The sequence below is a fragment of the Cyprinus carpio genome, chromosome A4 (assembly GCF_018340385.1).
Source record: "Cyprinus carpio isolate SPL01 chromosome A4, ASM1834038v1, whole genome shotgun sequence".
NCBI lineage: Eukaryota > Metazoa > Chordata > Actinopteri > Cypriniformes > Cyprinidae > Cyprinus > Cyprinus carpio.
In genome coordinates, this window is record NC_056575.1 from 2,806,124 (window position 1) to 2,878,212 (window position 72,089).

Here is a 72,089-nt window from a genome sequence, read left to right on the forward strand (position 1 = left end):
TGAACAGCGTTGGACTCAGGCTACAGCCCTGCTGCACTCCTCTTTTCTGGGTAAGGAATTCTGTATGTTTGTTGCCAATTCGGATTGCACATTTGTTGTTTGAATACATTGATTTTATAATGTCAAAAACTTTACCCCCTACACCACTTTGTAAAAGCTTATAATATAATCCGTCGTGCCAAATAGAATCAAATGCTTTTTTGAAATCGACAAAGCATGCAAATATTTTCCATTTTTGGTCTGTTTTACGTGTTTATTGATTAGGGTGTGTAGGGGTGTAAATGTGGTCAGTAGTTCTATGATTTGGAAGGAAGCCAATCTGACTCGGGCAAAGGACATTGTGCTCCTTAAGGAAGTTTACAATTCTATGGTTTAAAATACTGCTAAATAACTTCCCCAGATTACTGTTCACACAAATGCCTCTGAAATTATTAGGGTCCAGTTTGTCTCCACTCTTGTGAATAGGGGTAATGAGTCCTCGGCTCCAGATGTCAGGAAAGCAGCCTGAACTAAGTACAGTGTTGAATAATTTGAGCACAGCTGTCTGAAGCTCAGGTGTGCTGTGTTTCAGCATTTCACCCAGAATGCTGTCAGGACCACAAGATTTCTTACATTTTTTGGCTTTTGAGTTTGTTTGTCAATTCTTTATATGTAATTGGGAAGTCAAGTGGATTTTGATTATTTTTTAATTGTGTCTTCATAAGTTTGTAGATTTTGTTTGATCAGATCATAATTGTCATTGAGCTGTTTTGGTGGGATTTCTTTTATATAAGTTTTTTCAAAATATTTGTCCAAATGTCTCCATCTTGTATTGGTAGGTCTTGTGGTTTTGTTGTGCTCAGATTATTCCACATATCCCAGAACTGATTTTGATTTATTGAATGTTCTATTTCTTGTAAACTTTTGGTCAGATGGTGTTGCTTTTTTGCTCTAATTGTGTCTTTGTATTGTTTTAGTTTTGAACAGTATTCAGTTCTTATGTCGGTGTCGTATGGTTCTTTATGTTTCAGATTTGATAATTTTCTAAGTTGTTTTCTTAATGTTTTGCAGTCTGAGTCAAACCATTTTTCATCTTTTGGTGTTTTTTTAATGAATTTTTTGCCTTTCTTTTTCAATTTGCTTATATATGCTGCTTTTTGAAATATGTTATTGATTTCATTTGTAGCCAAATTAACACCATCTTTAGTTGTTTCAAATTTTTTATTCATAAATATAGTGATTAGATTGTTCAGTTCTTCTGAATTCAGGGCTTGGATGAATTTTTCTGCGCTGTCTGGAGTCCATTTGTATCTCTGCTGGACCTGATACATTTCACAGGTTTCCAGCTTGTTTTGTTCTAGTGTGTGATTTTGTTTTAATATAAATGTTAGTTTGGTTATGGTCAGAAAGTGGAGTTTGCTGTTTGACAGTGAATGCACTGAAGGAGGAGGGGTCCATGTCAGTGATGGCGTAGTCAACTTTACTAGCTCCAAGACCTGAACAACACGTGAACCTCCCTAAAGAGTCCCCTCTGATCCTGCCATTAAGGATGTACAGGCCTAAAGCTCGGCAGAGGTGCACTAACTCTGAACCATTTTTATTTACAGTTTGGTCAAGATTATTTCTCGGTGGAAGATTTCCTGTGAGATCCAGGGAGCTCTGGCCAAAGATATATTCATTGCCCTTTGGATCTATGTTATCGGGTTCAGATCCAGTTCTTGCATTAAAGTCTCCACACAGCAGCACATTTCCCTGGGCCTGGAAACGGCTGATCTCTGTGTGGATGTTGTTCAGGTATTCCTCATCATGGTAAGGGGATTCTGCTGGGGGAATATAGATGGCACAGAGATATGTGTCAGTGGTTGAAATGCCAATTTAGTTGTTTATTTTTAACCAGCAGTGAAATTTTCCAAATGTAATAATAGAAATGTGTTTAGCTAGAGCTTCCTTGTACCACACCAGAATTCCTCCTGAGTCTCGTCCACAATGCACTGTACTTAATTTAACTGAGGGTACAATTATTTCATAGTAGCCTGAGGGACAGTAGGTAAGCGCATCATTTCTACACCAGGTCTCGGTGAGAATGATAATATCAGCATCTTTGATATTTTTAAGAAATTCAGGGTCTGTGCTTTTAGAACCAAAAGTGAAGAAAAAAAGACCCTGAATATTCCAACAACTTATATAAAAAGAACGCATTACTATTATTAAAGATAAACCTATTTTGTAAGACAGAGAGAAAAGAACCTGTGACAATGTACAGTATATGGTAAACAATTTACATTACTACATTTTTTTTTTTTTTTTTTTTTTTTTTTTTTTTTTTTTCTTCAATGTGTTTGTGCATATTGTCCTTATCTGTTGAGGAGCTGGCTGCACAGTGTCTGCAGCATCTCTCTGATCTGGCTCAGTTCGCTGGCAGGTGTGGAGCTGCTCGGGGCAGCGGGGGGGCGAGCTGCAGCTTCAGCATAGCTCTGTGCTCTTGGCTGTGGGGGCTTCTCTTGGTGTGGGGTGGCTTTTGGTTTCTTCTTTCTTACTGGGGTTTGTTGGGCAGCAGGTGGATGTGAAGTTGGGGACTGCTGGTTTGCAGATGTGTAGGAAGCCATAGGTGGGTGTGGTGGACAACGTGTGTTATTTGTCCAGGTGATGTCTTTCCTCACCGGAGCTGGAGGGGGATGTCTGGGCATGTATGGGTGAATGGGCCGGTGATATTCTGGAGTTGGTAGCAAGTGTCGTGGTAATGCTGGATTGCGGCCCAGGGCTGCATCTTTTAGGGTCTTTGCAAAAATACGCACTCCGTGTTTGTGTAGGTGGAGTCCATCATACAGATGTTGGAGGCCGATGTGGTGGTGGTGTGCCAGGTGTACATTAGGGAGCGCAGAACAGCCACGGGAAATTTCATTATTAATACTGTAGATGATGTGTGGTGGTGTGTCGTGTCTTGGGAGAAGCGTGGAGATTATGATTCGGGATTCTGGGAACTTTTTGCTGGTGATTTCTGCCATTTTCCTCACAGCATCAGCAGTATTGTTGCATAGCGAGTGAAGGTTTGTCCCAGTGTGAATGATAATACATGAGAGGTGTCCTGTGAAGTCTCTGATGATCTGGTGGGCACGGCCTGTTGTGCTACACCGCTTTGCAGTGACTTTTTGGTGTGGGAATAGTTTCCGAGGGTCCACAAACTTTCCATAAGAGTCCATGAGGAGGAGAACATCTGGATCAGATTCTGGAGGCTGGGCGGGTGAGGCCTGTGTTGCTGCAGGTGTCTGTAAGCTTTCTGTGTTTGTATAGTTTGGTTTGTCTGTAGTAGGAGCTGTATTGTAGTGAAGTGTTTTAACTTTTTTGTTTTTCTGTAACTGTTCTCTCATTTCTTGCAGCTGTCTGGAGTTCTCTTCTTTTTTTCTCTGTGTCCTCCTCTAGTTTGCATAGCTGTACGTGGGGGGTTTATTGTAGCTTCCTGTAGTTCTCTGACAGCTCTTGTGAGTTCGGTGATGGAGGAGCTGTGTTGTTGTTCTTCAGCTGCTTGAGTTCGTCTTTGAGCTCCTGGATTTAAAGATTTTGTGTTGTGTTTGTCTGAGAGTTTTGCTTGAGTGTGTTCTCTGAATTCAGTAAAGTCCAGTTCTAGTAGGGCTAAACTGTCTCTCAGTCGACGTTCGGATGGTGAAGGAGGATGATTCACTGGACCTTCCTCCTCAGAGTCTGTGCAGTTCACATGAGTCTCGTCTTTCTTCTTCTCTACTCTGGCTTTCAGCAGGGGGAAAATCTCCTCAAATGAATTTAGGCTTGCTTCATTGCCTTGCAGTAGGAAGTTACCTTTAGTATAGTAGGTAATAGTGAGAATGGGGTTGTCTGTGTCTAGCATTTCATCTTCACAAATAGTTAATCTTCCACCTCGGCCTATTCCTTCTTTAAACACATGCTTGTATTCCTCACAGATGGTAAGTTTCCAAGCACTAATCCTAGTGGTGTAGAAAATGAAGTTGTTCTTGATTCTTTTGGCATTGAGTTGAATGTAGTCAGCATACAGAACATCAGGATTGTCTCTGAGAGTTTTCTCTTTGTGTTTTTTCCGGTGCCTGCACACTTCTGCACTTCTCTGGGTAACACACCTCCCTGCACTCTGTTTGCGCCAGGGTTGCCATGGTGATCACACTGGGGCGCACTGAGTTGGGGTTGCTGTTTGCTTTTGTTTTTATGTTTTTGTGATGAGATTTTACTTAAATAAAATTAAATTACAGTTTTGGTAATGTTTTATTCAAGATAGAGCTCTCCTCTCTGTTTAGCAACCGAGGATGATAATTGTGTAATGTCTTTCAGTTGTAGTTCTTTAAAAGGTTCCTTAAAAGTTTTGGTGGAAAACTGCAGATAGCTGATGAGTGGTGATCCAGTAGCCAGATGCTAATACAGAAGTTCCAGTCTTCTTTTTTGCATTAAAATGTATTTTCTTGAAGAAAAATCAGTCTTTACCTGAATCCAAGTTGTTCCTCTGTTTGTTTTTTTGTTTGTTGTCATTATCTCACTCTCTGTCTTACTTTTTGGCTTAATCTTTTTTTAAATTTTCAGGAGCTCATTTTTTTCCTCTCTCATTCTTCTCTCTGTCTGTCTGTCTCTCTCTCTTTCTCTCTCTATATATATCTATATAAATAGAGGTATCATTCCTTTTAAAGTCGGGATTCAGCATCCTGTACGCTATTCAGTCAATGAATTGGAGCTCTGAAAATAAATTGAATTGAATTCAGTTCTAAATGCAGTACAATCCTAGTTTTAAAACCCATCTGTCACGCTGCTATAGGATCCGCTCTTCAGCATCTCAAGCGATGCTCCTCTCCACACTCTCATCTGGAGTGATGTGAAGCTAAATCAAACAGTGATTCTAGAGGAAGTACACACAGCCAGCAGTGTTTTGATACGTGTCAGCGTGTCGACCTGAAGCACAGCTGGTGGTGAAGCACACGGCGAGAATGCGGCTCTTGGCTAAAAATAGGAGTGTTTCATTTCTACATGCTCTACATGTGTGAGGTTTCCCATGGTGAGATGGAGAATGAGGTCAGCAGTGAAATAATACAGACACCAACTTTAAAAGGAATCAAGACTTAACATCTCAAACACACCGACAATCAAGTCCCAGTAGAGACTGACACAGTATTCACATGCAACCGACAACGTTTGGAGTTTAATATGAATCCTGTAGCTTAAACACTGCTTTAAAGGTACAGTTCACCCAAAAATAAAAATTTGCTTAATTTACTCAGGCCATCCAAGATGACTTTTCAATATATCATCAGAAGCCGCCTGTATGTGCTTTTTTTTTTATTATTGGTGAGAGGATGTTTTTTTATTTTTTTTTTATGAATAAGGAAGGAAATTTATTTAAGAAAAAATATTATCTTTTTTATTCTACTAAAGAAAAAAGTCATCTATATCTTGGATGACTTGACGGTGAGTAAATTAACAGCAAAATTTCATTTCTGGGTGAACTATCACTCTAAGATTCTGAGCACTTCAGCCAATTCAGAACTTTAGATGTCAGTATTTTCTCCTCATCAGGCATCCTGATCCTGGATTGCCAAAGCTCAGATGGCCAATATAAGCAGCTTAAATGGCTTTCACACTTGAGCTCCACAAACAAAATGCTAGATCCTGATTGGTTCTTCTCTGTCTCAGTGGGCGGGGTTTGTATCTATCAGAGAGACGAGTGTCAGGGTAAATTCTTCTTATGCTCATCACCTTAAACACAAGCAATATACTCTCATTTAGGGAATAAAATGAAGTCATCACTGTGTCCCTCCTTGACTTTGTGTGTGTGTGTGTGTGCGTGTGTTTTCTCATAGGCAGGATTGCACTTCCACAGACTTCACAGATGCAATGCAGTTGCCAAGGCAACATCGCCAGGCAGCTGAGTGTGAGAGAAAGTGAAGGAGACTGACTTTACTCTCACGCAGAAACACAGATACTCTTACGAGTGTTATTTGAAGACATCGCTTCGCTTCATCTACTCAACATATTCAATTAACCCTCTGTGTGGAGAGACTAGATTTCACTTTTTTTTCTGTTGGTGGTTGCTAAGGTGTTCAAAATGGTTGTTAACTTTTAACACATTTCTGTGGAGTTGCTAAACTGTTCTTTTTTTAGTGGGTTGCTATGTACTGTAGTTGCTAGGGTGTTCTGGATGGTTATGGGTTTTAGTGTGTTGCTATGTGGTTGCTAGGGTGTTCTGGGTGGTTTGGTTTTACTGTGTTGCTATGTTTTTTCCTAAGCTGTTCTTGGTTTTTAGTACGGTTGCTATGTGGTTGCTAGGGTGTTCTGGGTGGTTTTGGTTTTACTGTGTTGCTATGTTTTTCCTAAGCTGTTCTTGGTTTTTAGTACGTTGCTATGTGGTTGCTAGGGTGTTCTGGGTGGTTTGGGTTTTAGTGTGTTGCTATGTTTTTTCCTAAGCTGTTCTTTGTTTTTTTAGTACGTTGCTATGTGGTTGCTAGGGTGTTCTGGGTGGTTTTGGTTTTAGTGTGTTGCTATGTGGTTGCTAGGGGTTCTGGGTGGTTTTGGTTTTAGTGTGTTGCTATGTGGTTTCTAGGGGTGTTCTGGGTGGTTTTGGTTTTAGTGTGTTGCTATGTGGTTGCTAAGGTGTTTCTGGGGTGTTTTGGGGTTTAGTGTGTTGGTATGTTGTTCCTAAGCTGTTCTTTGTTTTTAGTACATTGCTATGTGGTTGCTAGGGTGTTTTGAGAGGTTTTTGGTTTTAGTGTGTTGCTATGTGGTTTCTAGGGTGTTCTGGGTGGTTTTGGTTTTAGTGTGTTGCTATGTGGTTGCTAGGGTGTTCTGGGTGGTTTTGGTTTTAGTGTGTTGGTATGTTGTTCCTAAGCTGTTCTTTGTTTTTAGTACGTTTCTATGTGGTTGCTAGGGTGTTCTGGGTGGTTTTGGTTTTAGTGTGTTGGTATGTTGTTCCTAAGCTGTTCTTTGTTTTTAGTACGTTGTGGTTGCTATGTGGTTGCTAGGGTTGTTCTGGGTGGTTTTGGTTTTAGTGTGTTGCTATGTTGTTCCTAAGCTGTTCTTTGTTTTTAGTACGTTGCTATATGGTTGCTAGGGTGTTCTGGGTGGTTTGGTTTTTAGTGTGTTGCTATGTTGTTCCTAAGCTGTTCTTTGTGTTTTTAGTACGTTGCTATGTGGTTGCTAGGGTGTTCTGGGTGGTTTTGGTTTTAGTGTGTTGCTATGTGGTTGCTAGGGTGTTCTGGGTGGTTTTGGTTTTAGTGTGTTGCTATGTGGTTTCTAGGGTGTTCTGGGTGGTTTTGGTTTTAGTGTGTTGCTATGTAGATGTTAGTGTTTTCTGGGTGGTTTTGTTTTTGTGTGTTGCTATGTTGTTCCTAAGCTGTTCTTTGTTTTTAGTACGTTGCTATGTGGTTGCTAGGGGTGTTCTGGGTGGTTTTGGTTTTAGTGTGTTGGTATGTTGTTCCTAAGCTGTTCTTTGTTTTTAGTACGTTGCTATGTGGTTGCTAGGGTGTTCTGGGTGGTTTTTGGTTTTAGTGTGTTGCTATGTGGTTGCTAGGGTGTTCTGGGGGGTTTTGGTTTTAATGTGTTGCTATGTGGTTTCTAGGGTGTTCTGGGTGGTTTTGGTTTTAGTGTGTTGCTATGTGGTTGCTAGGGTGTTCTGGGTGGTTTTGGTTTTAGTGTGTTGCTATGTTGTTCCTAAGCTGTTCTTTGTTTTTAAGTACGTTGCTATGTGGTTGCTAGGGTGTTCTGGGGGGGGTTTGGTTTTAGTGTGTTGCTATGTTGTTCCTAAGTTGTTCTTTGTTTTTAGTACGTTGCTATGTGGTTGCTAGGGTGTTCTGGGTGGTTTTGGTTTTAGTGTGTTGCTATGTTGTTCCCAAGCTGTTCTTTGTTTTTAGTACGTTGCTATGTGGTTGCTAGGGTGTTCTGGATGGTTATGGGTTTTAGTGTGCTGCTATGTTGTTCCTAAGCTGTTCTTTGTTTTTAGTACATTGCTATGTGGTTGCTAGGGTGTTCTGGGTGGTTTTGGTTTTAGTGTGTTGCTATGTTGTTCCTAAGCTGTTCTTTGTTTTTAGTACGTTGCTAGGGTGTTCTGGGTGGTTTGGTTTTAGTGTGTTGCTATGTTTTTCCTAAGCTGTTCTTTGTTTTTTAGTACGTTGCTATGTGGTTGCTAGGGTGTTCTGGGTGGTTTGGTTTTAGTGTGTTGCTATGTTTTTCCTAAGCTGTTCTTGGTTTTTAGTGCATTGCTATGTGGTTGCTAGGGTGTTCTGGGTGGTTTTGGTTTTAGTTTGTTGCTATGTTGTTCCTAAGCTGTTCTTGGTTTTTAGTACGTTTCTATGTGGTTGCTAGGGTGTTCTGGGTGGTTTGTAGGGTGTTGCTTAGCAGTTGTTATAAGTGTTTTTGGTTTAAGTGTGCTGCTTTGTGATTGCTAAGTTGCTTGCTTGGATTTTAGTATGTTATTATGCAATTGTTAAATTATTCTAGTTGGTTTTTAGTGTGTTGCTAAGTTGATCGGGTGGTTTATAGTGCATTACTCTGCCGTTGCCGTTTTTTATATGGTTGCTAGGGTGTTTTGAGAGGTTTCAGAGTGTCTGTGCTATTCTTGTCACTAGATGTAAGTTTTCCGGGATTAATCCACCTGTTTTAATGTACACAAGTCTGATGCATAGAAAAGTTATACAAGCTACCAGGTTACAAACCTAAGTACATACCCTAAGTATAAGCACTAGTAATAGTGTTGCTTGCCTTAGCAAACACAGCTAACCACAACCTGTGTTTTGTTCTAAGGATGGTGCCATGTGAATTACACACTAGCAGCAGTTAATTACAGTGTAGCGTCTGTTGCCATCAATAGCTTTTGGAAACATTGGTATTAATGTTCAGTCCACGTTTGACATCCTGCGCTTGGCACTCAAAATGACAGGCCACGAGTGAGTCGACTCCCAACGTGTAATCAGCTGCGCATCTCTGCAGAGCTTTATAGCGTCTCTTCACATTATCTCGCAATGGCAAGCGTCTCGAGAGCCAATTGGAAAAGTGTCAAGAGTTAACACTCATACTGCTCTCAGAGGGAAAATACACTGAATGGGGAACGTCACAAGGCTTCACTATGGCTGAGTTGGCGCTAGCACCAGTTCTGCCGTGAGCTTTACCACTGTACTTATGGCTAAACAGTTTCTGGCTGTGATTTTCTCCTGTAAGCATGTGAAGTTGCACACTGGCTGAGAACGAGGCACTATGTGAGTTTTTCACACCACTTTGTTCACAACAAGTTGGATTCACCAATTGTCTGTCAATAAATTAACAAGTATGTGCTAAATTTAACACACTTATATGTCTTCGAATTCCCAGAATACACTTCACTAAGCTCCGCCTCCATTGGTTACAGTTGCTAACTCAGAACATCCCATAGAAATGGTGCAATGTTGAGTAAAATTTCATTCTTACATGAGTTGGACCTATATAAAGCATTTCATTTACGTTTTTTTCAACACACTCTCATGGCAATTTGTAACTATTTTACATTTGGCAAACTGGCCGCTAATTCGATACAATCTCATTTGTGCAGTCTCGTATGATCTGCTTACGCCCCCATTACTGTTAGGTTTAGGGATGGACTTTCTTGAATACATTTATTTAATCATTCATTCAACTGATTCATTCAAAAGCAATGGTTCATTCAGCAACAAAACAAGTGACTTTATTAATGGGTCATTGAATCATTCTCTCAACTGATTTGTTTAAAATGCTGACTTATTATGATTCAAGTGATTGTCTGGGTGTGTCAATTATTCACTCAGCTGATTTGTTTAAAAACACTGAATCATTTAGCAAACATGTGGCAATGATTTTTAATAATTGATTGTTTCCGTAGAAATTACATTGTGTGGATACAAAATCACCACCTTGTGAAATAGTTACATTTTCTCATGAGATTAGGTTCGTTTTTCTTACAAGAAATGGCTAAATGAAGCAGTTTTTAATTGACTGAATCAGAATTTTTCCATTCATTTTTCCCAAAGAGATTAAAAAAAAGAAAAAAAAGTCGTTGTTAAAACCAAACCAACCAGCTTTGAGGTGAATCACAACATTACAAACATTGAACTGAAGCTAAAAACTACAAGAAAAAAGGTACAAGGCTTAGTAATTAATGGTTTTAATTAGGGAAAGAACTAACATCTTATAAAGCATTGCAAATGATGGATAAATAAAAAACTATTGATTTAAATGGGTTGATTATGTATATAAAATCATAATTTTACATTTATTGCAAATATGCATATATACACACAACTATATAAGAAGTTTGAGAGCATAAAGTTAATTCATTCGCAGTGCTTAATGGGAGTTGGCGTTTTGGTGCAATTTCTTTGTTTCGGCTCTCTGATTGGTGGAGATTCTTTTGCAGAATCATGGGTAATGTAGATTTTCACTAAGAATTCCAATGTTGAATACAACTATTTAAAAAAAGAAATTGAAATAATGAGGGTTGATGGCTTCCAGAGAAGCATATACCATTGATTAACAGCCTTGTTGCTCCAAGTAGGTCCGATTTTAACAGTTAAAAATCAGTTCCCCTATGGAGAAAATGAATGGGATTTTTTCTTACGGAACCAGACTGTTGGACTCTTAAAAAGAGAAAACAGTTGCTAAGGTTTGAATGGTCAGCAATGATTTTAGGGCGGGGCTTAGTAGCTTAGCAACTCCAGGTCAACTGCAAACATCTAAGCACAAGGCTGGATGTTTTTGGCTTCAATAAGAAGCGGCGCTGCCAAGCATATGTTCAACACCAGTGGCTTCACCCTTGAAACACAGGCACACGCTGGCATGCATCAGACTGGAAGAGTTGGCAACATCAACAAACAGCTAGCAGCAATTGTTATTCAAGGAGTTTCCAAGGAAACACACTGGCAACGTCTTTTCTTTGTCGGCATCTGGAGAAGCGAACCTGCCCATGGCTGTCATTAGCAGCTTCTGAAGAGATTTCACTGCAGGTTTTCATGTATACACCTTGTGTGAAAATGATTTTTCTACTCTCTGTACTTGTTTATACTGTGTGGCAGTGGAAATGTTGAGATTTTGCTATAGCGCGTTAGATATATTTGGTCACACCTCAGATAAAACACTAATCATACCTTTCTGCTCAGCTACGCTTATGTCTCAGCATCTCGTTTCTACGTTACAGCAAAGATATGAGGCGGCATGTTTGTTTTCCATCCCTGTCTCCTGCTGTTAGTGTGCTGACTCTGAACACTATACTTTTTTTTAGTCCAGGATGTTCTGCTCCAGTTCCCAGAACAAATCAAAAGCTCTTTGTGAATGTAGGAGGTTGTAGCTGCATATACTCTTGTCATGAGACCCTTGTATATGGCATTTGAGTGTCTGTTATTTTAATACTGTTTTTGTGGTGCTGAAAAGTCAAATAATTAAAACAAAAGTGGACTAAAGAATGCCTGGTTTCTTGTTATTCTTATTTTCGCCAGACTTTAAGGCAAATATTTTTGGACTAGACCAGAGCTTAACTATATATTCATGACTTGACTCCCTCTGAAATATTAACAAAATGCATTGCACAGACACTTCAGGCAAGGGTGAAATATTGAAGCAAAAATCAAATGATGTTGGAAAGTTGCTTTCATGCACCAAGTAAATAAACAAAGAAATATTCTGATTTTCTTTATGAAATGAGTGAATCATTCTTTCAGTCGATTTGTTCAAAAGCACCGATTTATTTAGCAAAGAAACAAGTGACTTTCTTTATGAGCGGCTCATTGAATCATTATTCATTCAATTTGTTCAAAAAAGCTGATTCCTTCAGCAATGAAACAAGTGACTTTATGAGTGGGTCACTGATTCATTTGTTCAACTGATTTGTTCAAAAGTGCTAATTCATTCAGCAACAAAACAATCTTTATTAATGGGTCATTTAATTATTCACTCAACTGATTTGTTCAAAAATGAGTCATAACAAAAAAAGTGATTGTTTTTCTGATCAAGTCAATTGATCACTCAACTAATTTTTTTCAAAAACACTGAATCATTCAGAATAGAAACACTGTTTGTAACCCAGTGTGGCTTCGTTTGAAATTATTTTTGAAGGCAGCAATAATGCAGAATGCAAAAATACAAATCACAAAATCAACTTACCATGCAACTACCTATGAGCAAAGACTGAATCTTGCTGTAAGCCTATATAAGACTGGTGTCATCTCTGTGATTGATTTGATTTGAAGTGTGTTAAAAAAAAAAGATAAAAACAACAGAAAATGGTCCAGCCATTTAGCCATACTTGCTCAACATGAAGACATGGATATGGATTTTGTGCTAGAGGTCAAAGTTGAACAGTGCTGGTATCTTGGGACACTGAAGACCTTTCCAGGTCTAATCGAAATGTCAGTAACTTCATCCTTTGCCAACTCAACTCTTTCTTTTTCCTATTGCTGTACACTTGCCATCTGCATCGATTTTCATTTTCATTTTATTTTTGTCTCTCACACCCATCCATAACCCTACCCACGGCTCATCTCGCAAAGAAGTCATATGGAACAATAAGAAATTATATTTTGCATTCAAAAGAAGACAATTTTATTGCCATCAAGAATTTATTGAATTTTATTAAACAAAAATATTTTTTATGATAATTAAGGCCATTTTTTTTTACTTTAATGTGATAAATGATGCATAAATAATTTACAATTTAAATGATATTAAACCATTTTTTAGATAATTTAAATGTGTTTATTTATGCAGTGAAATGAAGCTGAATAGTCTGCATTTGCAAAGTTTAATTTCATCTTTTGACTTTGGGTTCAAATGTGACTTGTAATTGACAGGTTTTGTAAGATTTCTAGTGCATTCATTTAATGATTTTTTTTTTTTGTCTTTTTCTGCAGAACAGGCTCTCTTAGCCAAACTATTCCCTATTTTTTTCCTTTTAATGCTGCTTTCTCTCTATATTCATCCTTCAGTCCTCAGACAGAGGTGAGCAGTCCATTAATTTTCATCACTGCAAATGGCACCTAAAGTATTTATCTGCTCTCACTCTAGGAGCTGCATTTGAGCACCTTTTACATGGATACGGAGCCTGACCTGGCAGTGGTGTGCTGGAAAACCCATCTATTTATATATGTCCTGCAATGCTAGTGTCATGTAATGCTGTGCTGGTCATTTCATTTTTAGTAGAATAAATGCATCTATTTCGGATGCATTTGCATGTTGCATTGTTATGAGTGCAAGCAATGTTGACACAGATTGTGAATAAAACAAACTACAAAAGGACATTCCTGACTTCAGTGTAATTAAATCCAAAATTATAAATACAGCTGCAAAAGAACAGTCACATGAGGTTGATTGCCAATTAGCAAAACCTGTCAGCTAGAAACAATATCTTGACAATTAGCACAGTGATATGTGCATTTACAAAGCAAACATTAGACAAAGAACAGTCACAACGAGGGCAGACTGTGACACCGCAGGTGCATTGTCTCACAACTGCAAAATTATTTGTTAATTATGTGTACAAGTCTATGTGAAATCATGCAAGTTAGGTGTAAAGGACAATGGAAGTGTAACAAAATGTAACTGCATTGCTAAGAGTAAGCTAAGGGTCAAGGGACATCATCTGGCTGCAAAAAGCATTTTTCTCAATTTATGACCATGGAAAAATTATATATATATATATATATATATATATATATAAATATATATATGTGTGTGTGTGTGTGTGTGTGTGTAAGCCTCAAAAAGTACAATAATGGGATTGAATCAGCAGCACTGAGGCTGAACTCAACAGAGACAGAAACTGTACGCCGTAAGCTTAATTAAATTGGGATTTATGGTAGAGTGTGGTCCACGGACAACACACACAAAAAAAGTATAATATGGTCAACTGAGATGTATTGCTTCATTTTTCCTACATCTGGAGTGGTTTATATTTCAGGGCATGCAAAGAGTACAAGAGTTTGATTTGATGGCAGCATAATACTCTTTATATTATTTTTAATGTTTTTGAATGAAGTCTTTAATGTTCACCAAACCTGCATTTATTTGATCAAAAATACAGTAAAATTGTAATATTGTTAAATATTTTTACAATTTAAAATAACTGTTTTCTTTATGGAAGCCTGTTTCTGCCATGGAATAAAAAATACAATAATTATAACTGCTACTTTATCTTACAATTTCAAGACTTTTTATAGTTTATATCACATAATTCAAATGCTTTTTTCTTCTTCTCAGAATTACAAAATATAAATTAAAAATTGCTAGACATAAATTTGCAGTTCTGAGAAAGTCAGAAATCTGAGATATAAACTCACAACTTTGAGAAAAAAGTAAGAACTGTGATATAAAAAAACTTTACTTTTTTATTTTTCATTCTTTGGTGGGTGGGGGGGGGGGGGGATTGTGAGTTCTAATCTCAGAACTGTGACAAAACAACAACAACAATAACAACTCATAACAACTCAGATATTTGAGATTTAAACTCAGATTAGAGGGAAAACAGTCAGAATTGTGAGATAAAAAGTTACAATTATTTTATTTATTTATTTATTTTATTCCATGACGGTAACAGGCTTCCATATTTTTCTATTTAAATATATATTGTAAAATGTAATTTATTCCTGTGATTCAAAGCTGAAATTTCAGCACCATTACTTGAGTTTTCAGTGTCATGATCCTTCAGAAATCATTCTAATACACTGATTTGTTGCTCAAGAAACACACACACACACACATAAATATCATAAATGCCTTTAGTGTCACTTTAGATCAATTTAATGCATCCTTACTGAATACAAGTTTTTTTTTTTAAACAAATCTTACTGAACCTGAAGTCTATTGCATTATATGTTATTACAAAATCCAACTATGTTGTCTGACAACTGGAAGCACAGGTTTGCCAAAAGTATAGATTTAAGCCTCCATCTGAAGGCTATTCTACTTGAAGAAAGGTGCAATATCCCACCACAGGTATATTTCACAACCGCTCTGACAAGATTTCATGAAAGACCGAAGCTGTTACGAAGGCAAAACATGCTTTATGTACAGCATGATAAGGACACGAACGCTGAACGGTGTTCTTTATCATAAGGTGCTCTATCATAACCTCCTGCAAGGTTATTGTCAAGTGCTGTTGAGGGATAGAGGAGCACAATAAAAAAGCCATACGAGGCTTTGAGCTGCTAAAGCCGCGGAGTTTGAATCCCCAGCCGAATGTACTGCAATGTCGCTTTACTTATTACTGGTTATTTACCCTCTTGAAAAGAAATGAAAACAGTCCAGAGAGGATGAAACGGCTGCATATTAGCTGTCAGTCAGTCTGTGAGCAGCTCTGGACGGGCCTCGTCACGTCACGTTGAGGTGAATGCTAATGGACCACACTTATGTTCATGTTTCCTCAGCGGGGCTGTTCTTAAAGACAAACTCGAGGCGAGAACATCAGTCGGCTGACAGAAACAGAGAGCTTTTCCTGCAATAACACTTTAACTATTGCTTTGCGTACTTCATGTTTCTATTCTCTCACATTTATTTCTCTGGTTGGTTCGTAACAGCATAGTGTTGTACTACTATTGCAGCTTCTGCAGTGTGTAGTATGTACTGTACACTGTGCATAGTATGTGAGATTTTAATATTTTATATACTGTATGTCAAAATGTGCAGTATTCTGCACAATTAGATTTTTGAAGCCATAAATGAAACATATTATTGGAATATGTTTTACAAGGAAATACTATTCCAGTTTTTTTTTTTCTTTTTTAAATTTTGATGTGTTACTTGCTATTTATTTGTAATAGTTTGTGAAATTTATTAGCAATTTCTGATTGAAAATTGTTTCTACACATTGTGTGCATTACTGTATCCTATTGCTATTTTAGTATCATATATATATATATATATATATATATATATATACTTTAAAAGCTTTTATTATTATTCTGAATTAGTTTTTATTTTTTTTATTTTTATTTTTTAGTTTCAGTAATTTTATTGTTTGTTTTTTTTTCAACATTTGTTCCAATACAGGATGTCTGTATCATTTTTGTTATTTTATTTCAGTTTTAGTTTTAGTTTAGTAAAACTAAATGAAAATGAGAAATGTTCTCATAGCAACTAGCTGAAATAAAACCAGTTTAAGTTTTTTTTAATTATTTGATATCATTTTTTGTTAATATTTTATTTTATTTGAAGTAACAATTTTTAAATGGTTTTAGATTTAGTTAACTTTAACATCCATACTGTTCACATAATGTTCACATAATGTAAACATTTTATATGTATAATATAACTTAATAACTATATAGTTTTTATTGTTCTTTTTAATTTTTTATATATATTTTCTGTTTTTATCTTAATTTTAGTTAGTAATTTTGTTCTATTTTTGTCATTTTTATACTGTCAGTACAGCTTTTAAATAAATTTTTAGTTTAGATACAGTTTATTATTTTTAAACTAAATGCAAATAAAAAATGTTGAAATAAAAACATTTTTATATTTAATTTTATTTCAAGTAATGGATTTTTGGTTGCACTTTATTTTACAGTACGTGTACTTACATGTACTTATAGTGTACTTACAGTGTATTTATCTAAAAAGTTCTGGTAATACAAGGTAACTACATGAGTTAGGGTTAGGTTTAGGGTAGGTCCAGGGTTAGTACCTATTACATAATTATTGTAATTACTATAATAAGTACATAGTATGTGCATGAGGAACAGGACTGTAAAATAAAGTGCTACCAGATTTTTAAATGGTTTTAGTTTTAGTAATTATAATAATACTGCTGTTCACAGAATGTGAATATTCTATATTTATATAATTATATATGTGCATGGAAATGTACAGGAAATGAAACTCAAAATGTACAGTATATAATGTGTACAATACTGAATCCCAGAATGCAACCCACACTGAACATGTTTTTGACACCTCATTTGATAGGGCTATTAAAAATGAAGACACTGGATTTAAAAATGCATATAACCATAATAATTTCCAATTTGATAACTGCATATCATTTGTTAAAGTAAATATGCAATGAGCATTGTGTGCATTCTGCCATTTGAAACATCTAAAAATGGTAGTTTATATAGTTCTACACAGTGGATATGGAAGGTCAGGTTGAGCTCATTGCATTGTGGGAGACAGCAGAAGTAGTACAGTACATCCATCTGTGAATCTGACAGTCCATCCATCCTCATGTCTCTTTCGTGTTTGATCATAAAACACACGCACATTTCTTTCGGATGGATGTAGGACATTCTCTGACAGCGCTGGCCTTTTCTGTGCCGTTTTCTGTGGTTCAGGTAATGATGTCTTACAGGTCAGGACTACAGGAACTGTGACACACACCACCGCCGGCTAACGAGGAACAACCACCGTCAAGATGACCATCATCTGATGTTTGTCAGAGACGACAAGCCTCATGTTCCCAAATCAGCCCTCAGGACAGAAGAGCAGGAGATTTGATCTTATTACAGCAAATGAAAGCAGAGTAAATAGTGTATGTATATATATATATATATATGTATATGGTAGTCGTAGTGAATATGTATATACATATTCAGAGTATATCTCTGAATGTTGTGTTAGATTGTATAGAGTACAAAATATTGATTTTACTGACTGAGAGTCTGTTCATGTGCTACTAGTCATTGGGTTTAGAGTTCATAATTTCTACTTCCTCTGGCTGGAGAGCTCAACCTTCATTCTCGATACTGAAAGACAGAAGGTAGAGGAGGAGTGGCGATTGACCTGACACTGATTTCATTTCAGGGTTAATGGGCCCAAAAACATGTCTGTCTCAGATCAGAGAGTGTAAAGCAGCCAGACTTAATCTGACCAGACAGTGTTCTCCTCTGTACTGTCATTCACGTCAGAGCAGCTTAACCACGTCTGCTTCTGCTTTAAGACAAAAGAGTCCTTTGGGTGAAGCAGCCGGGCTCACCTACATCCATGAAATTACATTATCAAACTTCACCCGGACAGCTCACATGATTATTATGTGCTGTAGATTAACTGATGCTCTATAAACCTTGAACACCAAATGCAAATGTAAATCTCACACACAGATAAGGCATCAACTCAACAGCATATTCTGCACTTTTGTAGCATTTTTTTATCCTGAAGTATGCCTATAATGCTAATCAAGTTTAATTGTAGAAAACTTATGTATAATTTGTTTTCACATTAATATTTTCCATCGTCTATTTCTCATCTTTAAAATAAAACAGGCTCTTTTTGCTATTGGCTACTGAATAAGATTCAAAAATACAATGAGAATTACTAAAAAAAATAAACCATTATTGCATTTAAAGTAGTATTTAACTATATATATATATATATAATATATATATTATATATATGGAAAATATAGATATATATATATATATATATATATATATACACACACACATACACAATAAATTAAATACATATATTTTAAATTAATAAATAAACATCTATTTTTGCACGTTTTTATTAAAAATAAGAACTAAATTCTTTAATATGTAACTTATCAATATTCCTTTTTGTATACATTATAGTAATGTTATTTATAATATTTATAATTATATAATAAATTATATATAAATAAACAATTCAAATTGTAGGATATGCTAAATATACATTAGAATAAATTAAATATATATTTTTTATTGAGTAAATAATTTTTTTTACTTTAAAAAAATAAAGAACTAATTTCACTTATATAAAATGTATACAATTAATTCATCATATACATTATTTATCAAAATTTTATTTTTTATAATTATATAATAAATAAACAAATAAATAGTAGGATGTACTGAACTGGCTCTTTCATAAAAAACTGATTAGCTGAATAAGTGCTCATATGTAAACGTATGAAATATTACAATACACATGGTTATGAATGAGCCATTTTTGTAATGTAGTTTTTATAAATTGTAGCATCTGACAAGTGAGTGTATGTCAACATGTTTTTACAAAAAGACCAGAAAAAAAAACGTGATCCTATGATATGACGTAGAGCTTGAATGATAATTTTACAACACACATAAATCAAGTTTACAGTGAAATTCACTAAAGTCGTGACAAGTGACGCACAAATGGCAGAGCAGTAAGTCGACAAACCAATGAGAGACTCCTCATTAACAGGAAAACATCTCATTGGAGCTCTGCTGTTCACCCATGATGCACTGCAGCCGCTGTCTACATGCACACAGATGGGTAATGATGCTTGGAAAAACACAATCAGAAGCAGCTGATTTTAATGATCATGGCTGGAGGCTCCTTCTCATGCCTGTCAGGAAATGTGAGCACCGCACTGACAGAACGACGTCTCCATTCGCAATCACAGTGTGTATATGACATGCACGTCCAGTTCTGCATTATAATAAGACCAGAACAGATTGGTATGCAATCATACATTTGTTCAAAGAAGAAATTATATATAAACCAAATGCTGACATTCTTTGAAGAACAACTGAGTGATCCTGCTCTGGGAAAACTCACCCGCATAATGCTCCAGTGTTATGACTGGTTGTCAGGGCGTTACTAGAGTACTGCATGATTGAAAAGCTGTTTTATGTGGTTGCTAGGGCACTGGTATTGTTTTGGATGGTTGCCAGGGCTCTGTTCAGTAGTTGCTTAGTGGTTGTGAGTGGTTGCCAGGGTACTGGTATGCGTTTGCTAGTGTTTTGTGGGTGGTTTTCGGGGGGGTTGCTATATAGTTGCTAAGGTGAGTTTGGTGGTTGCTATTAAGTTGTGGGTGGTTGGTCCAGGTTGTTGCCTTTGACATTTCTTGCAATTGGTAATGTATTGTAGGTGGTTGTCAGGGTGTTGTTATATAGTTGTAAGTTGAGAATCTCGTATCGCATCGTAAAGGCATTTATTTTTAATTTATTTTAAATTAAGGAAATAATCAAAAAGTTGAAAATAAAGTATCGGGTAGGGTTAGGGGTAGGTGTACTGTGACGTCACCGCTCTAGCTGGAGGCAAAACATAAGGAAGAACTCATAGCAGGCGCGCTAAAAGTTTGAGGTTTTGACTTTAAAATGTCGTCTTGTTGTGTTTTTGGCTGCCAGAATAGAAGGAACAGCACTTTTGGTTCAAAACTAAAGTTTCACCGGATCCCGGCCGTCATTCCTTCACAGAAATTAAGAAGACAATTGTGGTTGAATGCAATACGGCGTACAGACTAGACAGAGACGATCATAAATAATGCTGGTGTTTGCAGTGCACACTTCATATTAGGTAAAATAATCTATGCATATGTACTGGTGTGTTGGTTTTATCTAGTACAAATCAGCAAGTTTATGTTTTATAGGTGAAAAGTCGCCAACCTTCAGCGCCACTAGCTAGCTTAAATGTTAAATAAACATACAGCGATAGATGTGTGTGCCATCCTTTGAATGGTCTTTTAAAATAATCCACATTGCTAATCATAGTTAGCCCAGCGATAGGTTACATTAGACAATAAGCCTTGACAAAATTCCCCAAACCACCAGAAAGTAATTCATATGTTGTCTAGGAAATATCCAAAACCTGGTTAAAATGTTTCCAATGAGAACAAGATACAAGAACTACACCAGGCTTAGCTAAAAATAAATAAATAAATAATTTAGGCTACTGTAATGTTATCCACTCGTCATTATATTTCGGTCAGATAACCAGTTTGGTCAGTGAACTGAGTGATCAACTGAATTAATTGATAAATGTATGTTAACTCCCACTTTTTTTATTATTATTTTTTTTGTCACGGTCCCGCAGAGTCAGTGACTGTACATATTCGGACAGTTCCGAACCTTCTTCTGCGTCCATGTTTAATAAATCCCTCCTAAAACGTGCTAGTTTACGCTTGTCAACATTGTGTCCGCGCCTCTTTTTGCCTCCAGCTAAGCCCCGCCCACCCGGAGACGTTGCAATGTTTACAAACTTTTAAGGGGTCTATAAGGTGGCATCCATTAAATATTTTGAATTAAAATGATAATTTACACTTAATACGTTATTATTGAATATTTTTTTATAATGTACTACAATACCGAAGTGCAGATAATTGCCACTATTTGCAAGTAGTATACATAGTAGAAAATCCTGCTATTTTAACATAGTGTAAATAAGTATTTGCACTTAGTGTAAATAGCATACTGCTAAAAATACTGCTATTTTCACGTAGTGTAAATAGAATCCATTACTAATACGAAATTTGAAAAGGGAGAAAAACAAAGTTTGGCAAAAGGCGGGATCAAACCCGGGTCGATCATGATCATGCTGATTATTCACAACCGCTTTTAAAGTCTTGTCTAGCCCATGTGTACACTAAGACACTCTGTATTTTTTATTCCATGGTAAGCGCAAGTCACACAATACAGTTAAATTGAGCTACTTTAATACCATCTCCGAACTTTCTACCACGACTCTGCTGTTCTTCGGCTGGTTCTTCCTGTATACCTTGATTGACAGATGTCTCGTCCAGTCAGCAGTGAGTAATCCCAGACCAATGGCGCTGTCTCAAACTATACCTACCTCTTCCGGTTTTTCTGACTTGTTATTTTGTTTTTGAATTTGTCATTGTGTTTTCTGACTTGTTATTTTGTTTTTGAATTTGTCATTGTGTTTTCTGACATGTTATAATGTTTTCTGAATTGTTGTTGTGTTTTCTGAATTGTTATTTTGTTTTTTAGATTTGCATTTGCATTTGTAATTTGTTATATTGTTTTCAGAATTGTGGTTTTGCACTTCCTGGCCACCGTAGTTTGGTGAGCTTAGTGGTTTTAACGTGTTACTGCAGTGCTCTAGGTGGTGCTGTGTGGTTGTGGGTAGCTGCCAGGGTTTTATGTGGTTGTTAGAATATTCTTTGCAGTTGCTAGTGTGTTGTGGGTGTTTGTCGGTATGTTGTTACATGGTTGCTTAGGTAAACTGGGTTGTTGCTAATGTATTGCTATGAGGTTGCAAAAATGGTCTTAGTGATTTTAGTGTGTTGCTGTGCGGTTGTAGGTGGTTGCCAGGGTTTTTATGTGATTGTTATAATGTTCGAGGTGGTTGCCACTGTAGCTGCTAGTGTGTTGTGGATGGTTGTTACACAGTTGCTGAGGCGGGTGGGTGGTTGCTAGGCGATTGCCATGGCGTTCCTTTGTAGTTTGATCTGGATGGCTGCTGTGTTTTTGCATGCAAACATGTGTGATAATGCATGCGTACCATTAAAACATCCAGCACTGGTTATTCAGTTTAATGATACAGCCAAACCATAGATACAGGACACAAGCAACAACAACAAGGACTTTTTTTTTTTTATTATTTGAGACTATTAAACTCCACTTGTATGCACCAACACGAGCTTCCCTGTGTGAACTGTGAACAGAATGCACAATGACACTGCAGTGCCCTTACTGAGATTAAGAACTTTCACTTAAGATTTGACGGTGGTGCAAAGAACCGAGACAGAACAGAACACAGGACAATTAGCGAGGGAATAATGAAATGCGTCCTACAGCACACATAAACTCGAGTCTGTTTGGTGGAATTCTGTGAGTCATATAACCTTTAGACGAGTGAAGGATGGTCAAAAATAGATACAGGCATGTAGAGTATGATGCATACTGAACAGTCTGATGTGTGTGTCCTCCGTATACAGTAGAAGCAGCAACTAACTGCCCTTCTGATAATGTAACGCTCATTTAAAGGGATAGTTCATCCAAAAAAAAAAAAAATCACATTATGCTAGCGTTTACTGTTCTGTTCCCATTTAGTCTGAAAAGCACCATCAAAACATTATAAAATTAGTATGTGATATTATCAGTAAATAATGACTTAAATATCATTCTGTTCATCACACAAAGCTAATCTGAGAGAAAGTCAAACCGGGAGAACAAGAATATTGATTCCAGTGCAAACTTTTGCTTCAAATCTCTGTTAGATTCAGAAGGAGCTTTGAGCACTTTTGACTGATTGCAGTCTCTTTAATGTTGCATGAAACGCACTCGCTCGAATGCCTTCCACCTGGAAGATGCGGTGCCATCAGACTGTGCCGAAGTCTTCGCTCTGGAGTAGTGTTTGAGATCGACCTTCAGTGAATTGACTGGCATCGACATGCCGACTGTTAGTAGATGAGCCAAAAGGCTGTGACAGCTCTGTATAAACCAACCAATAGCACTGAATCGTATGCACCTCAGGTAACTAATGACATTGGAAAAGAATATAAGCTATTTTTGCAAAATGCAAAATGTGTGTCTAGTGTCCAAATGTTCTCTATGCATGTAAATTACGGATGGACTACTATGCTGCAATATGTGCCGTATAAAGCCATGCACACAGAATACAATCCCACAATGCAACGCATTCAACTTCACCTTCCAATTCCACTGACTTTCAATTATAATTTTTTTTTTTTTTAATTAAAAAAAAACCCTTTAGATTTTAAGGAAATAATTAAAATCTTTAGAATGTTGGAATTTAAATATTAAAATTTTAAATAAAATGTTTAAATGTAAACATGTTTAAAAGTAAAGTAAATATAAATTTCTCATTTGCATGATTTCATTATTTGATCATATATATATATATATATATATATATATATATATATATATATATACACTAATTTATTATACTAATTTAATATTTCATATTTGAGTGATTTGATTATTTTACCTATTATGTTACTATTTTTAAAATGTTACTGTCTGATTAAATGTCAATATTGTTTCAAAATGTTTGTTGTTGCATATTGCAAAGTTTCATTACATACTATTCACTTACTAAATAAGCTGCTGTTTCATTCCAAACACAGCCATGTTCCAGATTTTCTGTCACTCAGGAGAGATTTCTACAGACCTGTGCCCTTCAGCTGCAGGCTTACACTGAACAGGTGTGGCACCTTCACACTTTTGCAGTTCAGAGTTATTAGTCACAAACTCAGTTTCATCCTGTAAAGCCAAAGGTTTCAAAAGAAGGTCCACAGACCCCTAGGGGCCCATGAAAGTACTGCAGGGAGACTGTGGACTGATAAAAACAAATTACTTAAAAAAGATGGACATTTTATCAAATCTATTTATTTTAGTATTTTGATCCATTTATATTAATTTTAAAATATTATAATTCTAATTTTACTAAATAAATTATAATATGGTTACTTTGTTTTATAACTGGACCTCTAGGTTTGTCATGTTGAGGGGTCTCAGGTCATAAAAGGTTGACAACCGCTGCTGTAAAGGAATATTGGTGTTGTTAAACCGTGCCGTATTGTCGGGATGTAAATTGCCCGTGAGGCTGCGAGCGCAGGAGGGATTGTGTGTTAATTGAATGTGTAATCCATTTGCTGCTTCAGACTGCAGAAATAAAGCTATCTGGCACAACTCCTGCCTCTCAGAGAGACAGATTACAGCAGAGACTCGGGGAGAAAAGGTCGACTGTCAGAGGAGCAGCAGATGCTGGAGAGGAGAGAGAGAAAGTGAAGCTGAGAAGAAAACTGTTCACATATTCTTTCAATAATTAAGTTAGTATAGCATGCTAAGTATGCTTGGAATGACATGGTGTATTATATACTGTATACATAATGCCCATGTTAAGCCAAGCTAAATATAAAACAGTTCTGGGCAAGAATTTTGAATTGTTGTCACATTTAATTAAAAATTTTAACATCTTTAAAAAAAAACACTCTAATATTTAATTTTAAGTTAATAAATATTTTAATTCCAATATTCTGAAATTTCTATTAAAATACATTTTTAATCTTTCATTTAAAGCTGCATTTATTTTTTAATTAAATTTCTTGACTTTTGGAAGTCTGATCAAATAATCACTCAAATAAGAAATTTAATTATTAATATAAAATTTATGCAAATTTGAATATTTAAATTCCAACATTCTAAATATTATGAATAATTCTCTCTCTATCTCTCTCTCATGCAATTAGATTTTGCTCTGATTGAGGTGTGATATGAAGAGTTTCGGCCTTCTGAGTCTTTAACTTATGATTATAATAAATATAATGATTAAAATGTTTTTCTTCATTTAGAGCTATAAAACTGTTCACATACAGTATCAGAACAGGATTTAATATAAAGGAATGTCAGACACACATTTAAATGGTTCCTGTGACTAATTTACATAAAACACACGCTTCTTTTGATGTCTAAGACTGCCATCTAGTGTCTCTGGGGGTAAAAAAACTTTCAAGTGCTTCCAGAAATGTGAACCACAGCACAGATAAACAGAGTCAACCAGATTCAGCCGGGCGAAGGCGCTCGACGAGATAAAATATAGATGACTGTTTCTCCCTGGAGTCATCCATGAAGAACTTCTTGGCTGCATATGTGCTCTTGCTCCTGTGTGTTCCAGAGAAGGACTTGTAGATGTGTGTGGATAAATTGTTTTTCGTCAGTGAATATTCAGCTGAAGCTCTACAAGGCTTTGAACTGCTCACTGACATTCACCCTACTGTACTCTGCTCCTGCAACATCTGCTGGAGAGGATGGTATATATATATATACACACACACACACAGAGAGAGAGAGAGAGAGAGAGAGAGACAGACACACACACACACACACTACACAAACGCAGAGAGAGAGAGAAATAGACACACATACACACACATGACACACACGCAGAGAGAGAGAGAGAGAGAGAGAGAGAGAGAGAGACGCACACTAAAGCACTTTTAACTTTCATCATCAATTTTCAGTATGATATATGCCTGTTAATAGTCATATCTGCATGAAATAGTGACTCAAATGTGACTGCATATGAGTTAAAAAGTCGTAGCACAGAAAACAGGATTTATATTTATATTTTATTTAATGTATTATTATATCAGTGTTATTTTAGTATGATTGAGATGCTGTTATATTTTTATTAATAATTTGCATCAGGTTTTATCTTCATATTTGTTTCCATTTCCATTTTAATTGTAGTTATGTAAATTTGTTGTATTTTTGTTATTTTCTGTAGCTTGTAGCTTTTATTCATTTTTATTTTCGTTTTAGTTAAAATTAAAAATTTTGCCTTAGCAACTAGCTGAAATAAAAACTTTTCTCCATATTTTATTTTATTTCGCATAACGAAAATCTTTTTTATGGTTCACTACAAACCATAAACAAACTATATTATTTATAAAGTATCTTATTGGACAAATAAAAACAAATAAAAAATTGAGGCACACACATTATACATACATGTTTTTATTTGTCTAATAAGACACCTTTACAGCAACTTTAATAAAAGTGTAATTCTAAAGCTGACCGCTTGATGTCGCTGTTGTCAAAAGAAGCGTTAATGTGTGTTGCATAATCAGCTACTGTTCCCACAAACATCTCTGCACTACAAAATATTAATGAAGAGTGCTTTCCAAACCATCACTGCCTAATAAAAAAAACTACTTTTGTCATAATTCATATAAAATTCTCTTAACAAGAAGTTATATTGATTGCTACGCTGTGTTTAGTAACCAATCCCAATAGTGCCAATAGTGCAAACCCTGTTATACATTGCTACAAGTGCCAGAAGATGTTAAAAAATCTATCAATCTAAAATATTTCTAGCTGTTTTTGGTGATTTGGATAGATGTATATGTAAAATGTGCACCAGCTCATGATGAGGTACGGTATTTATGACTGAGGAGGTTTGTTACACAGTAAACCTGCTGCTCCTCCTATGAATGCTTCAATCATATCAACACACACAGACGTCTCACGCTGCTTACTAGAGACAAGCTGGAGATCTTCAAGCCATTCTGGGATAGTCTCCTGAACTTTTGAGACACTGAAGAAGATTCAAAGAGGGAGCAATGCAATTAGTTGAGGTTGAGTTAGAGAAACACGTGGAGACGTCGTCCTGTGAGAGCAGGACGTCCACAAACAGCCCAAAACTTCTGTCACACTCTATCGAGGAAATACTGAAAAAACCTTCATGTTTGACTGTGCAGTCTGACAGAACGGACAAGAAACAGACCAAGATAAAGACAGACGCTCCTAAAATCAGCCAATACACAGGTGTGTCCTTATTATCTGTCTTTTAAGTTTTTTTTTTATTTTTGTCTTTTCATGTTTTTTAGTTTTTTTAATAGGTTTTATAGCTTTTAAGAAAAAACAAGTTAAAATTTGAACTTGTTTTAAAAAGTCATGCAATCTCTGTAGCTATTACATTGCATATATTACTATTTTAATAATTTATATTGAATGTATTTGTGATGGTAGCTCGTGGGTCGGGTCGCAGACGGGTACGGACCACGTTCACCGTGAGCCAGCTGGAGGAGCTGGAGAGAGTTTTCCAGGAAACACACTATCCTGACGTTCACACCAGAGACCAGCTCACCTGTCGAACGCAGCTGTCTGAGGGAAGAGTACAGGTACTGCACGCTGTCTGCTGAAAACACACGACTTCAAACCCAATAATCTTGTTTTAGATAACCAGGGCATTAGGAAAGAGTATTTTAGCATGCAGGGATGCAAGGAAAAACTGAATACTTCATGTGCTGTAACTAAACGCAAACTATTCTTTATATTAATCACCTATTAGCTTTTTGGATTTGTGATGTGATTAATGAATTTATATAAAGGAAGAAAATACTGAAATATTGAGGTGATTAAAATAAAAGAAGAAAATATAATAGTGTTCTCTCAATATATAACCTTTATATATTATATTTAACATTTTTGTGTAATATAGCAATATTTGTACCTTTATAATACCTTAATAGAATATACTATATATGTGTGTGTGTATGTGTGTAATCATTAATATTAATATTATTGAAAGTTTGTGAGGTTTTATATAATATCTCTGTGTCGTATTTGTTTAGATCTGGTTCCAGAACCGGCGGGCGAAGTGGAGGCGCAGTGAAGCTAAAGCAGCACACAGACCTCTAACAGTGCTGAGAGACACAAAACACCTCCTGACTCCTGTCCTCTATGTTCCGGTAAATACTTTCATTCACCTCCATCACAAACTGTGTGCTGTGTGCAAACGACTAGCTTAATGTTCCCAAAAATACTGTTAAGAAAAAGTAATATGATAGCATACAAATGTTTCATTTTTTTATTTTCCAATCTTGATTAGATGATTCAAGATGAAACTAAACACAAATTACTCTTTTTGAAATTGATTCATTTATATAAAGGTACAAATATTGACATGTTACAATGTAATCTAAAGCCATCTTATGTAATATAATGTAATCAATATTCAATATTTGTACCTTTATACAATACATATGTGTGTATATATACAATTTAAGCAAGAATTTGCTGAACTTTGAAGCTGAAAAACTATTTCTGCAAAAAAAAGTAATTCAGCACTATATATACACGGATGTATTGCTACTTCTGTTTAATTGCAGCTTTACATAAAATATGATTTTGCATGTGTCTGAATATATTTAAATATCTTGTTTCGGATTGGCTGTTTTTAATTGCAGTACCTGAGCTTTCTGCAGAAGTTCTGGCTGCCGGAGTCGGTCTGTCCTCCTATTGGTTCTCCTGAACATGCCACACTTCAACACCATTCGTTCTTCTGACCTCATCGCTTTCATGGGCCACTACAAAAGAGACATTTTCAACTTCAGTCTAACGAAGATCAAAGATCGACTCTGGAATAAAAGGACATATCATGTCTTGTATTATATCGATAACAGCTTTTCCGCCCTGATGTATATAAGCATGATTGTATCATGTGTTTTTACCTTATTTTTATTTTAAAACAGAAATCATACGTGAAGTGATGAACGTGTGGCGTGCAATAAATCAATTTCCTTATCCCATCACAATAAAACTCTGATAAAACCACTAAGTAAATAATACCAGTTGTGACACAGCACTCACCGACTGAACTGATGGATTCCCAGAATCATACAAGAAGACAAATGACGAAATATCCTGAAAATGCAGGCTCGCAAATGTATTTTCTCACAAATATGACATCTATAATTCAATTTCACATCCAGTGGCATGAAACTGTAGCTTATGCATGTGTCTGTGGTTTAATTAAACAACCTATTTATGCATTTAACTAATTGTTTAGAACAAGTGTTCTATTAAGTGGCATCATGATGTTATCGCCGCCCTCCAAGAGATGAACTTGTAAACTTGAATGGATATGGTGCCATAAATGAATTTTGTTGTTGAAATGTCTAATTATCACTGAATTGGTTTATTGGCTCTTAAGCCATAAAGTTGGGTCTTATCTTAATTTGACTGAGTTCAGAGGCAGGTCAGGACGTGTAGAGAGGGCAAACGCAAGGGTGACTGCATGTTGAACCCTGAAGGAAAACAGATGACAGATAACAGCAAAAAATCAAACCCTAGTCTGGAGTTATCCGAGGGCTACGGGGTTGATTCATGAAATAAATGAATTGTCTCATAACAACTATTATGAGACAACATGCCCCGGTCTCCTGCATTGTCTAATATTGCACTTTAATTTAACAAACTGTTCTGAAGAATCATTTGGTTTCTTGTAAAGGTTTTTATTTTTATTTTTGAGGGTATATCAACTCATTTTTGACACATAAATCCAAAATGTCATAGAACAGTGAACTTCAAACTCCAGAAATTGTAAAATAAACAAAACTTCTTATCGGACTTTGTGATGGATGTAATTTGTGTGTCATCGTTTATGACATGTTGATTCAAAGTGACTTTGCACTAAACGATGAACATGAAAATCTATCGGAGCTTAAACATTTCCTGTATGTAGAAGTTGTACACATGCATTTTTTTATGCATTGTGTGAAATTGATGGGAGTCTGATTGTAAAGATGACATTTATCACAGTAAATCAACAAAGTTATGTCAGAACTAGCTCTTACTGTTTATGCCATAGAAAGATATGGTCAAAGTAGTCAGAGTAGAAAAAAAAAGGTTCGTTCAGAAGTAATTCTTTGATTCTTTTAAATGACATGGTCCCTGACATCATGATTTGGCCAATTACGCGATGTTTTTAAATCGTTTCTAATAAGGGGTATTTATTGTCACTTCATGTGTGGTAGTTCACTTTGTTTCAGCAATGATTCAGCACATTTAAATCCTCGGTTCACTTTAAAAGCTTCATCGCCTCTTGGCTCATTAAAGAATCGAACGAGACCGTTCTTGCTTCAGTGAGTCAGTTCACTCAAAAGATAGGCTACAGTCCAATTCGTGAACGAATCATTTTTCATCAGAATCACGAATCAAACTGAAAAAAGGGGAAAAATACTGTTAAGGTTTCTCATTAGATGGTGAATAAAGTCGAGCATTTATGATTTAATTATTATAATTGCTTGTTATTATAGGCCTATTCATAAAGTCAAATGGAATGGAAAAAGGCCTATGTTTGAACGATTTTAAAATTGCATTAAAATTTAATTGGAAACGATATCCAAAAGTACAAACTTGAAAGCAATGAGAATTATGCAGCTGTTTGATGTGTACAATGATTTTCTGAAGCCTATTTTGTTTCTGTTTGTAAAGATTGCTGGGATCTCCAAAAACAAAACACTGAAAAGATCCGAATCGAAAGAATGATTCATTTGCGAATCGGTCGTTCGAAGTTTAATGCAAAATGCCAAAAAGAGACTGTTTTATTATTAAAGCGTCTTTGGTTAAACGCTATTTTTTATAATGTGTTATAATAAAATCCTCACGTTAACAACGAAAAACAAAATAGTCCCAATAATGGCCTAGAAATACTGATTCATGTTTTTTTTTTTTGTGGCGCGTTCACGGCTTTCTCTGCACCTTCACACACTCGTGTTTATTTTACTGCTTGTGGACTTACCTTGACATCACTACTCTTCCAAATGCTCAACTTTTCACCTTCGTGTTTATCTGCGTTTACAGCCTCAAAGCAATGAAGTGAAACCCTACTATCTCGCTCTTATCAGCGCGCCCTTCTGACTACGGCAGAAAATCCGGTATTTAATTGGTCAATAGATGGGGATTAATCAATATTTGCTGAGATACGCAAATGTTGTATCAGGGACTTCTGTGGAGCAAAAAACGCAAATATGGTGAACTGTACGGGAGCAAATACGTGAATGCGTAAAATATAATTAAAGTGCAGTATTGTTTTGCAAATATTATCTATAGGCCTATTCAGTGCACTTCTGCCCTCTTGTGGTATTTTTAACCGAATCACTCCTCAAACAAACTGAAATATAGTTTAAATCAAACCAAATGACCTATTGTTGATTATAAGTTCACATCCTATAATAGCTATGACAAATGAGTAAGTCATAAATAATGAATAAATGCGAACAAATAAATAATCCTACTGCAAATGCTGAACTCATGAATATTAACGACGTAATGTGACGTTCCCTACTTGATAGGCTGGCGATCTCACCCCTTATGAATATTAATTAGGAAGGTTACTAAGCAACGGCGGCGCTACTTAATTCATATGTATATGAGCTCGGTCTCATCGGGAAGGGCTGCAGCAAGATGCGCTGACGTCACAGTAGGAGGAGAGCCGAAGTGAGTTGGGCCACTTTTCTGCATCCTAGCGATGATGGCGACCCAACACCCATGATCAAGCAGAAAAAGAAGAGGAGGAAAGAAAGAAAGCGAGGCCCTTTTCAGCTCGAAATGAGTTCGGACTTCAATTCATTTGTCTTTTGTTGTTAATATGACTGGATCTTTCACTTTGTGTCGGTTCGGGTAAGGTGCAGACCCCATCCATCCGTCCGTCCAGCGCAGTGGAGGGGACGGGCCGGGCCGATGGCTGCTGGGGGAGGTGGAGGAGGATGCGGGGAGTCGGTGGAGCGGCTGACGCGCGAGCTCGCGGAGGCGAACCGGGAGAAGGTCCGGGCGGCGGAGTGCGGGCTGGCGGTGCTGGAGGAGAACCAGAGCCTCAAACAGCAGTATGCGGATCTCGAGGCCGAGCAGGAGACCCTCAGACAGGAGCTGGAGCAGCTGCAGGAGGTACAGCTCATTCTCCTCTCATAATCACTGACGCTTCTTTTGAAACAAAGGCTTGTTGTGTTTTTATGTTACAGGACAGAACAGAATTAAATGAAAAAAAAAAAAAAAAAAAAAAAAATATATATATATATATATATATATATATATATATAAAAGAGTAGAGTAGAGTGTTGTGTTTAATATGTCCACGTCATGTTGTTATGGAATAGAATAATGCCAATAAATATATTTCATTATGTTTCTACAGAACACAGTAGATTTGAATGTTGGCAAAAATCTGGTCATGTTATGGAATAGATCACTGATATGTAATAATATGATGTGTTATGATATGGGAAATAATAGAATACAATAGAATAGACTATTGCAAAAAAATCTGCTTATTAAAAAAAGTAGAATGCAATAGACTATTGCAAGAATCTGTTCATGTCATGTTATGTTCAGATTAGAATATTGACAGCATATGTTATGTTGTGTTATGCTTTTGAAAATAATAATAAAGTATAGAATATTTTAAAAAATCTGGTTATGTTATTGAATAGAGTAGACTTTTGCAAAGTCTTTTCATGTCATGTTATGTTTTGGATATAGAATATTGTCAACATATATGTTATATTATTATGTGTTATGTTATTGAAAAGAATATTAAAAAACGATAGAATAGAATGTTGTCAAAAATCCAGTAATGTTTTTATTGAAAAGAGTAGAACAAATTAGACTATTGCAAATAAATAAATAAATAAATAAAAATAACTGAATAAATAAAATAGAAATAAAAATCTGTTCATGTCATGTTGTGTTTTGGAAAAGAATATTGACAACTTATTATGTTATTGAAAAGTAAATAATAGAATAATAGAATGGAATAGAACAATAGAATAGAATATTGTCAAAAATCTCAAAGATAGATTGACATCCAATGCATGTGCAGAAAACAGTAGAAAGAATTTTAAAACAGAACAGAGCAGATTATAATGGAAAAAATAGTCACAAAAATGTTGATTTTTTTTCCATGTCTACTATTTTAACTACATGAAAAGCAAAGCAAGTTTATGATGTCCTGTAAATCACACACACACTAGAGACTGTGCTATACTGAAACTGTATATCAGAGAGTGTTACAGCAGAAATAAAGCAGTCAGTGGCACTGATTTTGCTTTGATGGCCTTGTACGACAGGAAATATCATATAGAAAAGGCTATCCTCCATCTTCAGTGGAGTCTGTGCCCAGGCCTGAATAATATATGTTGTTTTGTGACTGTCTAGTGTTCTCAGAGATTGTGTGTCTGCTCAAGCCTGTTTGTTTGCAACATTAATTTACTAAGTTGCAACATTATTTAGCTCTAATTATGTACTTTTAAATCCTCAGCAGCTGTCTCAAAAGACTTGAGTAAGCAATAATAGTTTTGCAGCTTGTTAATGTTACAGATTTGCTGAAGACTCGCAGAGTAAATGATGTTCTTGACTAATGCGTTTCATCGTCTATGTTCCCACAGTCTGAGTTTATTCATAGCTTCATTAGTAGAGCCAGCATACTCTTGCTGACTGCAGTGGACTGTGCTGAAGGTTAGCAAAGGGCGACGGCTGCCAGCAAACACACTCACGGATAATAAGACTGACAGAGTCACATAAAAACGTGTCTGATTCAAGAGTCCTTCATAAGCACTTGAGTATAAAGACACCCCAAAATCCAAAGCGATTGATTTAAAGGGAAAAGTCTGCTTTGATTTATGATTATGTTTTAAAGAATCATTATAATCTTAGCTTTTCTTTGGGTTGGAGCTGAGAACATGTGATTGAAAAGGAGAATTGCAGGCTTTGCTAATACACTCAGCAGATATTTAATTCGCTGCTTCGGTTCTCCATTAAATCTCAATGAACTGTATTGATCGTTGACTAACAGATCAGCTCTGCGCTGGAAGTTGGTCAGAAATTTGGCATTTAGCGATTTTCTTGTATGATGATGTGATGAAAGCCATCGATATTGCATGATATTGCATGTTATAATCATAAAAATACACAACTATTGGGTAAAATATTTCATTTTTATTCAGGTCGAACTACATTTTATTGGTTCTTTTTGGTTGATCTGGTTTGGCTTAATTTTTCTTTTATGCCGAAAATCATTAGGATATTAAGTAAAGATCATGTTCTATGAAGATATTTTGTAAATTTCCTACCGTAAATATATTAAAACTTAATTTTTGATTAGTAATATGCATTGGTAAGAACTTCATTTGGACAACTTTAAAGGTGATTTTCTCAGTATTTTGATTTTTTTACACCCTCAGATTCCAGATTTTCAAATAGTTGTATCTCGGCCAAATATTGTCCTATCATAACAAACCATACATCTATGTAAAGCTTATTTATTCAGCTTTCAGATTATGTATAAATCTCAATTTCAAAAAATTGACACTTAAGACTGGGTTTGTGGTCCAGGGTCACATTTTATTAGTAATTATCTGTATTTCCCGGTGTATGCAATAGTAATGGTAATCTGAGGCATACCAGATGATGAAGGCATCTGCTGATATATTATTCATAAATGTCTATTTCTGACATTCAAGACTCCCCACCGGCCTGCTACGATTGGCCGCTACTATAACCTGAGACTGGGGGGAAAAAGCAATAATATGCTTAAAAAATGAAACTAATAAAAGTCATATTATAAAATAAAATAACTTTTTATTATTATATTGCAAAAAAAAAAAAAAAAATATATATAATATATATATATATATATATATATATTGTTGTTGTTGCAAAAGCATGTTTCCCAGAGTCCTTTCTGTTTCCTTGGCAAACCCACAGCCCCGTGTGTCCAGAAGCTTCCAGGAGCCTCATGTGACCTTCACAAGAATTCCCATCACAAACGGCCATTCATACTACTATTAGTGCACAACTGAGTATTTCCCTTCATAGTGAGTAGGAGTTTGTTCCAAAACTGCTTTATAGTTGTTTACTTGGATTCCACTGATCATATGACTCATTCAGAGCGAGTCTCACAATCACGCTTCCCACAGTCTTTCATAATGAACAAGAAGAGCTGACAGTTTATTGGCTGATGCCGGTTTACCTCCATTTGCAATATTGGCAGAATATATCAGTGTCTGTTGTGGCTTGTAGGCTGCCAATCAAACACAACGTCAACAGTTGTTCCTTTAATATCACAAATACAAGCAAAACACACTCAGATGTCATCTCGTCTGGTGTTACGTCTCTGATATACTGCCAATCCTCAGTGTGGCTTGTGAGAGCATTTTTTACTCCGACTGAGAGTCTTCTGAAGGCTTTGAGGATTGAATCTGCTTTAGAGCGATAACGCCTAGAGATATTAGAGGATTTATTCAAGTGGAAAAAAGGAGAGTTTCATGTTGTTTTCCTGAGAAATACTGGGTTCTTGTAATCCTTGTAATGCATTTGAATGTTTTTGGAGGATTATATCATTAATCTGATTGCTGTAATGTCTTATTATTAGGGCCATTTACACATTCATTTTAAAATGTTTACTTATCCGCTGTTGATGAGACGTTTGGACTCATAGAACTGCATTTGCTAATTGCTGATTGGTGGTAATATGTTTTAAGAGCATGCTGAAGTGGTTTCCAGATGAGAAAATCACTTATTTCTAAACTGGGGTTGGTGTTTCCGGCAGTGCACCATGTGTGGTTGGTAATGTACAGTACGTCAGATGAAAAATACAAAGGTGTATTTGTTGCAGCAGCTCAAGGCTAAAAGCATCAGTCGGTGGAGAAGTACTGTATGTGTCATATGCAAAGATGCATTAATGCAGCTCAAGTGTGAATATGTGCAGATTTTTCTCGCATGGATAAGATTTTAGAATATGCTTTAAAAATAACCTGGGCAAACCATGGTATTTAGGTTTGAGGTGATGAAACAATAGATATAGTGTTGAATGAAGACAAAAAGGTGCTTTGTGACATTTAAAGCATCCACTTTATCTTTTGAAATTATCTCTTCATGCCAAGTTCCTGAAGTGCTCTGGCCAGAGCTTGGAGACATTGAGTTATGAATTATGTACAGGACGGATCCAGGCACTTAGGGGCAGACATCAGGTTGTATAATATGCACAGAGAAACATTTGCTGCATAATTCACGTGATGAGTGATGTCATGCACTACGTTTCAATAAAAAAGTACCTGGGTGAATCCTGCACATCCAGGTCACATTTAACACTAAAATAATGTGTAAAGAAAATGTTCAATTAATTTGCATAAAGAAAACAAGGCATATTTTAGGGCCATGGAGATTTTTTTTTTCCAAATTGTCCTTATTTTTGTCAATAATTTAAATATTATATCTAAACAATTTATTATATTATAATATAATGTATAAAATATATTTACATACATTTGTATATTTAAAAATTGTATATTATTAAATATAGAATTTATATATTACTTTTTGTTTGCAATTTAAATGTAACATTATCTTCATTAGATTCACATTTACTCATTTAATCACATTTAAACTCTCCAAATGTGCCCAGTCATTATAAGTTTTTTGTATATTTTTAAAATTCTCTTTATGCTCAACGATGTCATTATTCAATACTATTTTTGCCAGTCTTTATTATTTAAGAAAAATGTATGAAATGTATTTTTTAATATATATTTAATATTTGTTAAATATGCTTATAATGCATTAAAAGCTTACAGTATGAAAATATGCTTCACTTCCTTTGATCAATATAATTAATTTAGTCTTTTTTTTCTCTCTCTCTCTTTTAATTTTGTAATAAATTTTAACTTGGACAAGTTGGTAAGTTTTTGTTAAGCATAACTGCTTATTTTATTGGCTCTCTCTGATTCAAATCTGATATGTTAACTGTTCTTGATCATATACAGAAATTCAAATATATATTAGTATATATAACTCTCAAGCACACTTTCACAAATTCAGGCGATGGCAAAGCTGTCAGTAGCCGATTAATGCTGATTATTTTGTATTTTAAAAAACAAACAAAAAAAAACCCACCATGCCAGGCATGGTTTCCACCAGCTCTGTCTCTCACAAACACTGAGCAACATGCATCTAAGAGTCATCATGTTTCTGTTGGAGATCTGATTTCTGTACAGAAATAAACTGACTTTGAGCAGCTTTGGAGCTCTGCTGCAGAGTGGGTCACATATAAAGGTTCACTGCGGCCCACGGGCCTTCATATCGATCCGTGTGTCTGTGTGGAGCGCTCTCCAGAAAATTATAAGGCTCAGCGTATACCGCCAGCCTCTCAGAGCGCCAGCATATATCTGAAAAACCCACAGACACGGTTTAAACTAGACAGACAGACAGATAGATGGATGGATGGATAGATGATAGATGGATAGAAAGATAGATAGATAGATGCAGCCGCGATGCAAAGCATTATTTTCTAATAATTATTATTCCTTATATAATTAACAGTTTCACATTGTTAATGATAACAGCACTGGTATAGTGTGTCCTCACTGTCAGTGATTACATCTGAAAGAAATCCAGTCAAAGGAGCTCAGACATGATCGTCATGATAAATCAGAATGAAATATCATTGCACATAGAAATCTTATCAACAGAATATGTAAAGAATAATTGGATGACATTCCTTTTTTTATAAAGAAAAATGAACATGATATTGTGCTTGATTAGACCTGATGGTTGTGATATAATGCATGTTATTATCTAAAAAATGCTTTTGGTAAGAGCCAGAGCTGGTCTTGGATCAGCCAAAACGTTTAAACTTTCAACCCTGGTGCTGATTACTGACCCGCTGCCATGACTTTATGCCATGATAAAATCGTCGCCATGATCAACAACCATCTATTTAATTTGTGATCATTCCACATCACAAGGTCTCAATCAAGTCACAGTCAAGTTACTGATTTGTGGGATGAATAAAGCATGATAAGAGTCCTGTGATAAAGGCCCAGTGCGTCACTCATTATATCAGGGAAGAGTCACATCATGTTACTGAACTGACTAAATATAGTCTCACGAGACACCTGAGGACGTCTTGAGGCACGTCACAGAAATGCCCGCTCAGCATAGTCTATATTTTGTCTTCTGTGTCCTTGTCCCAATCACGTATATATTATTCCCATAATTCACTGCTGCAAAGCATTTAACATCACGTCTATTTGGTTAAAGTCATTCGATTTTTAACTAATTAGAGTGGTGTTTATCTGTATAAGGATGTTATGATGCAAGGATGTTATGAATGGTTGCCAGGGTGTGGTCATATGGTTGCTAAGGTGTCCTGGATGGTTGCTAGGGTATTAAATGTGGTTGCTAGATACTTTCTGGCCCAAGTCAAAAAGCTCACAACCTCCTCAAATATGATTTTCTGCTAACACTTTACAAAAAGGTTTAATTTGTTAACATGAGCTTACAATAAATAATATTTTCCTAATCTTAATGTAAAATTCAACATTTACTAATACATTTTAGGTATAGTATCATTGATATACTCAGTTTTTGTTAATATTGGGAATTTTATTTGATTTTTACATTGTATAATATTGTGAATTATATATATTTTTAATTTTTATTTAAAAGTTGTGTGTGTAAAAGTCCTTGTGTGTTTTTGTCATTTTCATTATTTTTATTTATTTTTAATTTTTTTGGTTGTTTGTTTTTTGTTAAGTTTTAGTTAAGTTTAGTTTTTATTTATTTAGTTTTAATTGTTTTAGTACTTCAACTTAAAATATACAAAAAATTTGAAATGTTGCCTTGGTAACTAGATGAAATAAAATAAGTTATTTTTATTTTAATTGATTTTATTTCATTTAAATGTATTATTTTATTTTATTTTAATGTATTTTTTTATTTTATGAGTTAATATTTATATTTTTGAAGTAATGAAATTTGTTTGTGGTTTTAATTTTCATTTTAGCTAACGATAATAACTCTTATCTGTTAACATTAATTAATGCACTATGAACTAACATGAAAAAACAATGAACAATTCTGTTTTTTAAGTATTTTTATTGTTTTTATTATACGTTAACAAAATTAATAAATTAAATATTTAATGATATAATAAATAAAATATATTGCTTATTGTTAGTTCATGTTAGTTCAGCTAATACATAAATATTAAATTAGACCTTGTAAACTGTTGCAGATTTTCTTGATAAAACTATATAATATTGTCATTATTTTTATTATTACACTATGTTAAGCTAGTTTTGACCTAGTTTCTTAAATAACTACCTTAACTTTACAGCATTCGCCATATCCTGGAATTATCCTCACACAATATTGTCCAATAATAAGATATTTGCATGGTTTTCATAGACCCTCTTAAGCGAAAATTTAGTCTCAAAGTTTAATACCTTGAGTCAGATGTTGGTTAAAATGGTTTGAGCAATAGTAATAGTGATTCTTGATTTAACAAAGCCCACTAACTACTTCAAGAGTTCAAGCACAACTCTGATCTGTAAAAACCATAGAGTTTTCTCAGCACAGCAGGACTGACTGACCTGGGAGAGTTTGATTAAATCTCCAGTGAATGGAAAACCCCAGTGTCATCTGTTTGAAAGGCTCCATCACTCTCCATCCATGCAGGGAGAACATACTTCCCTCTGAGCACATAATGAAACTCATTCGGCTCTCTCTCCATCACAGTGACACTCTCTCACACAGTAAACTGGACATTCAGCAAATACTACGGTCATTCTGCTTCCCGTCATGCTATTGAACGCTGTTATCAGTTCTGTCCCATGATGCACTGTCCATAAGTCTGTTATTTCTCCTGTCATCCCTCATACCTGAAGCGTTGAGCTCCTCTACACCTCCTAATTGATTTTTCACACTATCTCTCGGCTGAGCGCTGCATTGATTTTCTCAGAGTCTTATGCGAGATCACCATTGTCATCTATTCCTCTCACGCCTTCCAGATTATGAACAATATTGCCTGAACTTCACCTCGTATTGTGAGGTCACCGAATCAGTGTCTCCTGCAGTTTACAGCTTTGCTTTTGAACTACTTAAATTTTAATATTAGATAGAAAAACACACAAACATCAACAAAACACCAGGGTTATTATAGTTATTTAAACTAAAGCTAAAATTAAAACCATAAAATCCAGGGTTATTATGGTTTACTAAAACATTTAAAAACATTTTTGTTACTTGAAATCAAATACACATTAATTCAATGTAATTGCACTACAATAGGCTACAATTTCAAGTTGTTTATTGTGAAATAACTCAAGCATATTATGTTTTTCTATCCTCTGATAATTGTTCTGTGCTGTGTTTCCCAAAAGCATCAATGCTTTCCTTGATTAGTGCTGTCTTGCAGCATTTCCATCTCTTCAGATGAGCAGGAAAATAGTTATTCGTTCAAACGAGTGCATATTGTATGCATTAAATGTCTTGTTAAATTAACAAAATCACAGGCATTGATCAGTATTGATATACTGATACTTCAGTATCAATATGCCCATCCCTATAAATCACAGACCGCTTTCACTTTTTTTGTGTTGCCATCTAGCTAAATTCACTGCCTTAAAATAAAAACTGATGCCATTGCATTCCTTCCCAACTGAAAAACTCTTTATTGCAAGTGATTGTGGGAAAATATTAGCCCAAATTTGCATACACAGATGCATACTTTTTAAATGCATACTATTTTAAATGTACTGTAATGTGGGATGCGCTAATTCTGATCTCACATACTATATACTACATTTAAAGTAAAAATCATGGTGCAGCTTAAGTGTTTCAAGCATGCATATCATTTAGCATTTCTTCTTCTCTCTCTTCCTCAGGCCTTCAGCCAGGCGTACACCACCCAGAGGAAGGTGGCTGAAGATGGGGAGAGCAACGAGGAGACACTGCTACAGGAGTCAGCCACTAAGGAAGCATACTACATGGGCCGCCTGTTGGAGCAGCAGGCCGAGCTGAAAAGCAGCAGATCGCTGGCCTCCTGCACGCAGGCCGAGAACGAGAGACTCAGCACCATCCTACTGGAGCTGAGAGAGGTTGGAAACTCTCTGCATTAATCGATTATAGGTTTGACATCATAAATGTATCCTCATGACAGGTTTTGATAGGTCTGTCCTTCTTTCTCTGTTTCCCCTCTGTGTCTCTCAGGGTAATGAGATGTTGGAGTTGCAGAGAAGTCGGATGAGAGAGGAAATCAGGGAGTATAAATTCAGAGAGGCCAGATTACTGCAAGACTACACTGAACTGGAGGAGGAGAACATCTCGCTTCAGAAACTGGTGTCCACGCTCAAGCAGAACCAGGTAAACACACTCACAATTACCCCCTTTACACACTGACACGGTTCTGGTGAGCAATCTAGAGCCATTCCGCACATTGCCACTAAAGAAAAGGAAGTTCTGGGCCAGAAAAATGTCATTGCACTGGCCTTTCTGGCTTTAGACCAAAGAAAATAATAATGCAAGTTAATAATATCATCACCAAAACTAGATCACTTCCATGATATGCAACATGCATTCAGTTGACAGAATTTTTTTTTAAAAATATATATATTTTTGTTGTGTTTCCCCAACTTAATTTTCCCCAGCCATCTGAAATTATATTATTTTTTATATTATTAAATGATAAAGTATTATTATTAAAGTTATAAACATCACGTGTGAATTGATTGATTTTTTTTTAATTATAATTTATTAACTTATAAATATAATTATATTTTTATATTATATACATATTTAAATTGATATGTAAATATTTATTATCATATACACTTATGAACTTATAATTATTTTTTCAATATTTTTGTTAAATTATATTATACTAATTTTTAAATACATATTTAAATAGCTTCTGACCAATTGACTACTATACATTTTATTTATTTTTAAATAAATGTATGACCTTATAAGTCTTTACATTTATATTTTAAATTATATTATATTTATATTTAAATTGTTATTTAAATATCTTCTTACCAATTAAATATTTATACATATTTATAAACCTTATAAGTGTGTATATTTGTATTTTATATTAAACATATTTAAATAATTTCTGACCATTAAGTCACAGATGGCATAAATACATTCAGTTATATTACATTAAATGTTTAAATATATTCTCAAAACTAGGTGTAAAACCAAGACATTTAAGCATCGTATTTGTTCGTGGCAGGTTACGTAGAAACAGTCTCAGATATTTCCAGAATCAAAACAAATGGTGATTCTCTGTTCTTTCAGGTGGAGTTTGAAGGCTTGAAGCATGAAATCAAAGTACTGGAGGAGGAAACAGCCTTGCTTAACAGCCAATTAGAAGATGCACTGCGCCTGAAGGACATCTCTGAGAGCCAGTTGGAAGAGGCTTTGGATTCTCTGAAAAGCGAGCGAGAACAGAAGAACACATTCCGGAAGGAATTAGCACATCATCTAACTGTGTGTGACGGGGGTTTCAGCTCAGGCTGTGCCCATCTGATCGCCCTGACCTCAGCGCCACCTAGTGGCAGTGCCACCCCGACAGCCGCCACATCACCCAGCAGCGAGGACGGTGGCAAGTGCAACGGGCATCTGCTTCAGGGTGCGGCAGGTTCAGCTTTGAGCCGACTGAACGGAGACTTCAAGCCATCGGGTTTGAGGAAGACTGAAATTTTGACCCCTGACCTCTTTAGTGAGCTCAATGGCCCTGAAATCTTGAAACTACGACAACAACTTCAGCAGGTGAGTATGAAGGGGCAGAGCTTATGTTAGCTACACCCATATAATGAATATATAAACATATATATCAGCATGAATTCATTTTTATACAGCAAAGCTTTATGTTTCCGGCCAAGAGGTATAATAAATTTACCCCTTTAATATTTCTTTTATATATCTTTGGGATGTTTTTTCTCTTAATTCCCATATTTTGAAGCTTTTTTAAACTTATCTTTCATGCTCAAGATCCTACATAGTGAGAAACGACTGCTGCACTGGTTTAGGCGTTGTTCTGTTTACAACGGGATGCTGCAGTGTCGTGGGATGAAATATGAGACCACCATACACACTAATAGGCCATGCTACTGGCTTATTTACCGTATGTCCTTCCTCTCACAAGAGATCACTCTTCCTAGAGCAAGTTCATTTGAGTCATATACATGAACGTTGCATCCAAGTTAAACAATGAATATGCATTAACTATGCAAAATGCACCGTCCATGTGTGACCTGCTTTTAAATTAATTCTAGGAGAAACATATGAGACAGGTTGATTAAATTAAGCATATTTAGTTTAAGTCTCCTGAGCAATAAAATGCTCCTTTGCATGCATTAGTTTAAGCCAAGACATACTGGCAAATCCATTCTGCTATTTTGTCTTCTTTCAGACTAATGCAAGAAAACATCCAAAATACACATTTATTTGTTTGTTTTATTACATTTTATCTTTTTGCTGCTGTAGATTTAAATTACAGTGCATATCTTTAAAGGCCATTTGATTGAGTTTTCTCATTCACTGAGCCAGAAATCTATATAAATGTAATATACTGTGTGTATATATATATATATATATATATATATATATATATATATATATATATATATATATATATATATATATATATATATATATATATATATATATGGAGAGGGTGATAAAAAGATAAACCCTCTGTAAAAACGGTAATATGGCAACAAAATGAAACAAGCCTTATGAATCTGGCGTCAATCCAATGGCTTCATTTAAACATAACATTTCAGAAAATTTGTACTACAAAACAATTGTGTTAATGTACTGTGATTAATCACTTGAGGACAGTATGGAGATATCTACTGGTTAAATAAGCAAGAAATTGCTGGTTGACCATTTTCACCTACTAGATTTCACTGATGTTTTGTATGGTTTATCATCTACACCAGCATCAGGACTAACCTGCATACACCAGCCCGACTTGCATGTAAACTCATTAGTTGGCTTGTTTATGTGCTGCAGGTGGAACGTGAAAAAGCGTCTTTGCTCAACAGCTTGCAGGAATCACAGGCTTTGCTCCGTCACACACAGGGGGCGCTGACAGAGCAGCACGAGAAGGCCAGCCGCTTGGGCGAGCAATTCCGGAAACTCCGCCGCCAGCACAGCAGTAAAGAAAACAAGGAGGAGGAGGAGGACGAAGAAGAAGAGACAACATGCGTCCCTGGCAACCAGGAGGGACCGAGTCTGGAATTGCTGCAATGTAAATACAGGGTGGCTGTGACGGAGGTAGTAGGGCTGAAGGCGGAGCTTAAGGAGGTGAAGGATAGATATAATGAGAGCGTGGAGGCAAGAGCGCGGGTGGAGGAGCAGGGCAAGGTGCAGCTGCGAGCGCTGGAGGCACAAGTGGCACAGCTGGAGCGCAGATGCAGGGAAAGCCGGGAGAAGGCGGTGAATCTGGAACGTGAGCTGCGGGCAGCCAATAACACAGGCTTGGAGACGCAGGGAATCCTGGGAACCGCCCAAGAAGAGCTGGCGACATTCAGCGAGGAGTTAGCGCAACTTTACCACCACGTCTGCCTGTGCAACAATGAAACACCCAACCGTGTTACGCTGGACTATTATCGGCAGGGCCGGACCCCGACGCGCATTTCCACCACTGGCCACAAGGGGCAGGATGACTACCGTGTGCTGTTGACCCCACGGCTCGCACGCCGTTTAGCGGCGATTAACGCCGCAACATCCTCCGAGTCTCGTAGCCCGTCGGACTCACCATCCAAAGAACCTCTCACTGCTGAGCAGAGCCCGGTCCGTACGCCACTGGGTTCACCTGTGGTTAGTGCCTCTTCCTCATCTTCATCATCATCCCCAGCACCCGAGTCAGCCACCGGGTCCGACCTCCGCCGTGAACCCACCAACATCCACCACCTCAACGCCATCATCCGTGACCAGATCAAGCACTTGCAGAAGGCAGTGGACCGCTCGCTCCAGCTGTCCCGCCAGAGAGCGGCCGCCAGTGAACTCGCCCCGCTAATGGACAAGGACAAGGAGGCCTGCATGGAGGAGATTCTCAAGCTCAAGTCCCTCCTGAGCACAAAAAGGGAGCAGATTGCAACCTTGCGCCTTGTGCTCAAAGCCAACAAGCAGGTAGGCTAATCAGCTCTATTTATTACCCTGCATCCTATTGATTGCCATGAGGCCTGAGAGTATTGAACCATGGGAGCCTTTACATTTACTGAGACCCTGACTTCTCATTAAAGTTACTATGTAGCTTCTACATTTCTTAGTAAAATATATTATGTTTCTGCATGGGTTGCTATCTTTTGCCTACAGTAGCCCTGAGTACCAAGATTATTAACCATCGGCATTAAGCCTGGTCCACTTTGCATCATATTCTGATGTCTAATTTGGTAAACCTGTTACGTTTAAACATGAGTTACCAACTTTAGCCTACCGCAGTCTTACTTACCAAGATTTTTAATTATCTACATAAAGTCTAATCCACTTTGCAACCTTTTCCAGCCATCTTATTCAGACCACTCATTAATGTTGCTCTGTAGCTTCTACGTTTCTTGGTAGAGCTGTTAAGTTTCTGTATAGGTCACTATGTTTCGCCTACAGTAGTCCTGAGTACCAAGATTATTAACCATCAGCATCAAGCCTGGTCCACTTTGTAATGTATTTTCACATCTAATTTCTTGGAAAAACTGCTATGCTTCCACATTAATTGATATTTTTCACCTACAGTAGTCTTGCTTACCAAGATTCTTAACTATCGACAAGTTTAGTCATCTAATTCCAGCCAACTTATTCTGACGTCTCGTTAACATTGATTTGTAGTTTTGTTTCGTTTCAAGATTTTAACCATCGGCATTAGGTAGAGTATCTTTTGTATATTTGATAGCGCTAATCTGGCAAACACTGGCAAATCTAATGGTTTGTCTTTCTCAAAAGCTCCAGTATCTTGTAAATATGAGTTGTTGTTTGATGTATAGCCGGTAAAATGAAACGTTGATGAAAAGGGACTTTTCTATCCAACACATCATTTCTTTATCCTTGTTGGCCACTGTGTGTGATATAAAGCATGTTGTATGACCCTTCCAGGCCAGAGATGATTAATGGACATTACGATTTATCGATCCCACACCAAAGAGAAAGTGCTGCACTCTATGGGACGCAAAGTAATTACTACATCCATTATTATGTGCAAACACACACAAGAGGAGTTCTTAGTTACTGCAACGACAAGAGTTCAGTTGAATGAACAGTTTACTGAATGAAGTTAGATTATGAATTCTTAAGGATATTCTTAAAGTGGGCCTTTAAACCAGAGTAATTATTTGGTAAATATATCCCATATATCAAAACGAACATATTGAGCAAGGCTGCTATTATAATCCCTTATATATAATCCAATATAGATCACAATGTGGTCTATATTAAGCAATAGTGCTTAATTCACTTACTTGTTTGCAGAACTAGTTGTTTATTGGACATAATGTTGGTTGTAATGCTCATAGACGGCTGAGGTGGCTCTGGCCAACCTGAAGAGTAAATACGAAAATGAGAAGACAATGGTGACGGAGACCATGATGAAGCTGAGGAATGAGCTAAAGGCCTTGAAAGAGGATGCGGCCACCTTCTCTTCCCTCAGAGCCATGTTCGCCACACGGTGAGAAATACGCACCATAACACTGTACCCAAAATTCATTTGTTTGCAGTTCATTTCAATGAACCATTTCTCCAAAACAAATCATTCTTTATACAGAAGTACATTTTAGGATAGAGTGTACAATAAAAAGTGCAAAAATAGCATTTTGTTGCACTAAAGAGCTACTCAGTGGAAAACGTAGCTTAATACTGGAAAAACTATACTATTTTCCAGTTGCCATGCTGCTGAAATTCTATTAAATTAGTTACTTCTCCAACATTGCTTTACAACATTCACTGGTGCAGGATGCTGACAGCATCATAAGCTTAGAGACTGCAGTCGAAGCAATATCTGTCAAGTTTTTCCCATATGAGATTTGGTTTATTTTTGCAGTTGAGAGCAAAATCATGTGGACAGATGACTGAATAATGAGTCAGCCAGAGCATCCACAGCACATCTGAGAGGATGTTTGCCATACTAATTAGGGATGCATGATGGGGAATAAACTAATTCTGATTTTTCAGATTTTTTTTTTATTATTTAGATGTTTTGGGGTTATATATCAATATATCTAAATAATAATTATAATTATTATTATTACTACTTCTAATAAATAAAAATATAAAACAAAATAACAAAAAATCCTATTGTAATATGTCTATGTAAAATAATAATCATTATTATTATTATTAGTAGTAGTAGTAGTACTAAATAAAAAATGAAACAAAATAAGAAATATTCCTGTTGTAATATTTCACTGTAAAAAAACCCCCAAGTATTTAGGTAAAATAATAATAATTTGCTCAGTTCAACTGTTAAAACATCTAGCTTTTGATGCTTTTGACTGAAAACCGCATGGAAAAAATCTAATTGATTTTTCTATTTTTATTTATTTAATTTTTTTGGTTATATATCAATATGACTATATAATAATAATAATTTTAACTACTACACTAAATAAAAATCTTAAACAAGAAATCTATAAATTGTTATTAAATAAAAAAATGAAAATTGTAATACTGCAATATTTCACTGTAAAATAAAAACAATATTTAATAAAAATTTGTATTATTTTGGCTGAAAACCACAGGAAGCCCTGTAAAGCTTATAAACAGGAAGTTTATAAGTGCTTCTAGTTACAGCTTTGGAAAGATGGTTGGCTCATAAATCACAGCTTTATCGGTTTTGTTTCAATTAATCATGCAGCCCAAATACTAGTTTCTCCTTTCATTCTGTTCAGGTGTGACGAGTATGTGTCTCAGCTGGACGAGATGCAGAGACAACTCGCAGCGGCGGAGGACGAGAAAAAGACGCTGAACTCTCTCCTCCGCATGGCCATCCAGCAAAAACTTGCCCTCACGCAGAAACTAGAAGACCTGGAGTTCGACCAAGAGCAGTCGCACCGGCCCCGTGTGGGAAAAATGTCCCGGCTGAGAAGCAGCACGCCCAAAGTAAGTGGAACACCAGTCCCGCCCCTTCCTGACACCCCTTTGACAATTACCGAGGTCCTTACAGCAGCAGCCGCCATCACCTCGCCCACCACACCCACCTTTACAGCCACACACCAGTCCGCCCCAAATAGCCCGCCCTCCCTGGAGGCCCCGTCATCTCCCGCATCGTCCTCCTGGACGCCCCCAACCATGCCATACCGCCATTGGACGATGGGCGTTCAGGCATATTTCGTTGAACCCCACACTTACACCAACCTTCCTACACATACTTCCATCCTGGCCCGTCGCTATGCAAGTGAGTCGCACTATTCCCCAGGCTCCACCCCTTCCTCGTCCTACAACTCGCCCCTATTGGCCAGTCGCCGCTCCATGTGGAGCTCATCCCAATCCCGCCCCCTTCCCAGCCACTTCCAGCGTTCTACATCCCGCTACACACCCCCTTCGTCCACCTACAGCCCTTTGTATCCCAGAAACTATGGCTCCCCGCATCCCCGCTACTGACGGGTGCCACAGAGAGGAGGACACACACTGGTTTCTGTGTTTGAATGTTTGGGGGAGTGATTTCATTTTTTAACTCAGGGATTTAATGGAGCACAAGTGGCCTGGCCTTCTTCAAAAGAGACTGTTGATCAGTTCTCAGGACACTGTGTTCTCTGTCCCAATCTGAGTGCACATGGACTGTTCAAGTACACGAATGAGGGACTTTAAAACAGATTCAACAGGACTTTACGTTGACAGAATTGCTTTTGTTGTGGGTTGTTGGTGTGTATCAGTGTGAATGTGTGATTGTCACTTGATTTGAACACTGAGAGTAAATTAAGTGGTTGATTTATAACAACAAGATTTTATATGCAGTATCAGTATCTGAGATGGCTATGTTTGGAATAGAATACTAGTATACTGCATGTAGTGCAGTATATAATGTACACTGTATACTGTTTTCAAATAATACAGAAAAAAATTACTTTACTGACAATTTACTCACCCTCATGCCATCCCAGATGTTTTCATCAAAACAGATTTGTAGAAATGTTGCATTAAGTCACTGTCTCACCAATGGATCCATTGCAGTGAATGGGTGCCGTCAGAATGAGAGTCCAAACAGCTGATTAAAACATCACAATAATCCAAAAGTAATCCACACCACTCCAGTCCATCAGTTAATGTCTCATGAAGCCAAAAGCTGCGTGTTTATAAGAAACAAATCCATCATTAAGGCAATTTAACTGTAAACCGTCACTTCAGGCCAAAATACGAGTCCATAATAATAGTCCGTAATAATGTATCAAATTTTCATTTTTGGGTAAACTATTCCTTTAAATTTTAACAGTCTTATAAAATAAGTCAAAATGAATGGACATCTGCGTTTCTTTGTGTTACATACTGTGTACAGTATGCATACTGCAGTATGCTGTTCCAAACATAATCATCCAGTGGATACACACTATAAAAGTAGCCCAGCCCATGTAATGGTGAATGTGCAAAAAATGATTGAGTCACGTTTATAGAAATATAAGATACCATTTTAGTCTGCAGTAAAGATCAGATTGGGTCATTTGTGAACTCATAAACATTGTGAGTGCTTACAGAAACACAATAGTGACACTGAATTGAATGTATGTTAATGATGAAGTGATGCATTTGTCTAGATGACTAAATTCTCAGGGAATATCATTCATTGTCAGCTGTCTAAAGGAGGCCAATAACATTGCAACACAGCACATACGATCTGCAGCAGTGATTTACAGTATAACAGATGCACTGCTCATGTCTTGTCTAGTCAGTGTCCTTCCGTTTGTTTTCATTTTATCAGTTGCATTGATATTTTTGTTGTTGTTTTTCCCCCGAAACATTAATATTTTGGCAAAACACCATACTACAAAACTCACAGCCAAATAACATGCTGCCAAATAGCGCAGGATGTGTCAAAACGCACTTAGAGAGGGACGTGCATGGGCCCAAACATCTGTTAAACATCTTTTCTGTCCAAATGTTGCTGTATTTCATGAAAGGTGCCTGTGTTCTCCCATTAAACGTCTTGTGTGCTGCACCATAGGCACTGGCACACTGGCCTTTTAGAGCTATATCTGACCCACACCAACCTACAACACATCACACAGTGCTTGAAGCATTTGACAGGTACCAAACCCTCATCCCGAGCGTGCCAAGATTTCCCTGCATGACATTTTTTTAACTGCTGGTTTTTCGCTAAATACATTTTCAAATATTTATTTATTTTTAAATAAACGGGTCATTCTGCAATTGCTGCAATTTTTCCTATATAAAACAAAATATGTTTAAATAGTATAATTCTAGTATTCAAATTATATATGTCATCATATAAAATAAATAAATATATATTTTATTTTTTATAATATACCATTTAATTTATTTATATATTTTATGCTAGAATTTTATATATATATATATATATATATATATATATATTTTTATAATATACATTTAATATATATATAGTTCAAATATATGAAATACATTTTTATTTATACAGTATAATTACAATTTATTTCATATTTTAACAATTTGCTATTGTACTATTGGATTTGTTTCTTGAGTTTCAGTAAAACATGAGTTTGAAAAAGGAAAAAAAAAACAGTAATAATTCTAATGGAAACATCACCGCTATTGTAGAAAGACCCAATTCTGGTCCCAGTTCAGTGTTTAATTCATTATTGCTCACACAGGCCTCAGTATTGCATGAAATTGAGTGTAAATTTAGTTTAGTACTCTGTTTGTGACTAGTAGATCTAATATTACAACTGTAAGTAGGTGGCAATCTTTATAAGGTATTAAAGAGTATCTTTTCTCTATTCTTGTTCATTTTATGCGGCATTTTGTGCTGTTTCATGCTGGTTTTGCTGCATTGAAGTCAAATCTGGGACTGATAAACGGGTGAAACTGATCAATTGTTTTAAGGGTGTTGAATTCAAATCAGGACAGAAACCATGTGAGACCTCCTCTCTGTTGCACCTGAGGCCTGATGCACACAAACAGACAAATAAACAAACAAACATGTTTGTACATGATCACCGCTCCAAAATCTAAAAACCCAATGTCTTGTCATCTCATTCAGACCGACGTCCAGTTTGAGGGAACCTGTCAAATGCTTCCTGCTTCCCGCATGACTTTCTCTTTGATTTTCTCTCATTCATGACGTTAACGACGCGTCGCACTCCGACTGTCTGCACTAGCTGAAGTCATAAATGAATGTGTTTTCTACTGTGTGTTATTGTAAACAGACACTTTGTGCAAATGCAAAACACTGATGGCAGACTGTTATTCATGTCCCTGTCTGCTGTCATATGCATGTGTATACAGTACACGGCCTACAGGAAAACGCTGTATATGTCTGTTGTGAACTGGACCGTAATGTTGTATATTCTTCATATATACTGTAAATAACAGGTATAAATGCATTGATTGAGTCTGGGTCCTCATTATATCAGGAGCTGGAAAACGGGACTTTTTATCAATTGTCAAAGCATCAAGCAACATTAAATATTCATATCTTAAAAGAATATACTGGAAAATGCACCCATTTAAGGTGTGTTTTGATTCATGGTAGCTAGTTTTCTAGCTGGTTCATGCTGGACTAAACTGGTTTAAGTGGTTGACAAAGAAGAAACCCGCTCTATTAAGCGATCATGTAATAGTGAGGTAAGTAAAAGCTGTGTCCCAATTTAATATAATATTAGAATAATAATTACATACGACTATGGTCCTAATTTTTGGGGTTAATACGTTTTACATTTTTTAAATTATTACTTTTATTCAGAAAGTACACACTATTTATCAAAAGTGGCAATAAAGACTTTTATAATATAATAAAACATTTCTATTTCAAAGAAATACTGTTATTTTGAACTTTCTATTCATCAAAGAATCCTGTAAATAAGATATATGATGCAATATATGATGCTTTTAGTGTATTTTTAATAAAATAAATGCAGCCTTGGAGAGCAGACGAGACTTTTCATAACATTTAAAAAGACCTTACCAACTACAAACTTTTGAACAGTAGTGAATATTATTTTTGAGTATATATAGTATAAGTGATGATGTATGTATATATATATATATATATATATAATATATGTATATATATATATATATATATATATATATATATATACACCCAAACCTGATAAAAACTATATATACAGTATTTGTGTCTGGGCAAACTGATATGCCCCAGTATGGCAGATACTGTCTTGCTACATACTCAAATGAATGCACACAGTGGGACAAAGCCTTTGTTAATTGTCTGTGCTGGTCTTGTCTCACTGCTCTAATCTGCCCTCTAGCTGTGTGAGAACTAATCTGTCAGTCTCTTCTAGATAGTCAGCAGCCTCCTGCCTCAGTGCCACAGCGCTACCAAGAACTAAACACACCGGACCCTGTTAACCTACAGGTAACCAAGTATAGAGTTGCTTTTTGTACAGTATAATTTATTTTCATACACTACTGTTCAAATGTATGGAGTCCTTTTTTTTTAAGCAAGAAATGCATTAAATTGATCAAAATATTTAATAAAAAAAAATATTTTCTTGCGCAGCGAATCAGCATATAAGAATGATTTCTGAAGGATCGTGTGACACTGAAGACTGGAGTAATGATGCTGAAAATTTAGCTTTGATCACATAAATAAATGACATTTTACAATATATTGAAATAGAAAACAGTTATTTGAAATTGGAAAAATATTTCACAATTTTACTGTTTTTACTGTATTGTTTATCAAATAAATGCAGCCTTGGTGAGCACAAGAGACTTCTTTCAAAAACATCTTTTGAACTGTAGTGCATATTGTGCTAATTTAGAACCATTTAAAATGCATTTTAAATTATATTTTATAATATACTTTTACTAGAAGTATATGTATTCTTTCTCTTTCTCATAATTTTATCTCAGTTTGTTTTTAAGTAGGTAACATCAGTTATGATCTGTGTGTCCGGCAGCAGATGGACTGTAATGGCGATTCCCCAGAATTCAACAACAGCAGAAGGAGTCTGATTACTTTTCCCTCTTAACTGCCCAGGTTTCTGGACCCTGAAGCTTTTTCCCTTGATTCCTGCCTCCCCTAGCATAGATCTGAGGCCACTTGGAGCTTAAACACCACAGGAGTGCCTCAGCCCGCGACCTTACCGCACCGTAAGCCACTTTCACTGGCCGCTGTGAGATAAAGACACACTGTGGTGATGGTAGAGAGACACAAACCAAAGTGTAACACAGGCCCTGAATGCCTACCTGATCACATGATGCACATCATGGTCATGTGATCACTTGTACATTTTGTCCAGCAGCTTTTTGCCTATGACACTTTTTTACACGCTATCTTGAAAGTGTTCATGTTTCAGTTTTGTCAGCAGAATGTGATAATGTACAATCACTAATCAATCACTGCAGAACGTGGACTATATAAACAGAAAAAAGAGGATGGAGACAAATATTAAACCTTCCAAATGATATAAGCAGTATTAGGATAAGGTTAAAAACAAGTTAAGATCTATAGACAACATCATGCTGCCACTTAGTTTAGAGAATAATTTTGACAATTTTATAGAACAGTGTTTATGTGAAAGTTTATATATATATATATATATATATATATATATATATATATATATATATATATATATATATATATATATATATTTATTTATACACACCAGACCGTAAATACTGTTCTATAAAATTTACATAAAAATATGAACTGATCTAATAAAATTACATTTACATTAATATTTAATTAATAAAAATTAAATAAATATTAACAATAATTATACTTATAGTATTTATAAAGTTTACATTAGCTTTCAATTTAAATGTTAGAAATGTTCTTATTTGATTTTGTATTTTTTTATATTTATTATTATATATCTATGTAACTAAAATATTAAAAAAATAATTTTAAATAAGTTTTATTAAGTTTGAAATATTAACTTATTTAAAATTAACATTATTTAAAATACTTCCATTTAGTTTTAAATTTATATTTATTATATATTTTAATATTAATTTTAGTACTTTAATTTGAATTTTTTTATTTTATCTAATATTTCCATTTTATTTAATTTAATCTTATATTATATATAATTCCACTGTAAGTGCATTACTATAAATGCAGAATTTGGTTGTTTTTACAAACTGAAGGATGAGTTGAAGCTATCTGCAGTAATAATCAACAGGATATGTAATATATGTTGCTGACAGAGTTTAACTAGTATTTAAACTAGAACATTCAACAACCAAAGCCTTTAAATCCCCTGAAACTGAGGGAACTTTACTGAAGACTGGACTTGGAAGATGCAGTGAGCTTATATATCCTATTTTAAGCCTTACTCTTCAAAAACACATTCATTCAATGCCATAAACTACCTCTCTGTACATTCATTTTAGTTTATTACAGTTCATCCGATGGGAATGTTGCATGCGTGATTTGGTTCTTGAGATATCATAACTGTTTAAACATCTCTTTCTATTTGCACTGCTGTTGAAGTGTGTGTAATCATGGTCTTCTGCAACCCAGCGGCCGTGTGAGCTGCAAGCACAAACACACACACACACACACACACACACACAACCAGAACATTCCAGCACTGTCAGTTTTCAGTATGACTGTTAAACAAGACTAATGCTGCAGATGGATCACTAAAATGTCTTAACCTGCTGTTTCACTCACACTGGATCTCCTGACGGATTCTCCAAAGGTCTGGACAATCCCATCATTCACATTCGGACAGTTAAACTTCCAACATCATCAACTATGAAGCCATCTGAAGTATATTAACCATGTGGTGTATTGTTTTTATTTTAATTGAAATTCATTTATATGCATTTTGACCATTTATGTCATATAGCACAGTGGTCTCAATCATATGTATTTAACTAATTAAATAATAATAGTGATAAATAAAACGAAATACAAAAAAAAAAAAAACATTTATAATCAACTAAGTAGTTGAGTAGAGTCTTCCTGGCAAACAGCAATACAGCTTTACTGCACTTCTCTATTACTACATGATATTATCCGGTGTAACATTTTCCTGTGTAATAAATATATACAAATAAATTGATTTAATAAAACTCCAGAAAAGTCTCTAGAAGGTGCTGTATTACAAATCATGTAGGTGTAAATAAAAAGCAAAAAAAAAATACAAATTGTGAATGTATTCATTAATCGGATGCTCAAATGAAAAGCTATTCACAGGAACATTAACCTCAGGTGAGTGTTGACGGGAAGTTCAGTTCATTTCCGTTTTTTCTGATGGTTCATTTCAGTGAACCGATTCATGAGTTCTTCATTCATCATCGTAATGTAATTCTGATGCCATGGAAAAGAGTCAAGCCATTGGCTGTGTCTGAAATCGCATAGGCCTTCGTTCTTTTGAATAAGTAATTAGCGACCGTTAAAAGAGTATGTTTAAAGGGATACTCCACCCCAAAATGAAAATGTTGTCATTAATCACTTACCCCCATGTCGTTCCAAACCCGTAAAAGCTCAGTTCGTCTTCGAAACACAATTTAAGATATTTTGGATGAAAACTGGGAGGCTTGTGACTGTCCCATAGACTCCCAAGTAAATAGCAGTGTCCAGATCCATAAAAGGTATGAAAGTCGTCGTCAGAATACTCCATCTGCCATCAGACGTGCAATCTGGGTTATATGAAGCGACGATAACACTATTTGTAAGCGAAGAAAAAAAAACTTTATTCAACAATTCCTTTGTCAGCGGTCTCCTCTGTGTCTCTCCATATCACCGTGTGCTCTTTTGTGTCATCCGCGCCACAAGGATGCGCTGTTTTATTTCAAATCAAAGCTAAATAGATGTAGAAACAGCGTCTCCTTGTGGCGCGGATGATATGGAGAGACTACATTTATCGTGTTGTCACTGTAATGCGACGTACCTGGTCAGTTGTGTCACTTCACTGCCATTTACAAATCCTCTTCTGTTGCCTCATGGAATAGTAAGGTCTCTTGTAGGATTTCGCTGGAAAAAGTACATCATCCGGGGTGTTTTTGCCTTCTTTCAAGTGATTTCAATCCTTTAGAGACGCTTCTCCTCACGAGCTCTGATATCTTTCGAATGGGGAGACATCAAATTTTGTTCTCTAAACTTACAATTAAATTTAAAATGTGAAATCACTAATGACTTCTCACAACAACTGTCTCATAAATGTCATTTCTTATGCTCAAATCACAAAAAAAAGTTTATGTTTCAGGCTAATCCAGCGAACACCGACTGCTTCTATAGCAACCGGAGTTTTCTAACATAGACTGTATAAAAACGGTTTCTAACGGCAGCTGCAGTGACGCAATGACTTTACCAATTAGCCATTGGCTCTTTACTTGAGAAGTCGCTAATGTCTGAGTAGGTACTACATTTGAATTTGAATTTATTAACGACCGTTAAAAAAAGTACATTCTATGACTATGGGTAATATGAATGAAATTCGGACAGACTCATGATCTCATAGCCTACGTCGGTTGCATCGCTCTTTTCAAAAATCGTCTCCTGTGGCCTCATGGGATAGTAAAGTTTTTTTTTTTTTTTTTTTTTTTACGAACTTCTTATAATAATTATTTTTTAAATAACATTTTATATAATATTTTTTTTCATCATCAGCAAATCTGTTTATGTGCATTTAGCTATTTTTAATATCTATTGTGTTCTGTAAATGAGGAATAGTATATTGTACCTATTTTTATATTTATGTATTGTACACATAAATACAAATGTTTATAATTTATAGCCTATGTATGTAGCCTAATGCAGGGTTATTATAGTTAATTAATATTAAAACAATAAAAAAAAACACATTTTTTGTTACCGGAAGTATATATTAAATAATATATTATTATATAATTTAATGCAATAATATATAAAAAATACATTAAAAATAAATTTCTTATTTTATTTCAGATAGTTGCAGGAAATGTTTAGCATTTTCATTTAGTTTAACTTGTACTGAAATAAATAAAACTGAAAAAAAGACGCAACAAAATCTCTAGAACAAACTTAAAATGGAAATGGAAAATATAATAATAAAAACTAATTCAAACTATAAATGAAAACTAAAATAACACTTATGTAATGCTATACACACATTCGATCTATCTATCTATCTATTTATTTATTTGCTTTCCATTTTTAAATGTCGTGATCCAGCAATAAAGGACTGTAAAGTTCATATATAGTTGAAAGATGTAGGAATATTTTCTTCGAGCTTTCTGTGCAAAGTCTGCAATTTCAACACGAGGGATTTAATCCTGAGTTTATTCCTTATTCCTGTCTGGTTTTCTTAGTTACTGAGAATTTTACCATTAATATTACAGTTTGTCTTAATTTAGTAGTACACTTGTGACTTAAAAATCCAGGCTAACGGCAAAATAGTCTAACATTACTAGTTTATTTGGTTTCTGCAATCCGTTTTGCAGTCTTGACCAACTTTCTGCCAGCAGAGGACACTATAAACTCTTTTATATACATATATATGACTTTTCTTCATCAAAACAACAGCTCATGTTGTCCTGAGACTGGCTTTATTATTTGACACATTATCTCATAAAACTGCACATGATTTCAGTAATTAAAAGGGTTGCTCAAATGACATGTCAATGTGGGAACTGACCTGTCCGTTTCACACTTGATCATCTCCTGTAGTGTTATTTGATCCAAGTAACACGTGTGTGTGTGAAATGACAATGTTTATTTTCCAGTTTGAACAGGTTAGAGAATCTAAACTAACAGGACAAGGTTTGACAGACTCTCAGTGTCAGCAGTCTCTCGCACAATAATTGTCACAGACATGCATTCATGCAGAAAAAGGGAAATGCAGTGAACAGATAGAGGAGGGCATGCAGTGATCGCCTCGTCATGTGCACTTTCAACTTACAGGATTTAGGAGAGCAGTGTGTGACCAGAGATCAGGTCAGTGCATGTGCATTTGTTTATATGTTTTTCATATGTCATGGTTATGCTTTTCAGTTCATGAAATATCATATTCATAATTTTTAGTTTGTATGTACAGTATATACATTTATTTATATATTTATTATTTATTTATTTAAAATAAAATTAATATTTATATTTTTATATAGGGTTAGGGTTATATTTTATATTTATAGAAGTTCTTTATTTATTTGTTTATTTACAATATGATTCATATTTATTTTTTGTATATATAGGGTTCAGATTATATGTTATATTTATCAAGTTTTTATATCTTTTTTATTCATGTATGTATTTATTTATTTATTTAAAATATAATTATTATAAAATTTTCTAGGGTTTTTTAGGGTTAGGGTTATATTTTTATATCTTAATTTGTATTATTTATTTCTTTATTTGTTTGTTTATTTATACTTTCAAAATATTACATCTGTGATTGTGTGTGATTTAAAAATTATATTCATTTCCTGGTTCTGCTCATCTCTAAAATATTTGATTGCTAAATAAGTGAAACCTCTGTAAAGTGATTTATTTTTTATTTTTAATTCGTCAAAAGTGGCAGCGGTGAGCTGTTTTGAGGTTTCTCTTTAGGTTCTCATGACACTGAGAGCTTGTGGATGCAGCACTTCTCCTTATGAGGGTCTGTCGTCAAAAGCGTCACAGTGACAGAGTCTTTGTCATGGAGGAACTGAGAACGCACACTGAGGAAGCTCAGCAGCACGGGCCTCCGCTAACTCACATTTCTTGAGAGATTGTCAACTGCAGTCAATCGTGCTGCTTTTATTTCAGCTAAATTTGTCTTTTATTTATTAAGGGAAAAATGGAATACACAGGGAATGATAAAACAGCAAATAAACATTAGGGGAAACTAGTAGAAGCTGTCAAAGTTTTAGCTATTAAAAAATAACTTTTCTATGATTATTTTCCAGGAAAAACAATGCAGCTGATTTAATGAACACTGATCTTATAGCGGGGCATGTTGTCACACAGTATCTGTATTATGCTGTTTATTGCATTGCTCTTATTGTTGACTGAAACTATTATAATAATTGAATAAAACTGAGTGAAATAAATTAAAACATAAATATTAGATGAAAAACTCCAACTTCAACTGAAATAAAAATAAAGCTAATTAGAAATATTTATAAAACCCTAATAGAAACATCAAAAAGCAAAATGAAAATAAAAGGTATAATAATAAAATTAAATGTCTTATGTTTATTGCAGTGTTGTTAAGTAAAACTAGAACTATTAAAAACGTTTATTTCTAGTTAGAAAAACTGAAATAAAAATTAAATAAATAGAGATGTTTAAAAACTAATAAAAATTTACAAAATTAAGAGAATTAAATTAAAACTTAAACTTAAATTAACGTGAAAACTGAAAATATAAAAATAAAAGCTACAGTGTAATGTAAAATATGATCTTATAGCGGATATGATTCTGCTGTTGTTACTATTAACTAAAACTATTAAAGTTGTTTTAGATAATTCAAATAAAATATTAATATATTACACGAAAAAAAAAAACCTGAACTGAATTAATAAATTAAAACTAAATAGGAATATTATAAAAACAATAACCAACAAAAATGACAAAAAGCACATAACAAAATTAAATTAAACGTCATATTTCAAAAAATATATTTATTTAATTGTATTTGATGCTATTTTATTTTTTTTATTTTTTTTTTAAATGGTGCTCGAGAGGATGTGTGTTAAAGTGCACAATAGAGGAAGCAGCCATTTTCACTAAAAACATCCTTCAGATGTCGCCTTCAGTTTGAAGTCTCGTTCAGTAAATGATTTCTGAATTTTTAGAACTAATTCAAAATCCAAACACGTAACCCACACATTGTACTGCATAAAATGAAACCTAACAGACTGTGCTAGCTTACAGTGTGCTCAAAAACTTCCCAAATCACTTATTTAATTGGTGTGCCTGGCTTTGCAGAAGTGAAGTGTGTGTGAACTTCTGTTCTGTCTGTGTGTGTGTGGACAGGAGATGTTGGATGCAGTAGCCAGTTACAGACGAGAGCCTGCTGAATAACAGGAGCTCAGTGTTGAGAAGGTCAGCGGTTTACTCTGTCTCACCAATGCCTCCTCCACCAGGTACTGTATGTCAGCATCTGAATGCACTTTACTGGAGACTCTCTTCATTCAGACCACATAGAAACCACATATTTGAAACCACTCTATGCCGGTGGGTTTTCTCATCACAGTGTATAAGTCTCATTGTATTACCGAAATTCAAAGGAGGTTTTCTGAAAAATATAAAGTAGTGTGATTTGTTTTGACTGTATAGCAGCTGTAGGAGCACAGGAAGTGATGTTTGAGATAATGTGGGTTGTTCAACGTGGGTTTTATCCACAAACTCAACCTCCTTTAAAAAACTAATTACTAGTAGACATGTAGGCTATGTGTTTATAGGTGAAATGGCAAATGGTGACATGTATTGCATTTAAAACTGTTTTTTCTCCTTTTATTCTTGTGTAAATATAATTAATATGATATATTTCTATGAGAGACAACATGGAAGATTTGTGCTTTTAAAGTTTACAAATGTAAAAATCATTTTAAAAATCAAATTAATTGTCTAAAAGTCTATTAAAATGTATCTATAAGAGGTTTTATTTAGGTTTCTCACCATATTTAATATAAGATCTAAAATTAGAAAAATGATAGACAGAACGTCTAAAATATTTTAAAATATTTTAATTGTTCAAAATGATTTAAATGATTGATTTCAAAATTATTATTTATTTTAAAATGATTAAAAATAGTTATAAATATGGTTAAATATATTTTAAATAAGATATATATGAGTTTGATTACACTTAGTATGTGAGTTTGATTACTGTTAAAAAGTTAAATATTACATTTAAAATTATTAAATTATTTAAAAATTGTTGATTACACTTTGAATTATTGAATTACACTGACCCCTGCTGTTTGTATTAACAAAAAAAAAAAAAAAAAAACACATACTTCCTAGTCATAGATGATATAAAAAAAAAAACCTGTTATAAAGCATCTTCCTTGTCTTTATTTTCCATTGTAGTTCTTCCGAAACCAAAACTCCAGTGTCCAGTGAAGATTTCAGCTGGAAACATCATGGACGAGAAGGATACGGTGACAAACATAACCCGAGGAAGAACGACAGTGATCTCAAAATACCACAGAAAAATTGACAAGAGGTGTGTGGGGTTTTATTTGTGTGTGCATCAGAAACATAAACAATATTAGACAAACACTGGGGAACAACTGATCTTAGTTCTTTTTTGTTACTGTTTTACACAATAAACAATTGTGAAGTCATCGGGATTAATTAATTAATTCATTCATTCTTTTAAGTTGTCCAGTGGAAGTTGCATGATTTTTCTTTAAAAAAAAAATATATATATATCAAAAATAATTTACATTCAATTTAAATAAAAATTAAGTTAAAATTAAAAATTAAAATTAATGCAGTATTATCACATAGAGGTAATCATATATATATATATATATATATATATATATATATATATATATATATATATATATATATATATATATATATATAAAAATAAATTAAAAATGGTCAAGGGTCCTGGGATACTTTAAAAAAATATATAAACACTTTTAAAGGTATAGTTCGCCCAAAAATAAAAATTATTACATGATTTACTCACCCTCAAGCCATCCTAGGTGTATATGACTTTCTTCTTTTAGAAAGTTATATTAAAAATATTTTGGCTCTTCCGAGCTTTATATGTGGATAGTGGTCAAGCCCAAAACAGGGCATCCATCCATCCATCACAAAAAGTTCTCCACACGGCTCAAGGGGCAGAATAAAGGCCTTAAACCGTAATCTTTAGCTTCTGCTGACTGTCGTACATGTGTTCACCAGAGAGTGGCGTAAAATACCCTTACAGTCTTTCTGTTAAATGTACTTGCCCTTTCTTTGTAATTATTTATGAAATTTACAAGCAATTTCTGTGAATATTGTTTGATTAACGAGAAACATAGTTAAGGAGAATTCAGTCTGTTGACTAGTACTGTATGTACACACTTAAATAGGACAGTGAGGGGAAATTCACCCCCTCATTTCTCGTTGTAAGCATCTGCTCCGCCTTTGAAACTTTCACTTCCTGTCGAAGCGCTGTTCTAGACACAGTGTCTGGCATCTAATGCTCTCTCTTCCAGCGTCACCGAAGCTGCATCAGACTGTTCTCCAGCTGAGCGCCTCATCCAAGCCCCGGTGAGCCCCGAGCGTTCAGACGCCGTCTACTCTCAGACGTCCTCGAAGGACACCGGCTGGAACGTCTGGTCAGGCTGGTGGTCAGAAGAGGTCAAAAGTCACACTGAGTTTGGAGAGCAAGAGACAGACGGTGGTCATCTCCCGGCTCCCTCAGAAACTGGCAGGAGAGAAAGTGCTCTACAGGACCACGAGGACGAGACTCAGGAGAACGTCCTAAATGAAGAGACGCAGAACATGGAGAAAGATGAAGACAAACAAGTGAGATATCACCAGCATCACTAGTACTAGCACTTATACTTTGTGTTCGTAATATCAAACCCTAATTATTAAACACTGGAACATTTAATGGTACGAACATGAATGTTAAGCAATCACATCTGCCATTTTCGGCTGTAATATAAAAAATGGGTGAAAATGTACTAATATTATTATTATTTTTAGGATAATACAAATTGCATTGGTCTTAATTGTTGCAAAAGGTGTTATTTAGTAAATAATTAATTGCAGAAAATGTTTTTAAATTATTAAAATGTACATTAGTTAAATAATTGGTTTTATTGATTATTAAATTATTTATTTTAAGTTATTTTAATTATTGAACATTTACCTGTGGGATGTAAATTCAGAAATTATTTTAATATTAAAGGCATTCTGTGAGATGATAAAATGGGTGAAAAATGCATTATTATTTTTACTATTTAATAATATTCAATTCAATTCAATTCAAGTTTATTTGTATAGCACTTTTTACGATACAGATCATTGCAAAGCAACTTTACAGAAAATTAAGTTTCTACAATATTTAGTAGTAGCTTATCAGTAGCTTATTAATATAAATCGTATTTGTCTTAATTAGTGTAAAAAGTGGTTTTGTGAATACCTTTTTTTAAATGACTACCTATTTAAATAAATGTAAATTATTAAGTTATATTATTACTGCAATTATTTATTTTTATTAATAACACATGTCCTATGGTACATACATAAGTGGTAAGCAATCAGATCCAAACGTAAATGTAATGTGAACTGTACAGTCCCTTGAAATAAGGATGCAAGCCATTTCTAGAGACCAAAATATCAGAGTGATTTGGGATGTGGATTCTCTTGACTGAAAACAGTATCTTGGGAACCACAAAACTGCATCCTGACAACCAGTTACAACACTTCAGCACCATGGCATCAAGTTTAACATGTCGTGTTCTTTGAAAAATGGAAATCTTGTTAAATACTAGCTAAAATGTTCATCATATTGCACATTAGAATGCCAGAATAAAACTGCACATCAGTCTTTGTGTGACTGCTAACGGATATTTTTATCAGAAGTGGCCCATCTACCTGACCACATGACCCTGTTTTTTTCCACTCAGTGTAGTTTTAGTCTGAATGTTAGCGGCTTTCCAGCAGCAAACATTACCTAAAATACATTACCACAGAGACATGTCATGCTTTCAGATTCAATAACAGAGAGGAAATAACATGCTGTTTTCAACAGGAACCGATCAAAGAGCTCAAGCTCTATAAGATAGCCAGTGAGCTCCTGCAGACCGAGAGGGCATATGTGACCCGGTTGCATTTGCTGGACCAGGTCAGTCTGTGTAACTCTGTAAAATACTCTTAAAAAATAAAGGTTCCATGAAGAATTTTTAACATCCATGGAAACTTTTTTTAACATCCATGAAAAAAAATAAAAAAATAAAACAAATATCTAATTGGTTAAGTTATTATTTAAAAAATTACCATGTGGTTCCATGAAGAACTTTAATATCCATGGGACGTTTTTAAAGTTATTAAAGTTAAACAATTATTTAATTATTAATTTCAAAATTATTAAATGACTTAAATTTTTATTTTACAATTATTAAAATAATTATTACTTAAATTCTCATCTATGGTTCCATGAAGAACCTTTAACATCAATGGAACCTTTTTAAAGATATTAAAAATTATTAAATTATTTAAACTATTAATTTTAAAATGAATTACCAAAATTATTAAATGTAAAATTAGTATTTGTTTGTTTAATTATTAATAAATATTTAATCAAGTTATTCATTCAATTTTATATTTATGATTATGGTTTAAAAATTTAATTATGATCACATATGGCTCCATGAAGAACCTTTATCATCCTTGAAACCTTTTTAAAAATATTAAAAAATTTTACATTAATTAAATAATTCATTTTAAATTTTAATTATTTATATGATTAATTTTAATATGATCATGCATGGCTCCATGAACAATTGTTAAATTAATTAAACTATTAATTTAAAATGTAATTGTAAATTTTAAAAAAATAAATTATACATTTTTTAAATGAAATGAAAAAAGAAATGCAACCTTTGCATTGCACAAAAATGTTTTTTATAATGGAAAAAGATTATTAAAATATTCTTCACATTAATAAAATTGGTTCTTTTAAGAAATGATCACTGAAAGGTTCTTTAGGACACCAAAAATTGTTCTTCTATGGCATTTCATTTCTTTATTTGCATGTGAAGTGTATACTGTGTTTCTGCAGGTGTTCTGCACTAAACTCACAGAGGAGGCTGGGAAGGGGACGTTTCCTGTTGAGGTGGTGAAGGGCATCTTCTCCAATGTGGGATCCATTCACACCTTCCACAGCCAGTTCCTCCTGCCGGGTCTGGAGACTCGGATGAGCCAGTGGTGAGCGCTGATTCATCTTCACGCTTCTTCTCAGATCTCACACCCGCTCACGTATCTGTCCTCCTGCAGGGACACCACGCCCCGCATCGGGGACATCTTAGCACAGCTCGCACCCTTTCTCAGGATGTATGCAGAGTACGTGAAAAACTTCGACAACGCCATGGACCTGCTCAAACAGTGGATGGAGCGATCGGCACAGTTTAATGCCATCATTCAGGACATACAGGTGTATATAACTGATTAAATACACTTTTAACGACTGCCTTAAATCTTATTTTACCTCTTTTCAAAGGATTTTGGTCTGATTTTCCAGTTAAATAGTTAAAAATCTATCTTATATATATATATATATATATATATATATTTATATGCAACTTTATATATTTCTGATTTTCTAGTTAAATAGCTAAAATATATAAAATAGTATAAAATATTTAGTCTGATTTTTCCAGTTAATTATCTAAAATATATTAAATATATTTATTATATTATTTAAAAATATATTCAAATGATATAAAATAATTTGGTCTGATTATGCAGTTAAATATCTAAAATAAATAAATAAAAATGATATAAAAAACAATTAATTTGGTCTGATTTTCTAGTTAAATATCTTAAAATATATGAAATAACAAAATGAAAAAAAAAAAAAAAAATAATATATATATATATTATATATATATATATATATATATATATATATATATATATATAATATATATATATATTAAGGTACATTTTAATAGTTTTATATGTGTAAAATAATAATTAAAAAAAAAAAATTATATTAATTTTGCAGTACACCAATTTTCGGTATGAAGATCCAAGATGTCATGCAACATTTCCCAAAATGCGCAGTATACAGTATATAACTAGAGCACACTGCCTAGAATACTGTATCCCACAATGCAATGTGCATGACCTTCCGTTTCCATTGTGATGAATGCACTGGAAACATTATTTTGACTCAGTATTTAAATGAACTGGTAAAAGTGTTCTTTGTAATGTTTATACTATTTCGCATACTATTTTAAATAGTAGACAGTAGGCAGTGCATAGTATGTATTGTGCATTATGCAATAAACAGCACATAGATTTCTGTTTAATAGGTTGAGATGATGATGTTTTTTGTTTAGAGTCAGGAGGCGTGTGGGAATCTGACTCTGCAGCATCACATGCTGGAGCCGGTGCAGCGGGTTCCTCGCTACGAGATGCTGCTCAAAGACTATCTGAAGAAACTCCCGGAGGACGACCCAGACCGCAGCCAGGCCGAGAGTGAGAGATACATGCGTTACATGGATTCCTCACAATTTATAATAGCGACTAATATGTTTAAAAGGACACTTTTTTATGTATTTTGTATGTATTGCACAAGAATGTGAACGTTTGAGATTAAGTGAAAGTGTTGTTTGGCTCCCGACTGTTTTCAGTTCCATAACTTGATGAGTCAGCTGAGATATCACTTCTCTTTCTCCTTTCCAGAGTCTCTGAACATCATCTCAATGGCTGCCACACACTCCAACACGGCCATCCGCAAGATGGTGAGAGACACTGTCACTTAACCTGCTAGATTAGTCAGAGCAAGATGGCCTGTTTCCTGACTGCGTTTAGGATTTTTGTATGCAAATGTGCTTCGATTGCAACTTTGTGTATTCAGTGCCACCATTTTTTAAATTAAGTACTTTCAAATACATTTCTAAGAGTCAATCTTAAATCCATTTGAAAGTTTTTATCCACAGCAAACCTTGTATAGGTTTTTAAATTGCTCTTTTATAGCATTTCAACTTGTTATTCATCATGGAAATAGCCGTAGAAGCTGACACGGTGTTAAAACACCAACTAATAATCCGGCTCTACAAGCCATTATTGTTTTGCTCTCTATAAAGTCTTCATTGGTTTTATATGCAGACATTCTTTCTGCATGTTTTCCAGGAGAATCTGAAGAAGCTCATGGAGATCTATGAGATGCTGGGAGGTGAGGAGGACATCGTTAACCCATCCAACGAGCTCATTAAAGAAGGACAAATCCTAAAGCTGGCCGCAAGGAACACCTCGTCCATGGAGATATACCTTATCCTGGTTAGTTGCTTCTTACTGAGTATTTTTGGCTGGTTTTCCATCTAAATATTCTTGAATCATTATACATTTATACTTTGAGCAAACAATTTGAGCATTAAGTCACTTAATTTTGATGTTTTTTCAGAAAACAAGATTTATGTCATTTTTGCTTCTCAAATAAATGTATCTTGACAAAAATGCATTTTCCATTTGGGAGTTAAAACCACACCATTCTTCTCTTTTCACAGTTTAACAACATGTTGCTGTACTGCGTGCCCAAGTTCAGTCTGGTGGGCCAGCGGTTCACTGTGCGCACGCGGGTGGGCGTCGAGGGCATGAAGGTGCTTGAGACCTCCAACGACGACTATCCTCACACTTTCCAGGTGTCGGGTAAAGAGCGAACGCTGGAGCTGCAGGCCAGGTGAGGGCAGAACCATGCGGATATGGAACATAACGTCTGTTTTAGCTCATAATGACTGCAGCTTTCCGTTGTTCACAGCTCGGAGCAAGACAAAGAGGACTGGATCAAGGTATCAGTGTTGTTGAGTTGCTCAAAGCTGCTTTAAATCTGAATTATATGAAGTATGGAAGCTTGTTTCCGCCACAGAGTAAAAAATAAAAAAGGTAATTGAGACTTTTTATCTCACAATTCTGAAATTCCACATTTGTTTCTCGCAGTCCTTTTGAGTTTATATCTCACCATTCAGACTTCTTTTCTCACAATTCTGAGAAAAAAAAAGTTAAATTTAAATTGACTCAGAATTTTGAGCTATAAATCTGAATTGATAGCTATAAAGTCACAATTACCTTTTTTTTCATTACATGGCAGAAATTTGTGATTTTCTGTCTCACAATTCTGACTTTTTTTTCTCAGAATTGCACATTTATATCTCATATTTCTGTTTATGTACCATATATTAATTTATCTGTCACAAGCTCAGAATTGTGAGGGGGAAAAAGTCTGAATTGTGAGAAAATGTCCTAATTGTGAAATAAAAAGTCAAAACTACCTTTTAATTTTTTTTGTACATGGCGGAAACAAGCTTGTGACTTTTTTTCCTTTTTTTATATCTCACAATTTATATCATAATTACAAGGGAAAAAGTCAGAATTGTGGGATATAAACTCAGAATTAAATAATCTTTTTACTCAGAATTGCAAGGATTATATCTTGCAGTTACGCAAGGAAAAAAAGTCAGAATTATGAGACAAACTCAATTAAATATATAAATGTTTTTCTCACAAATATGAGTATATATCTTGCAATTAGGAGTTTATATCAAAATTGCAAGGGGAAAAAAAAGTCAAAATTATTTTTTTATTCCGAGGCAGAAACAAGCTTCCATAGTAAAGTTTCAATGTGGGTTGTTCTAGGCATTCCAGAAGACCATTGAAATCTTTCAGCAGAAGAATGAAACGTTCAAATCAGCCTCTAAAGAAGTGGTGGATGAGGTTTCTGTAAGTAGAAAGAGCAATTTGGTCATGCATAAAGACAACTGTGGTGGGAGTCAAGGGGGAAATCTAATGTGCTCATGTGTTTTTCAGAAAGAGGAGTTGGGGAAGAGAGCACCGCGCTGGATTCGGGACAATGAAGTGACCATGTGCATGAAATGCAAGGAGCCCTTCAACCCTCTGACCCGCAGGAGACACCATTGCAGGGCATGTGGATACGTGAGTTTGCATGCATACCTTTATCTGGAAAAGTGAAAAGTGAAAGACCATTTTTTTCTACTCCAAAAGATAATGTTTTGAAATGTGTCTTAGGTTGTGTGTTATAAATGTTCGGACTACAAGGCATCGCTAAGGTACGATGGCAACAAATTAAACAAGGTGTGTAAGGACTGTTACTTCATTCTGACTGGAAGAATGGATGCTGAGGAACCAGTCAGTGGGAAGAAAAGAGGAATTCTTGAGGTACGTCTTATTGATGTTTTGAGATTCTGTTCTGTCTGCATGAACCATTTTTGAAATAATATCGTTTTTTCTCTCCCCTTGACCTTTACCAGATTGAAGCGGCTCAAGTCTCAGGAAACAGTGTCCTGTGTGGCTTTCTGCAGCACAGTACAGACCGAACTAAACCGTGTCAGAGGGTCTGGTGTGTTATTCCGCAGCATGACGCGCTTGTTCTTTACCTGTACGGCGCTCCGCAGGTGAGAGATGCAGTGTAGTCGAGCTCACATGCATCAGCCTTCAATGATGCAATATGAGAAATGCTACAAAGTACTTCTAAATATTCCTTAAAAAACACATTATGTTGGCTTGACAAAACTATGCCCTAGCAACCACTCAGAACACCTTAGTAACCACTTAGCAAGACCCTAGCAACCATTCAGAACAACTTAGCAAGCACTTAACCATGCCCTAGCAACCACCCTGGACACTGCTTAGCAACATTCTAGCTTCCATCATCCTGGTTACCATCTGAAACCCGAGGAACTACTCTGAACACCTTAGCAACCACTTAATTCCCTAGTGACCACTCAAAACACAGAACTGCTTAGCAACATCCTTGGTGCCACCAGAAAACCTAGCAACTACTTAGTAACATCATACTGTATCTGCCATCTAAAACCCCATAAACAAAAGTTAACACCTTAACAATGCCCTAGCAACCACTCAGAGCAACATCTTAGCTACCTTCTGAAACTTTAGCAACCACTCTGAATACCTTAGCAACCACTTAGCAACTCCCTAGTAACCACTCAGAAAACACTTATGAACCACTAAGCAATGTCCTTGATACCATCTGAAATGCTACAAACACTTTGAACACCTTAGCAACGTCCTAGCAACAACTCAGAACAGCAACATCCTAGCTACAATCCAAAACTCTAGAATCTGCTGAACACCTAAGCAACACCCTAAAAACCACGTAAAACATTGTAGCTGCTACCTTCCCTCTGAAACCTAGAAACCACGCTGAACACAGAAGCAATGCTCTAGCAACCACTTAAAATACCTTAGCAACATCCTAGCAACCACTAGAAACCCTAGCAACCCTAACTCACCAGCAACCACTCTGTACAAATTGGCATACACTTGGCAGTTCCCTAGTAACCATTTAGAATACATTTAAGAAATGCTTAGCAACGTCTTTGCTACTACCAGAAACCCTAGCAACCACTCAAAACACCTTAGCATCATCCTAGCTACCATATAAACTCTAGAAACTGCTCTAAATACCTATGCAGCACTGTAGAAACCAATAAGAACACCTTAGCAACAGCCTAGCTGCCATATAAACCCTATATACCACTCTGAACACCTTAGAAACACCCTAGCTATCATATAAACCCTAGAAACCACTCTGAACACATTAGCAACACCCTAGCTGTCATATAAACCCTAGAAACCACTCTGAACACCTTAGCAACACCCTAGCTGTCATATAAACCCTAGAAACCACTCAGAACACCTTAGCAACACCCTAGCTGTCATATAAACCCTAGAAACCACTCTGAACACCTTAGCAACACCATAGCTATCATATAAACCATAAAAACCACTCTGAACACCTTAGCAACACCCTAGCTATCAAATAAACCCTAGAAACCACTCAGAACACCTTAGCAACACCCTAGCTACCATATAAAACCTATACATCACTCAGAACACCTTAGCAACACCCTAGCTATCAAATAAACCCTAGAAACCACTCTGAACACCTTAGCAACACCCTAGCTATCATATAAACCCTTGAAACCACTCTGAACACCTTAGCAACACCCTAGCTATCATATAAACCCTAGAAACCACTCTGAACACCTTAGCAACACCCTAGCTATCATATAAACCCTAGAAACCACTCTGAACACCTTAGCAACACCCTAACTACCATATAAATCCTAGAAACCACTTTGAACACCTTAGCAACACCCTAGCTATCATATAATCTCTAGAAACTGCTCTGAATACCTAGCCAGCACTGTAGAAACAACTAAGAACACCTTAGCAACATCCTAGCTACCATATAAACCCTATAAACCACTCTGATCACCTTAACAACATATTAGCTATCATATAAATCCTAGAAACTCCTCAGAATACCTTAGCAATGCTTTAGGGACCACTCAGAACGCCTTAGGAGTCACTTAACAACATCCTAGCTAACTCTGAAACACTAGCAACCATTCAGAACACCTTAGCAACACCCTAGCCTTAGTAACTTATATGTTCTACTTTGAAATGTTAATATTGACCTTGAATGAGTCTGGTCTCTCTGGGGATCTTGTTCCCAGGATGTCAAAGCCCAGTGTACCATCCCGCTCCTGGGTTACCAGGTTGAGGACGTCCAAAGGTCTCTGGATCATCCTCCCACCAGCTTCCGTCTGCGCCAATCCAAATCTGTCCACTACTTCACTGCCGACACGGAGGAAGTGAAACTGCGTTGGCTTGGAGTGATATGCAAAGCTGTGATCGGGGAAATGCCAGAATGCCAGACACCAGATGATGGCGACCTTGCCAACGGTTGCCATGAAGGCGTGCCTGATGGTTCCTGAAATAGACAGGGCAGTTTTCCAGCTTTTGCAGTGCTATGCCTGTAACTCAGCATAGAATGTGTTGGTAAAGAAACACTTACGGAACAGATTGGAGTTTTTTGGGAGTGTATAAATAGTTTTTTCCTGTGCAGCCTATGCGCCATCAGTTGATTCATATTTTAGATATTTTAATGTATTATGATGTCAACCTCAATCAGACTCGTAAAAACATTCAGTGTGATTGTTTAAATGATCAGCCAAGCAAGTCCAAATTATGCTTTGTGATTTATTAGTCTTTCTCTTTATGACATCATGTTTTATGTATATTTTAAATTTGCAATGTTAATATGCTGTTTGTCGTTGTCACTGTCCCTAAGATTTATGCACTTTATTGCTTTTTGTAAACCAGGATGTTGACATTAAAATTAATTATTAACAGTTAAGCTCCTTTGCCTTGAACCTTAGACCTCTCTACCATCTAAAACCTTAGAAACCAATTTGAGCACCTAAACAACACCTTTGCAACCACTCAGAACACCGTAGCAACACCCTAGCAACCATTCAGAATGTTGTATCAACATCCTAGCTAACATCTGAAACCAATTTGAAACCCTAGCAACCACTCAGAACACTTAAATAACACGTTAGCAACCACTCAGAACACGGTCACATCATCCTAGTTATCATCTGAAACCCTAGAAACAACCTTGAGCACCCTAGCAACCACTTAGAACACTGCAGGAACATCCTATTTACAATATTGAAACCATAGAAACCACTTTGAATCAACACCCTAGCAACCACTCAAAACATGGGAGCAACATGCTAGCTTCGCTCTGAACCCTTTAA

General features: G+C 35.5%; 3 protein-coding genes and 1 long non-coding RNA gene across 21 annotated transcripts; 3 read left to right on the forward strand and 1 right to left on the reverse strand.

Annotated features, from left to right (window-relative positions):
• Positions 1–26,606: 26,606 nt before the first annotated feature.
• Positions 26,607–28,487, forward strand: LOC109047416 (intestine-specific homeobox). The gene is made up of 4 exons (XM_019065136.2): positions 26,607–26,930; positions 27,135–27,286; positions 27,740–27,856; positions 28,355–28,487. Exons 1-4 carry the CDS (start codon positions 26,726–26,728, stop codon positions 28,451–28,453), a joined length of 573 nt encoding a protein of 190 aa, XP_018920681.1. The 5' UTR covers positions 26,607–26,725; the 3' UTR covers positions 28,454–28,487.
• Positions 27,172–31,244, reverse strand: LOC109047422. 2 transcript variants are annotated; one of them, XR_006156431.1, is made up of 3 exons: positions 30,691–31,244; positions 28,358–28,474; positions 27,172–27,300 (listed from the first exon to the last, which is right to left on the reverse strand). It is a non-coding gene; the product is annotated as an uncharacterized LOC109047422 (long non-coding RNA). The 2 variants fall into 2 exon arrangements; XR_006156430.1 differs by having other exon boundaries at positions 27,175–27,303.
• Positions 31,245–31,363: 119 nt separating this feature from the next.
• LOC109047413 (protein bicaudal D homolog 1-like) lies at positions 31,364–53,420 on the forward strand. 16 transcript variants are annotated; one of them, XM_042738185.1, is made up of 9 exons: positions 31,364–31,835; positions 40,610–40,822; positions 40,935–41,087; positions 42,024–42,497; positions 43,746–44,867; positions 46,241–46,392; positions 47,612–47,822; positions 52,171–52,254; positions 52,755–53,420. In XM_042738185.1, the coding sequence occupies exons 1-9, from the start codon at positions 31,632–31,634 to the stop codon at positions 52,767–52,769; spliced, it is 2,628 nt and encodes an 875-aa protein (XP_042594119.1). In that variant the 5' UTR covers positions 31,364–31,631; the 3' UTR covers positions 52,770–53,420. The 16 variants fall into 16 exon arrangements, with proteins under 16 accessions (XP_042594119.1, XP_042594132.1, XP_018920676.2 ...); XM_042738198.1 differs by having other exon boundaries at positions 52,767–53,420; XM_019065131.2 differs by having other exon boundaries at positions 52,181–52,254.
• A 4,209-nt stretch (positions 53,421–57,629) lies between these two features.
• On the forward strand, positions 57,630–71,683 carry fgd4b (FYVE, RhoGEF and PH domain containing 4b). Of its 2 annotated transcripts, none has more exons than XM_042738272.1 (17): positions 57,630–57,774; positions 59,797–59,906; positions 60,856–60,991; positions 61,983–62,295; positions 63,530–63,622; positions 64,559–64,704; positions 64,774–64,930; positions 65,841–65,979; positions 66,187–66,245; positions 66,637–66,783; positions 67,011–67,183; positions 67,262–67,292; positions 68,137–68,220; positions 68,308–68,433; positions 68,527–68,676; positions 68,769–68,912; positions 71,001–71,683. In XM_042738272.1, the coding sequence occupies exons 2-17, from the start codon at positions 59,891–59,893 to the stop codon at positions 71,259–71,261; spliced, it is 2,175 nt and encodes a 724-aa protein (XP_042594206.1). In that variant the 5' UTR covers positions 57,630–57,774; positions 59,797–59,890; the 3' UTR covers positions 71,262–71,683. The 2 variants fall into 2 exon arrangements, with proteins under 2 accessions (XP_042594206.1, XP_042594213.1); XM_042738279.1 differs by having other exon boundaries at positions 57,631–57,774; positions 59,797–59,865.
• Positions 71,684–72,089: the final 406 nt, after the last annotated feature.

Excerpts from the sequence above, each read along its gene's own strand:
- fgd4b (XM_042738272.1), top strand. Across the intron at positions 60,992-61,982 it reads CACAGAAAAATTGACAAGAG|CGTCACCGAAGCTGCATCAG; the intron begins GTGTGTGGGGTT and ends TCTCTCTTCCAG. Across the intron at positions 68,677-68,768 it reads AGAAAAGAGGAATTCTTGAG|ATTGAAGCGGCTCAAGTCTC; the intron begins GTACGTCTTATT and ends GACCTTTACCAG.
- LOC109047413 (XM_019065130.2), top strand. The coding sequence starts at position 31,632 with ATGGCTGCTGGGGGAGGTGGAGGAGGATGCGGGGAGTCGGTGGAGCGG. Across the intron at positions 41,088-42,023 it reads CCACGCTCAAGCAGAACCAG|GTGGAGTTTGAAGGCTTGAA; the intron begins GTAAACACACTC and ends CTGTTCTTTCAG. Across the intron at positions 42,498-43,745 it reads TACGACAACAACTTCAGCAG|GTGGAACGTGAAAAAGCGTC; the intron begins GTGAGTATGAAG and ends TATGTGCTGCAG.
- LOC109047416 (XM_019065136.2), top strand. The coding sequence starts at position 26,726 with ATGCAATTAGTTGAGGTTGAGTTAGAGAAACACGTGGAGACGTCGTCC. Across the intron at positions 26,931-27,134 it reads TAAAATCAGCCAATACACAG|CTCGTGGGTCGGGTCGCAGA; the intron begins GTGTGTCCTTAT and ends TTGTGATGGTAG. Across the intron at positions 27,857-28,354 it reads CTCCTGTCCTCTATGTTCCG|TACCTGAGCTTTCTGCAGAA; the intron begins GTAAATACTTTC and ends TTTTAATTGCAG.